General features: G+C 40.5%; 1 protein-coding gene across 1 annotated transcript; it reads right to left on the reverse strand.

Moving 5' to 3' along the window:
- Nucleotides 1–40,237: 40,237 nt before the first annotated feature.
- Nucleotides 40,238–41,556, reverse strand: LOC137875819 (uncharacterized). Its single transcript, XM_068715320.1, has 2 exons — nucleotides 40,625–41,556; nucleotides 40,238–40,271 (listed from the first exon to the last, which is right to left on the reverse strand). Exons 1-2 carry the CDS (start codon nucleotides 41,554–41,556, stop codon nucleotides 40,238–40,240), a joined length of 966 nt encoding a protein of 321 aa, XP_068571421.1.
- Nucleotides 41,557–72,089: the final 30,533 nt, after the last annotated feature.

A 72,089-nucleotide genomic window follows, 5' to 3' on the forward strand; every position in this document is an offset into this window, starting at 1 on the left:
AATATCTGAACTTGTAAACATAGATTTTAGAACATTACCCAGCTCGGTAATTTAATTTTAATCAAAAAATGATTTTACCTACAATGGCCCTAATATACATTGCTTATTGTCAGTCATTTTCAATCTTGATATGAGACCGCAACTGAATGTCTAACATGTTATTTGTCATAAACTAGAGGATAAAAATAGGACAATGTAGATATTTGGTTTAATTTTTAACAACGATTTGGAAAGGTTTTCATGAACGGACTTTTCTAGTTGACACTGAGAAATATATGAAGCTTTCAATGGCATGAAAACCTGATATTGTTTTGTAAAGAGCTTTTTATATACAAATGATAAGCAGAAAAAGCAGAACAATTTAATATTGATGCACTTTGTGAGACATTCTCCACAGACCCTAACAATTCTAAGCACACAATTGATTGTGATTTTCTTCCATGTTCAATACACCCCACTGACTCTAGTCCAACATGAGCAACAGCAGGGCAGGTCCAACCTGTCCCCCCGTGTGCATAAGGTGCTGTGGGCCTGTCTAATATAAGATGAGACGTAATTGATCCCGGCGGGGTAAACGTGTGCGACGGTGGTCCGACACACACAAACGCTCCCAGCTCGGCTGCAGTGCATTGCTGTCAGACCCAATGTTTCCTAATAAGTGCAACCGTTATTGCGCCTTGTAAAACCCTCCCGTACTCATTACTGTTTAAAGGTCAGCCGTATTATCTCCACCTCTGGTTCATTTAGGGATATCAAACTCAGCTTGTATCACAGGCCGCTTCGTTGATGTGCAGAAACACAAACACTGCTAATTACTCCCGTCTCTGTCGCTAACTACTAATCAAGGCTGAGGCTGATAACAGGGAGACACACATACATAGCGCTGCAGCCAAAGCTAGAGACATGAGATGCTTTTGTAGCAAAAAATTCTAAATGTTACATTTACAATTGAAAGAGAAAAGAAAGTTTAATCTTGAAAACGATGGGGTAGAGAGACAGATTACGCTGTTATTAGCAAAAGAAAATAGAGCAAGAGCAACGTCAAGCATTGATAGAGAAATGTAACACCGGCCAAATGAGACATAGATAAGTAATTATACTGAGATAGACAATCCCACTCATCCATCTGTAGGCGTGCGGCCTCAGGGACCTCTGGCTTCTCTCCCTGCCCAGGGGACACTGCAGCGAGCTGGGGCGGAGGATGAAAACATCCCTGGATGTGTGGGTGTCAGCTGAGAGGGGCAATAAAGCGCCAATCTGTGGTGGGGTGGGGGGGACATGAGAGGGAAAGACAGATAGAAACAGGTTAGGTATAGAAGTGAAGATAAGAGATGGAAAAGAATAATAAGGAACACCTAACAAAGTTTGTGATGTTGCCTTTAACTCAGAAGGTTTAAATACAGATTTTTTTTGTCGCCTATTTAAGTGCTTGATTTTCAGCAAAATGAAAATGTTTTCATGAGAAATAAAAGGATAAGGCTGAAGCTAGTTTTCAAATCTCAAGAAAGGACTAAGCTAACAATGTTTTCATTCATCTCTCAATTATTTCCGACTTCCCTGTCTGAGGCTCCAAGCATATTTATTCCTATTGAAGAATCTATTGTTATATCTTTAAGGGGGCTCAGTGATTTACTAAAACAGATGAACACTGTAGTTTTGGGCAAATTCTACTTAACCTGGAGGATATAGTGCATTTGTTAAGGACTATTTTCAGCTGCGGATAAATACACTTTTGGTGCTCTAGTGAGAATTTACAACATTTGGAGTTGGTCTTAAAAAGAATAGTTTGACACAATAGTTTCTTGCAGATGGTTAGATGAGAAGATTGAAACCACTTTCCTGTCTGTACGCTAAATATGACACCAGTCAGCTCATTCAATAGCCCACAGTAACACAGCAATGATTTCCTTTTACAAATTTTTTAAATCATGAAAACAAATGAGATAGTATATGTTAATTAGTGAGCTTTAGAAGTGCTGGTAGGTAGATGTTACCTTTGGACGCAGTTAGGCTACTTGTTCCCAACTATTTCCAGTCTTTAAATAGCTAACTTAGCTAACCCACTACTGGGTTGATCAATCAATTTTTTCATATAATTCCTTGCAGTAACTAACCCAAAATGTAATATCATTCATTATAAGTACTTCACTTCCCTGTATGTTCATGGTAATGAAGGGACATATCACCCAGCCCAACAATGCAGCTCTTTGATTTATTTTTAAAAGACAAAAATGGAGCTTTACCGCGGAGACTAACAGAAGAATAAGATAAATCAGGCTGTCGGAGGATTCATTTATTATTGGCTTTGGAGTTTTCATAGGATTTGTTGATAGTAACAGCCACAGGATGTAAATATGTTCGGACAGTAAATTACTGATACAACTTCAATGCTCTCGGACCATTTTAATGTCACATCTTGGCAACTTTTGTCAATTTCCATTTCAGTTCTATTTAAAACTTTGATAGTCTTTCATGCATGGTTGATGATATGAATATACAGCATATATTTTTATTTTCAGTGGCATAAGCGTAACCTCCCCTTTAGAAGCGTGTCGTCAAGTACGGGGGCTGTAGGACTACAGGCGATATAAGTCATCATCAGGCTCCACTTTGAACATGCAGCCAACCTAACATGCCTGCTTTGCTCTCTTAATGTATAGGTATGCATATTCAGACTGGAACAGGGTTTAAAGGAACACTTTGATCTGTAAGGGCTGCTGCCCAAGATGTTTGAAGCATGTTAAGGAGATTAAGGATTTATAACTTATGGACTACTGATCATTTAGCCTTACTAGTTCAAATCGTGCCTTTTCAGAACGGACCGATCGCCTGCAAACCGTTGCTTGCTTGTCAGAGGTTCTTTGTCAAGAACCTCTGATCTTAACAGCTTAACACCAGACACTGGGCTTCCTTTGGTGCTGAGCAGTACACCTGACATAGATGCATCCCCAAGCAATGCTAGAGTCTACGAGTCATTTGGGTGTAAAAGCTCACACGCACATCCACGCAGAGCGAACTGTACCCAGTATGCCCTCCAACTGTGTAAAAGCTAGTAAAAAAAAAAGCTAGTAAACTAAACAGGGTCTATATAGCACACTACAAACTAGAAGAGTGCACTCCCTCTCCCCTCTCAAAGAAAGAAAAGTTGAATCTCACTCTGTCCAACTGTCCCTCCCAGCTCCCTTACGGTCAAGATGGTGGCTAAGGTCAAAAACGGGTATTTGTTAAACTAAAATAATGCCTAACTTGAGTGGATCATAACATACATGGTCTGGAATTAAGCTGCAGATGCTCTGGTTCAAAAAGAGACCAAACCTTTCTACAGATATCAGGTTTTTGAGCCACTACAAAGGCCAAAATCTGGCCTGCAACAGACTAGTTAGGGCTTGTGTTTAGCCTTGCCAGTTGCTGGAAATGCCTTTTGCTACTGTAAGAGTTGTTGACAGGCTTTTTTCAAAAATTGTGAATCACCCCAACCTTGACAGATCCTTGAACGTCAAGTCATAAATGTGCACAACAAATATTAGGCTGATGGGTCCAGCAGTATGCAAGATTATCTGCGGACAGACAGACAGACAGACAGACAGACACACACACACACACACACACACACACACACACACACACACACACACACACACACACACACACACACACACACACACACACACAAACAAACAAACGCATGATCCCCTCCAAACATATGCCTGACAGATACAATAAATATGTTCCGTAGATCTCAAGAGCTCGCCCTTGACCTGCACTTCTTTGAGTCCTCAGCAACACACCTGAAGTCGATCGGATGAACATTTGTTGAGAAAATTGAAGGACATTACATTACATTACATTACAGTCATTTAGCAGACGCTTTTATCCAAAGCGACTTACAATAAGTGCATTCAACATTGGTAATCAAAAGAACTACTAGTCACCAGAAGTCATAAGTACATTTCCTTTTCCAAACAAGCATCTAAGAGCATGAAGCAGAGCATAACTCAGAGCCAAAGTACAGGGCAGAAACAAGAAAAACAGTTTGTGCTCTAAGTAATACAAATACAATAAGTGCAACAAGCTAGTATGAAAACAATAAGTGCTAAGTGGAAGGCTCAGGGTAGCACTTCCTGAAGAGGTGGGTTTTCAGCCTGCGCCGAAAGATGGGCAGCGACTCTGCTGTCCTGACGTCAGTGGGAAGTTCATTCCACCACTGTGGGGCCAGGACAGAAAACAGCCGTGACCGGGTCGATCGGCCGCCAGGACCTCTGAGCGACGGGGCAACCAATCGCCCCGAGGCAGCAGAGCGAAGTGGTCGGGCGGGGGTGTAAGGCTTGACCATGGCCTGGAGATAGGAAGGAGCTGTTCCAGAGGACAGAGGTCAGAAGGTCAACAGAGAGTCATTCCAGAGGACAGAAGGTCAACAGAGAGTCATGCAGACAGAGACTCCTTCCATTTTAGTTAGAAGATTAACCACAGAGGTATTTATTCATTGTAAGCTCATTTAGAATCTGACAGAGCATTTTTTTATCTCGTTCTCTGCATCTTTCTTTCACACAGCTGGTTTAGAATTTGTTTAAAAAATGCAAAAAGTTTAGGAAATCTGTTTCTTTCAGTCAAAAAGATAATGCCTCAATTAACCCGGCAGTTAAAGCGAGACAGGCCACGGCCCCGAGCAACAGAGGCCGTGACAGGTCATGCATTACGGTGATTTTGCTAAATGGTCCTGGGAGGCACAATGGCAACCTGACTGGGGCTTTTGTAACAGATTGTCGTGTTCAAGATGAAAAAACACTAAACTTCTGGAATAATTTTAATGGTTACTTGAGGCTAAAGTAATGTGTGGACTAAACTTCACTCCAACAATAAGAACAACATGAAACCTAAGACCGACCCCTCTGTCTCCGTCCACAGCGCGACATTGCTTTGCTTGTGTGCCGGTCGTCTTCTCCAAACTAGGGTTGTGCAGACCTCCATCTACACTAGGTAATACACTGACTCTGGATAAGTGCCTCATACAACCCCTTGAAAAAATGCTGATGAAGCCACTGTACATCTGCCGAGTGTCAAACTGATGACAGTTAGTGACTAGCTAGTAGTTGGAACCAGAGAGTTTGTAAAAAAGCAAAACACAAAAATCTAGGCCCAATATCAAAGATGTCATTGTGAAATTAAATTTTCATTGTTTTATGCATAGTAAAGTGGCCTCTTAATGTTTTCTAGACAACAACTCCGAATTCCTCTCACCCTCCCCCCATCCACCGAGTTGATCCGTCTGTGAGTCATTGTTCCTGAGCCGTGGGGAGTCTGGCAGCCTGTCTGCCACTTCATCACTGACCTTCCTCTCCTCCTCCTACACTGCCTTTTTCCCTTCTGTCTCTCTTTATTTCACTCGCTCTTTTGCTTGCCGTCTCCTGTTGACCCCTCCTGTCTCCAACGTCTTTGTCCCTAACTCTCCCACTATTTCTCGTTGACCTTTCCTCTCCTCGCCTGTCTTCTGTTTCTTTATGATTGACCTCTCTGTCTCCCTCCTTCCCTCCATTCTTTCCCTCCCTCTCTCCCTCGCTCTGCTTGCATGTTGATGAATGCGGCACGCTGGCCGCCGCAAGTATTTAGACTTGTTCATTTTCATATCAAGTGTCGTACTGCAGCCAAAGCGTATCGGAGAAGGGATGGAACATGTTCTCAGAATTTTATTGGTACTAGAGAGATTGCTGGACTTTACTGCAGAGAAGGAGAGGGAGGTAGTAGATGATGGGGCAAAACGAGAGGATATGACTGAAGATGTAGTGCAGATAGATAAAAAGATAGTGTAAAAGGCAAGTTTATTGTACATCGGCAATCATAAGACTTCAGCTATGGCTGGAAATATGCTACACTTGGGAGATTGACTGATATCACACTCAAAATATTTTTCTTTTTCATCCTTTTTTATGTTAAAAAATGTAACATTAATGTTTTAAATTTGCAAAACAGTGCTTCATCATATATGGCCATTCCTTATTTCAACTAAAGGCTCCTGCTAGCCACAAGCTAACGACCCCCCCCCTTCAGCTCATCTTAAAAAGCTCTGCTCCAGTGCATCTCTTCATCTCCCAGCCAATCACAATTGCGCAGGGGTAACTGGCGTTAGCTGCGGTATTTCACCCTGGCTCGATAGAACACAGGGCAAAGTGGACTGATCCAATGGGATTAAAAAAAAAAAAAAAAAGACACCAGATAGACACAGACTGTGAGCTTCCCCGCAGTAAGGTCTGCCGATCCCTCCAAGCATTCTTCAGTGTACCCTGAAGGAATCCTTCACAGCCTTGCATCAAGACTGCCCACGCAAAGAAACCGCACGCAGCCGATGAAGAATGCCACGGACATTGTCTGGGAGGTTGATGAATCTGCTGGGAAGGCTGATAAAGTGCCGCTCATCACCGACACAGCGGTGTGGTGCATACGTGAGCCGGCCCTGGCATCAAGGCAAGTACCTGGAAGTGAATCACTCAGGTCACTGAAGTGAAAGAAACAATTCAACATGCTAAATAGAAAAGTATGTTGAACATGTTTCAATTTGATAAAGCTAAGTGAAACACAATGAGGTGAAATAAATAAGGAAAAATAATGAATTGTTTCATTTTGCTGAAAGGTATTCTGAGGACACTGACTTTTAGAGCGAAACTTAATTCTTAGAGCAGCGGTAAAACATGAACACAAGGAAAAGGTAAGGCATTTACATCTTGGTTATTCAACACCAGTATTCAAATCGGATGGTGCCGAGTCTTGCACACTATGTGGGATGATAGCTTATGTCTGATTGGTGGGGGGGCCCTGGCAGGGCAGCGCTCTATTTTGGGTGTCCTTGGCATTGAAAAGCTTGACATTCTCAGCCATATTGTGGCTTTGATTGCAATTTCACTCACTGACGTGGGCCATGCTCTAGCATTGTGTTGAAAATGGGCTGATATGCAACCTTGTATTAAAGTATGATGGATTATAATTATCTTTTTCTTTTTTACAGCGGTTTACTTTTTCTGCATCTGCCAATAAACACAATTGGATGTAATTGTGTCTTGTGTGGAGTGAATATAAGCAAAACTCTCGTTTCAATATTAAAGAAGTGAGACAAAGCCGACATGAGCTTCTCATATTGAATTAGTTCCATAGCGCCCCCTGAAGGCTTGCTATATATATATATATATATATATATATATATATATATATAGTAAATATTGCTATAACACCTGATTTACTAAAATACTGCACGAAAGTGAACTTGTTGTACCAAACTCCACCTAGAAAAGTGTTAAAATAGAGTGCGCCGTTCTTCCGTTTTCAGTCATTGACCTGTATGACGACGTGTATGACAGAGGACCTTGGCTTGTGCAGGAGAAATCATTCCAAGTGTACTGTGAAATAGAGTAGAAGATAAGAGCAGCCTTATTGTACCCAGGAGGAAAATTGTCTTTTGCTCTGCGAGACCATTTCTCCCCCAGGGGACAGGACAACTTATCATGGGTCATCTCAGATCGAGAGGATTTTAAGTAACTTTAAGGTTTGAGTCTTTGAATTCACAGCTGTAGATCAATAGAACATAATGGTCACACTTTATAATAAACCACTGCTAATGAATGGCAAATTGAGTTAAACTATTAACTACAGTTTTCTAGTTAACAATACACTGTTAAAATAACAAATTAGAGCATTGCTAAAGTTTTTTAACACTAAAATAACTATTAACTACATTTTTCATAACTATCAGCTTACCATTTATCAATGATGGCTATCATGAAGTGTCACTAACATGGGTTTTTGACACAAAAATAGATTCATAGCTGCCCTCTACTGCTACAATTCACTACACTTAAACAGACTTGACTGGGATCACGCCATTGTAACATGACGTGTAAGTTTACGTTGAGACTTTTAAGACCTCATTGTCATATATTTTTATTCACAAATTTTACTCAAGTAGAGTTATTACATGAGCAACAATTGCAGCAACTCAACTAAAATACAACTAGAATGCTGTCTGTGGAAAGCAACAGTGGCCCAACTCAACACACAATTAGTCATAGAATCGTTGAACTGAAGTGTGTGTTGTGTTGCTATGGACTGAACAAAGTCACCAAGCCATTACCTCGGGCCTTGGGTTTTACCAAGCCTTCAGTCACAGCACTGTGCTCTGAATTCTTTTGGGGCTTTGTACTTTTCTGCAGCGTTTGGTAACCCAAAATACATTTGATATAGTTGTCATAACAGACTTGCCTTATTAAAAAGTGACTAATCCAAGCTCTGTCATTGATTTTGCTTTGTCAATCAAAGTGAAAAGACACCCACCCTGTCCACCCTCAGTCACCTACCTTGAACCCTGAAAGCCTGAACCAGCATTTGCAATAAGCTCTTTGATTTCACTAAATCTACTCAGTTAGATTTGAAAAAAAAAGAAGAAAAAAAAAACACTCAATAGCAGTGAGTTGGTCTTTTTTCAGCCAACAATACCCATGAGCCAGAGAGAGAGAGAGAGAGAGAGAGAGGCAGAGCGAGATAACTTAGTGTGTGATCAATAAGTCTACCAAACGCCAATTCAAACGTTGGGACACCGATGTGTCTGTGGGAGTGCAGATGCTGAGAGTGCAAAGCCTGAGGTGCATGTATGTGACAGTGTGTGTGTGACGTGAGCAGCTGTTTGCTAATCCCCCCTCCCATGGATTGCAGAGAAGTTATCTTTTCTGACAGAAGAAAAGGCCCAGCAGAGGGAGGAGGTGCTCTAAATTCTAATCTCTCAACGGTTTGTCGATAACGCTGCCGGCGGTTTTCACAGCCCATTCTGCTCACAGCTCCGTCGATTGGGTAAACCCAGCACGGGCCAAGATATTGCTCGTTTTTACTGTGTGTGTGTGTGTGTGTGTGTGTGTGTGTGTGTGTGTGTGTGTGTGTGTGTCTCTCTCTCTTTCTCTCTCTCTCTCTCTCTCTCTCTCTCTCTCCCTCTCTCTCTCTCTCTCTCTCTCTCTCTCAGACACACAAACTCAACACTTCTGTACTTTCTCCCTCTCATTTCTCATGATAAGGAAGGAAGGGCAAAAAGAGATTTTTTTTTTTTAATAGGTAAACAGGAACTGTGTTTGAGTGAGTGAGGCTATCTGCCGAGAGATACTTTACATGTGCGGCACAGGCGCTCCACCTCCAGGAGAAGTGTTGTCTCCATCCTCGGAGGGCACATGGATCGAACTGATAACCATGGCTTTTTATGTCACCTATTCATCTTTTTTTTTTTTTTTTTAACAGCATTTGAGAGTGCTGGACTGCACAAAAAAATTATGCCGACAAATTCCTATTTCTAAGGCAAGATTCTAGCCCTGCAGAACAATCTTTTATTGTTATAAAAGCCCCCAAAATATGTCCTCTACAACTTATTGTCTCTGTGATGAGAAAATTATTTTATTGACCCATTTATGCCTAGGATTAACATGTGATCTGCATCGAGATAAGGAACACCTGCAAGGTGTAAATGCATGCAGAATTCATTCAAAATAGAATGCTATTGAATGCTAATTACAGCTACAACCACTTTCAAATGGGGTCCAGCCGTAATGAACCTAAACGTTGCTCCTCACAAGACTCCAAAGTGTTTGGTCTGACAATGACAGTAAATCAGATTCATTCAAGTTGTCAGTGTAGTCCAGAAAAATGAAGTCATAAAAAGACCTATTCACAATTAGTCAGCCGCTGCAGGTACGACCGGCTAAGACTGCCAACTTGTCAAAGACTGCTGCTTGGTCTGTGGCCCTGACACCAATGCACCAAGGTACCCTTTAGCGCCTGTATGAGACATACCAGGCTTTCAACTTACTCCAATGTAAACTCATCCGTGTCAATCAGAGCAAGAGCGAGAAAGTCCACTTCGGGAGGTCGGGGTGGATGGATCGTCTTACACCCAGGAGGCCGCTCTTGTTTGTGTCCCGTTTGAAACCAAGTTAACGTCGACTTATTTGACCTCAGTTTTGTTACGTAACTAACGTACATATTTTAAACCAAACCACCAGTTTTTCTTCAGACTAATCAAGTAATTTTGTAACCTTAACCTAACCAACTAAACTTAAAATACTAAGTAAACTTGCATCGCAAGACACTGTATGAATCTAAAGAATGGAAACTGTACATTTCCGAGTTCCCCTGTGAGAAAGTCTTGTATATGTTTCACAAATCCATCCAACCCGGCCTCCTCCCTATGTCACTCTTCACACTACATCACCTGACTTCCTCCTTTTACGCCAACCATAATTACTAAAGCCACAAGATGCAGCACTGCATGTTCAAAACTGATGCTAGAGGGATACCTAGAGAGCCAACTCTCCACTTTTTGACCGCTAGAAGTGCTGTGGAAGTGAAGTGAAGTGCAGCGTAAAAGTTGTTGAGATCTATGTGAATCATGGATGCATTGGGGAACTAAATAGTGGGCCAAGACAGCACCCCATTATGTTAAATGCATGTTGCTCACTGGTCATTAAAGAAATCTACAGATAGAAATCCAGTCAAGTTAAAAGGTCATATTACTCGGCCTTCCTGCTGTCTCAATCTGGGATAAAGCCACAGATGCGGCAATCCCCTCACTCAAACGTTTCTAGCGTCCTGAGTCGTGCCATACTGGTCTTCCGGATGCAAATATATAGACCTGAAGTCATTATTCTGATAACGTATTCAGATACATCTTAATAGCAGGGCGAGCAAAGGGTTGTTCGGTTCATCAGTGACTAATAACCTTTTTCTCACAGTCTCTTAATGAGAAAGAAAGGGAGCTCAAGAACTGGCCAGTATAGCTATTAAGTCTGTGCAAAAATTATAAAGCTTGAAAAGGAAATGAATAAAGCTTTGAATGCTTTTGAGGTTGTTTGTGCCTGTAGGAGTGCAGTGATGAGCCACCCACCCTGGTAAACAAGTGCTCCAGAGCTTTTAGTCAGAAAGCATTATATGATGGAAATGAAGGGTTATGGTCCAGGTCAGAATGTGCTTGGAGCTGCATTTCGCAACTTCAGTTCTGCTTGAATGTGGGAGACAACTTCAATTTCAAAGGTTTAAAAGCCTTACTTACATTATGTAGAAATTATTAAATCAGAGAGTGTGCAAAGCACTCAGTCCGAAATATTGACTTCCAAATGGCAGGTGGGTGAGAGAGGTTGTGATGGACAGTTTCTGGGCATGGTGCTTACTTTTTAAAAAGTGTCAGTGTGCTTCAAACTAAGTACTTAGTTGGATTATCTATATTCTATAATAACATAAAAAGCCCTCTCCTCACATATTCCACATTTGAAATGGGGTGCTGCACATAGAATATTTTCCCAAAAAGTTCCTAAAACTGACAATTTGGCAACCATGCCAATCGGCCAGGTGTGTGGAGGTGAGAAATTTGACAGTGTTTGAACTTCACTCACGACTTTCATTAATTCTTTATTCAATAACTTCTGTGATATTTTGAATGTGACTGAGTGCAGCAACATGGCTACCTTTGAGGATGGACTGAAAAAGTGTTTTTATATTCATTTGTACAAGTCATTGCATCTCGGCCCTCTTTATGATGGATTTGTTTAAAGCATACTGAACCCTCTAGAAATCAGTTTGTCTATTTTTACGAGTGCTGCTGTCTATATTACAACAAGCTTAGATATTGGCAATATAGCTGAAGGTACCTTCTGGAAGTAGTGCAACAGAACAATGTTTTTGTTTTATTATTTGTATCATGTGAACATGGAGCCATGCCATTGTTCCGAAACTCCAATAGTCCCATTTGAGCGAAAGCCCGTTGCTCTGAAAAAACCCCAAAAACCCCCAAAAACGCAAGGCTATGACATAATTGGACTTTTGGGTTGCCATATTCCCCCCACCCCCCAAATGTTGGTAAGGCATATCCTTACCCTAACCTTACCCAAGCTTACTCCTCATGCCTAAACCTAACCAAGCCAACTAGTAGGGCAGGTCCTGACTTCAACTATACCAGGAAAATAAATCAGGAAGGTTGAATGCGTGTATTTTTGAAGCAATGGCTGTTTGTTTTCGGTATGAAGGGCTGTCAGACAAATGGTATTTGGGTCAGATGGAAACATTTTCAGAATAATGGGTCATCAGAACAATGCACAGTCCTTATGTGTACACAAAAACATATGATAATTGCAATATAACAAAACATTCTGACAATCTGTCACATATTGATGCTTTGTCAGAACAAAGTGCAGGTTAACGATGTGAATTCAAACAGAGACACATGCTTGGATTTAGGCAACAAAACCACTTATTTCGGTTTTGGAAACGTGGTTAGGCTTAAAATAACTAATAACTAAGTGAAATGTAAACAATGTGACAAAGAATATTAAAAGACAATACCCACCCCATTTTCACACTGTTGCCCTATGGCAAGAGATACAAAACTATCAGCTGCCGTACCACCTACAAAGCAACTTCTTTCCTCAGACTGAGACTCCTAAATTCATCTTTGTCCCTCCACATATAATATAGTTTTGTATTGTTATGTATTTTGTATTCTGTTATAAGTAGCAAAATGGGACTACAAACTGCATTTTGTTGCACAATGGTGTTGTACAATGGCAATAGGTAAAAATATATCAGTACACTAGCAAAGGAAGAAGCCAGCTGGCTAGCAAACAGCTTCGCAAAGATTTCATTTGTCAAACCTCAAGCTTTACACACAATGTATTTTAATGTACCTTTAATATAAGCCACCAAATTACATGTACATGTGCTAAATGGCACATTAACTTCAACTTTATTACTAACCCACAGTCAATAGTCAAGGACATAAAAGCAACATAAAATATACATGTAAACATAATGAACAAAAATAGAATATAAAAAAATGAAAGAAAAATTCCTATAAAAAAATACATTTAGCAAAAAGGTTTTGACTACAACTCAATTACTGGTACACGCTGTGCCCATCAGACCTCTTTGCATTAGACAAGGAAGTGCCACTACTTAGCATCAGACATATAGAACTTGGTTGCAAAGTACTTTGGGAGTCAACACATTAATTATTTTCCTAATAGTGCAAAAAATTAAGCAGTTATATTGAGAAATAAAGTCATCAGGGGATTTGAAAAGTCACTAAATCCAGCAACAAAGTGACCAAGTTGACAGCAGTGTCTGGAGACAATTTTCCCCAAGTGACCATACCCAACAGCAGAATTTAATTTGAGCAAATAGGGTGAATACAAAACACACACACACACACACACACACACACACACACACACACACACACACACACACACACACACACACACACACAAAGGCTGCTAGCAGTGAATGTTGGATAGCCTCTGCTGAATGGCGATGGCAGGTCATTCTCTCTTTGGGCTCCACGCAAAAACCTTTTCCCGGGACACAAACATCCATTATCACCTGTGTGTCCTTTGGTGGCGAATGGCAGGTAAGGAGAGAACGCAAGAGAATGCAGTCACACAATATCCTCAGACATATGTGTATGGTATCGGCATGCACACACAGTACAAGCTTGTATTTTTAATCATAAGCACATGCAAGCAAACCCACTCACCTAACACTCACCTAACACAAGCAGAGCATCTACTCTAAATGCATATCCATCTGTAAGCGTTAAATGCCTCGTGAGCTTTATCTTGAAAAAGCCAATATTCTAACTAATGCGCGTGGAGGGAGCATTTCAGGCCATGCTTCACTTTGATAAAACTTTTTTTTTAATCTTTTCAAATACTTCTTTTAGTATGACTCTATGGACAATAATCCTCAAACATTATTTGCCTCTAAGGTGTGTATTCAGCATCGCTACTCAGGCGTTCAGATATAATTGGGGAAGGAATTTCTTGTGGATTGTTTGGTTAAACCTCTATCAAAGACACACAAAAAAAGAGTTGACTTTATGGTTTGTTGTTTCATTGCTTGAATAAACACTTATTCCTTTATCTGCACACGAAATAGAACCTGTGACCTTGACAGTGGTTTTGCCTTGCTCCAACAAGTCTGCATAACCCAAAGGGCAGAATAGGTCTGTCAGGGTCTGTTTACATGATTTTAAGCCATGGTAGCGGTGTGGCGCCATGGTCAGGGGGGCCAGACTGGAAATCTCAACTACTAGATGGATGTGTATTCAATATTCACATCAATGGTCCCAAAAGGATTTATCCAATACTTAACCTTTTAAAACCTAGGCCTATTTTCAGGCCTCAGCTCGAAAAAAGATACGAAATACGAAAGTGAGTGTAGCGTTGCAACTGTAAGGGCTATTTAAAAAAAATAATTTATGGACAGCGGTAACTGAATACCATACCAGAGTAGAAGACGGTATGGACTGTCAACCCAGGTTTGCAAGACCACAGTTGATATACTGCCAAGATGTGATTAGTGGAACCCGGGTCTGGTGTGTCAGCCTGCAGGAGGTGATCAGCTGGATTGTAGCAATCAGGGGTGTGGCCATGGGAGGTGTCTGGAGGCAGGCAGAGGAATAACACAGAACACATGGCATACAATGACAATGACAGAGAGGAGCAGAGATCGGGGAAACAGAGGTTAACACAACAAAAAAATGAAGCAAATAAGTAGCAGGTAAACATCTCATTTAAATCTATAGTTTTCATAAAATTATGCTTAATTCTGCTCCAGTTTAATCAAAAACAGACCTGCGTCTGAGATGTGATGCAGAAAGGATGGATGAAAAATAATGAGAGAGCCTTGATATCTATACCACCGCTGAGTAGGGTAACAGATTCCACCACATAAACCTACATGTTATCCCTTTCACCTCTGTCTGTACATGCTGTACCCTGACATCTATGTGGTAATTAATTATAACCAGCCGCCCCTCTCGGCCACTGTATCTGCAAGCAGACCTGACACCCATTAGTGTGTAATTACTGAGCTCCCATTAACATCTGGTAATTTCACAGCGTACAATATCTGTTCAGACAGGACCAATCATCTTTGCTAACACATGCCAGTCATCATAAAGCTATCGCATGTGTGACCTTAAGACAAAAGTCAAGTCTCAGTGTCAGTGCATTAATGTAAATGTTTTTGTAAACATTCTTAAAATTGTCCTTTAGAAGAACACGCACCACCTGTGCTGCAATAACCAGTGACATTGACCTTACAAAGTAGATTTTCCAGCGGAGTAACTTTCCCACCTCAACAAAACACAGACACACACACACACATACTGACTGCTATTGTGGCCAGTTGGGTTATTAAAAAATGTGTTTTATTGTGATAACATAACCCACGCTGGAAAACAAAGAATGCCATTTTCTATGCTAAATATATCTTACACTCCACTTGCTCTCAATTTGGTTCACCGGTTTATAGTTTGTTACATATTCAGCCTGCATTGTGTAACAGAAACCGGTTAAAAAGGTGATTTGATTCTGATATAGCGTTGTTGTCGTCTATCCAGTCTAGTGATTCAGCAAATCTAACATTACAGTAATAACTTCCCATTTCTGTTTTTCAAAGTTACTCCAGATTTTGTCTTTTTGTGTAAATCATGTTGCAGGCCGTTGATTTGTTCGCAGCACTGTTTTGTGGCCCACGTTGCTCCTTGAGCTTGACCTTGTGAAATAAGGGAGAACAAATACAAAATGCAATCAAACTGTGTAATGGGAGGTGTAACAATGATGGGACAAACACGTAAATGGACTGGAAGTGAAGGAGGGTAAAACTGCAAGCTGGAAATGATTTTATGGCATCCCCAAAGAACAAAGTGTGTTATCAGTTTACTTTTTGAGGACTCCACTTCCCAGACATCCTTTATGATGAATGACATCATTAATAGTGATGGGCACATCACTATTAAAGAGCAGACCTGTACTAAGGACATTGAGCTGTTAGCCGTTAGCATGAGGCCAAGCTACCTACCAAGGGAATTCTCGCATGTTATCGCGATAGCGGTGTACGTCCCCCCCTCTGCTAACGCTGAGGCGGCCTGTGACGTCATCCACTCGGTGACAAGCAGGCTGCTGACACAACACCCCAATTCACTCCTCCTTCTCTCTGGTGACTTTAACCATGCCCCTCCGTCCTCCACTCTGCCCACATTCACCCAGTATGTCACATGCCCCACCAGAGACAATAAAACACTGGACCTTTTTTATGCCAACACCAAGGGGGCATACACTTAATTACCTCTACCTCCCTTGAGAAGATCTGATCACAACCTGGTGCACCTCCGGCCTGTGTACAAACCTCTTGTACAGAGGAGGAGCTGCAGACTGTACAGAGGGAGCTGAGGAGGAAGATCAGGGAAGGGAAAAAAGTCTACAGGACAAAGATGGAGAACCAGCTGCAGCAGAACAACATCAGCAGGATCTGGAAGGGCCTCAAGGCGATGTCTGCCTACAAGGGACCCAACAAACAGCCTACGGGGGACCAAAAGTGGGTGAATGACTTGAACTTATTCTTTAACTGATTCGATCAGTCATCCACCCCTCCCCCCATCCAGTCCTCTCTCCTGCTGCAACCTCCTTTGGCTGCACCCCCTGTAGATTGCCCCCCCTCCTTCAATGTGGAGCGCAGGGCCGCCTTTCAATCAGCGGTTTGATCCCCGGCTCCAGCTAGTCTCATGTCAATGCATGAGCAAGACACTTAACCCCAAAAATTGCTCCCGTACACCGTCTACGGTGTGTAGATAGATACTGAAATGTAAGTCTCTTTGGATAAAAGTGTCTGCTAGAGCTCATCTTTGGACCCACTACAGTTCGCTACCTGGCATCAGGGTGTCATCGCTGTCATCTACCTGCAACACAGATTACTTTCTCACCTGGAAGCACTGTGAGAATCATTTTTTGGATTTCTCCAGTGCCTTCAACACCATCCAGCCTCTGCTTCTGAGGAACTCCCAGTTCCCACCAGGAACCGTTCTAGCCCCCTTCCTCTTCACCATATACACCTCGGACTTTAAATACGACTCTGCCAACTGCCACCTGCAAAAGTTCTTCGACGACTCTGCAATCGTCGGCCTCATTTCGGCCGGTGATGACAGGGAATACAGAGAACTGAACCAGGACTTCATAGGATGTTGCCAGCTGAACCGTCTCCAGATCAACTCTGGAAAAACCAAAGAGCTGGTGGTGGACTTCCGCCGGGGTAAACGCTCTCCTCCGGTACCAGTGAACAGACATTGAGATTGTGAGATCTTATAACTACCTAGGTGTTCAGTTGAACAATAAACTGGACTGGACTAACCACATACAAGCACTCTATAACAAGGGTCACAGCAGACTCTATCTGCTGAGGAGACTGAGGTCTTTTGGAGTGCAGCTAGCACTACTGACGACCTTTTTCGACTCTGTGGTGGTATCAGCCATCTTCTATGGAGTGGTCTGGTGGGGCAGCAGCATCGCAGCAGCCGTCGGGAAGAGACTGAACAAACTCGTCAAGAAGGCCAATAGTGTGCTGGGGTGTCCACTGGATATGGTGGAGGTGGTGGGAAACAGGAGGATGATGGCTAAGCTATCATCCCTGATGAACAATACCTCCCACCCCATGTGGGACACCCTGGCAGCTCTGTGCAGCTCCTTCAGCCACCAGGTGATTCACCCCCGGTGTGTGAAGGAGAGGTACCGCAGGTCCTTCCTTCCTGCTGCTGTCAGGCTGCACAACCAGCAGTGCTCCCAGTAGACCACACAACACCAAAAACACTAAAAATCTGTGCAATAGAAACACACTGTGCAATGAAAATACCTTGTCTGCATATATAATATCTTTAGTATTTTAGTTATACTTACTGTGGATTTTGAACATTTTGTACTTTTTTACTTATTTATATTACTTGTTGCTCTTGTTTTTTTTACTCTGTATCTTGTGTGCACTGTCCACTTTGCTGCTGTGATCCTGTAAATTTCCCCACTGCGGGACTAATAAAGGATTATCTTATCTTATCTTATTTGTCAAAAACAAAATACCTGCTGTGACATCACTGAAAGGGGTGTGGCAAGAATTTCAACAGGTTTATATCTGTCAACGTGCAATGAGTCAGCAGTTTGTTATCCAGAGAGCTTTCGTTCTTTCCAAATGTTACTTAACATACATATACACCCTCCATTTGGTGTTTTCTGCATGCTGAAGCTTGAATCTCCTTTCACGTGTAAGTAACAGAGAAAAGTAAATCTTACTTCTGTTTGCGCTTCGGATTGATGGTCGTAAGTTGCTTAGTTAGAAAGCCTTGTTGGCTGTAGCGTATTTTGATTTGCGCTTCTTCAGTCTCTTGCCTTGTTAGAGTTGCATAGTGGAATGTGCTGCAGGTTGCAGCTGCGTTTTTTTTCAACTTAAAATTTCCATTTCAAAGTCTTCTTTCAATGACTTCCTTAAAGGTACTCTGACTATATATATATATATATGTTTTCTTGTATCAAACAAAAATTCTATTAACATTTTGGGTTTCTCACCCAAAGGTGTTTCCTTGAGGCTTAACACATGTTGAATGGATTTACTTCCTCAGAAAACATTTGCAAAGCTGATTATTTGAAATACTTTAAAACCTGCATTGTTTGCTAACAATAGTCCACATTTCACCTTCTTTCCCCCTCTCTGTCTCTCTCTCTCTCTCTGAAACACACACACACACACACACACACACACACACACACACAGCGAGCGCCGAGGCGCCCAGTCCTGACAATCACGCTGCTGTAATGCATACAGCTGTATGTGTGTTAAAAAAACCCACTTCAAACAACTTCAGACTCGTGGGATCCAATTATTTACAATGCCTCCAGAGCGTTGTCAAGTCAAAAGTTAAAATGCATTGAAAAAAGGCAGATGTAATCAATTCAAAATTCACAAGTTTTTATCCAACGAAATAGTCTGCTTCAATCCATATATGTTGACGTTTAGCAATTCAGAAACTACATTTTCACTTGCGACAACATGTTTTTTTTTGGCCTGTATTAATGTGGTGGGGGGGGTGAGGGGGGGGCGGGGGGGGGGGGGGGGGGTCAATCAGTAATACAACAGCACCATCAATTACAGTTGTGGTCAAAAGTTTACATACACTTGTAAAGAACATAATGTCATGGCTCTCTTGAGTTTCCCCGTTATTTCTACAACTCTGATTTTTCTCTGATAGAGTGATTGGAACAGATACTTCTTTGTCACAAAAAACATTCATGAAGTTTGGTTCTTTCATGACTTTATTATGGGTTAACAGAAAAAGTGATCAAATCTGCTGGGTCAAAAATATACATACAGCAGTGCTAATATTTGGTTACATGTCCCTTGGCCATTTTCACTTCAATTAGGTGCTTTTGGTAGCCATCCACAAGCTTCTGGCAAGCTTCTCGTTGAATCTTTGACCACTCCTCTTGACAGAATTGGTGCAGTTCAGTTAAATTTGATTGCTTTCTGACATGGACTTGTTTCTTCAGCATTGTCCACATGTTCTCAATGGGATTTTAAGTCAGGACTTTGGGAAGGCCATTCTAAAACCCTAATTCTAGCCTGATTTAGCCATTCCATTACCACTTTTGATGTGTGTTAGGGGTCATTGTCCTGTTGGAACACCCAACTGCGCCCAAGACCCAACCTTCGGGCTGATGATTTTAGGTTATCTTGAAGAATTTGAAGGTAATCCTCCTTCTTCATTATCCCATTTACTCTCTGTAAAGCACCAGTTCCATTGGCAGCAAAACAGCCCCACAGCATAATACTACCACCACCGTGCTTGACGGTAGGCATGGTGTTCTTGGGGTTAAAGGCCTCACCTTTTCTCCTCCAAACATATTGCTGGGCATTGTGGCCAAACAGCTCGATTTTTGTTTCGTCTGACCACAGAACTTTCCTCCAGAAGGCCTTATCTTTGTCCACGTGATCAGCAGCAAACTTCAGTCGAGCCTTAAGGCGCCGCTTTTGGAGCAAGGGCTTCCTTCTTGCACGGCAGCCTCTCAGTCCATGGAGATGCAAAACACGCTTGACTGTGGACACTGACACCTGTGTTCCAGCAGCTTCTAATTCTTGGCAGATCTGCTTTTTGGTGGTTCTCGGTTGACTCTTCACCCTCCTGACCAATTTTCTCTCAGCAGCAGGTGATAGCTTGCGTTTTCTTCCTGATCGTGGCAGTGACAAAACAGTGCCATGCACTTTATACTTACAAACAATTGTTTGCACTGTTGCTCTTGGGACCTGCAGCTGCTTTGAAATGGCTCCAAGTGACTTTCCTGACTTGTTCAAGTCAATGATTCGCTTTTTCACATCCATGCTGAGCTCCTTTGACTTTCCCATTGTAGCGTTTGTGGGCGTTTGTATCCAATGAGCCCTATTTAAATGGCCTCAGAGAAGTCACCAGTTGTAGTCACTCATAATCACTCACAAGAAGTTAAGAGGCCATGCTATGAAGCTCATTTCATTGACACAACTTTCTATGTCACCAAAATTGCTAATTCATGTTGCTGTATGTATATTTTTGACCCAGCAGATTTTGTCACTTTTTCTGTTAACCCATAATAAAGTCATGAAAGAACCAAACTTCATGAATGTTTTTTGTGACAAAGAAGTATCTGTTCCAATCACTCTATCAGAGAAAAATCAGAGTTGTAGAAATAACTGGAAACTCAAGAGAGCCATGACATTATGTTCTTTACAAGTGTATGTAAACTTTTGACCACAACTGTACATTCAAATAACCACAATAACATAGACTCAAAACATATAGACGTTTGGTACAGCCATATAACACAAACACAGAAACATCAACAAATATGACTAAATAGCTGACAGACTGATGATGATTATATGATTTTTTGAAATAGTTGTATAGTTATTTTTTGTCAAAATGCATATTGTGGTTTTATATGCTTGCTTTTGGGAGATAAATGTTTCCACTTCACTCAACATGCAGTCATCGAAATAAATTGTATACATGTTGACAGGAACAGATGTTCACGAGTTCAATAATTGAAATGTAAAAGGTGTCAAGTGGGTGGAAATAGAAGTGTCATCTCTACCTGTAGATATCTTGGCAAGCACATAGCGTGTGCGTATAATTGAGTATGTGTGTTTGTGTGTGTGCATGTGTGTTTGTGTGAGCTAAATGATTCATTAGCACCGTGACAATCTGGACAATTGGTATCACAGTCGGAGAGCAGAGGATTTGACACACAGTAGTAAGCCAGTGTTTCGCGCATGCAAATACGCATTTGAACTCGAGTGCGCCCAATGACACGCACTCACAGTGATGCATGCAAAGGCTGACCATTGGTTTGACAGTTTCACACACACACACACACACACACACACACACACACTCACATCCACTCAGAGGCATTTAATGGTGAGCAGGTGGAGGCAGAGGCCACATGCGCCTGGCTGGGTGACTGATGAGTTTTTGTGTGACTCAGACACAGTGACATGTCCTCTAAACCTCCGCCCATGGTATATGACTAACCTCTGTATATGTGTGTACAGTGCGTGTGTGTGTGTGTGTCAAATGTCGAAGACAGTGGCAGAACCATATGTGTGTGTGTGTGTGTGTGTGTGTGTGTGTGTGTGTGTGTGTGTGTGTGTGTGTGTGGCAGTGCCGGGTGATGGGAATGTACATGAATGAGACAGAAAGGGAGAGTGTACTCGCAGTGAATAGAAATCTGTGTGTTATGCTCAGGCCTTCGGGAGAGCCTCGGGGAAATACAACAGAAGAAGCCCACACTGGCTGCATGGGTGGATGATGTCACTCCCTTCATACACTGAGCCAAACCTCTATGGGTTTTTAGTTTTTTTCACCTGCCGTTTCTCTAGCTGTGTGCGGCTACGTTCAGCATGGCTGCGGATGGCCGTAAACATCATTCACACGGTGGCACTCAGCATGAGGAGCAAGCTGGAAGAGCAAGAACAACTTTTTATTTTTTTTTGTTGGTTAAAAACTAATTTTACTGAAATAAATGAAGGTTTCTCTTCGTTTGATGTGAAAAACAGATTGCTGTGTTCATCGCTGCTGTGTTTATTATTAGGAATGCCATAACAACTAAGCCTCTATTTATTTTATACAAAAAACAACCTATTCTTTATCGCACATACACACGATTATTCAACAATGCACAATCCTATAGGTTGTTTTACTTTACCTAAATCCAAAACCACATCAGTTCAACATATAGTAATTTAATATACATAATGATAATAAAAATAATATAATAATAATAATATAAATGATATATGGTTAACTTAAGAAGAAACAAACAATTAATACGTATTCTTGATGTGTGAGAGCCATTTCCATCTACACTGTGTGTAGTTGTTTGGTGAAATATTGAATTCCTATCTGTGTCATAACGAATAATTACATTATTACCATGAAGAATTCATCTATTATGCACCTGCTATGCAGTAAAAAAAACAATGGAGGAACTTCATCTAGAGCTACATAACAGCTGTTACGCAGGTCTGTGGGGGTGTGTAATATTTGTTAGAATTAGTATTGTGTTGCCCTCAAAACATGTGTTGACAGGCAGCTAAACGTCTTTCCCTCATCAGGACTCTGAAGACCATGTGGTGTGGTTGCCAACAGGTTTATTGACAGGAGGAAAGGGCGACACTATAGAGAAACAATAGAACATAATCAAAAGATGTGTAAACCTATGTGTTACAAATGGGCAAATAAAAACTTTAATTGCTTTAACCTTCATGACTTTTATCTACATATTTGTGTCTGTACCAAAACCATCAATATAAATGCTCTTTATGCAAACACAAACCTTCACAGATATACTCAAGCAAGAATGTGAAACCTAAAAATTGCTTGATTCACAAACTAAAAACATCAGTAAACATGGACTTATAAAATATATAACTTATATGGCTGTAACAAAATGTGACACACTGAAACAATGAACTATAAACGGTGAATGAACAGAAATTCTTTATCAGAACAACTCAAGTTTACATATTAACATATTAAAGTAGACCAATTCAACCTGACAGAAATCAAACAACTGATATTAAACTGTTGTGTTGTTATCCTCTGCTCTCGCGTGTTATTTTGTCAAACAGCCCACGATTGAAAATGACCCACTATTGAAATGAAAATGCAAACCTTGTAGGCAGAGAAAAGGAGGATAATGAAACCATAATCACACAATGTGTCATATGAGTCACTATCATTTAATCCTCAGGGCAAACATTTTCATCAATGTTCTTTAGTCTTATTATTTTTGCATGTGCTCTGCTGAAACTCAATTACGATTTTCTTTTTTTTTTCAAAGTCTGATGCTAAAGTGAGTAAAAAGCTACCCTTGTGTAACAGGAGAAATATTTTCTCTCATCAATCAGGCAGGCAGCGAAGAGTTCAAATGTTACAGGCCTATATTTACACTTCACTGTCCTTTCAGCTGCTGCTCCTGATTTCAATTTCTGTTATTATTTTACCTGTTGCCATCACCACCCTGACCAGGAGCAGTGACTTGATGGACTGGACTTAAAACACGTTGACTATTCACAGTGTGCTTTTTTATAGGGAGAGGTACTAATGAGGAAGTGTAGGCTCTCTTTTATGTGCACACAATGAGCTTTGTAAACATCGGCACATGCAGTGAATGCGGACATGTAAACAGTAGTAGCAAGTTTCATGGCGACACTCACACTTGGAGGACTGTACGCACATTACACATACAGAGGAAAGGCTTAAGCAAAGACAAACATGCTGAAGCTAATGCAGTCACTCAGTTATATTAAACTGACAGTTATTGGTCATCTAATAAGATTTTTCAACACTCAAAACAACAATGTCCTAGTTTTCACTAGCCTTGGGGTTCAATCAAATATAATTGATTCCCAATTCCTTCAACTTTAGCTTTCAATGTTTGCAAATTACTAAAGTTATATATATTTTTTAAAACTACTCAAAGATGTGGCATTACTTAATTGCAACACAACCTTTGGCTAGAAGAATAAACTACAATATACATTTATTTATTTATATGTACAAATAAAAACTGACCTTGCACCCAGTTACAATTGGCTCGATAGCGCCTCCTATCAGTTTTTAAAGTCCAGACTGTACTGTAAAAAAACCCTGATCAAATTCAGATTTGGTCAGTATGATCTTGGAACCTTTGCAATGAAAAGTTATTAAAATCATAACTTTTTATTGAATTTAAAAGTACATTGTCCAATCTACTCCAAATGTTTCATGCTTCATAAGAGTCCCGGCCTGAAGGCATCTACAGGCCGACATTGAATTATAGTCATAGTTCCACCTATTGGCAATAGGAAGTTACTGTTTTAATTGGCTTCTGAAAACCCATCTTTACAGGGAAGCCATTTTAAAAATCTCCATCCGTCTTAATGTTTTATATTGTAATATATTTCAACTTCTTTTTTACTTAATTAATTTATATTGTTTGTGTGTGTGAAGCACTTTGTAGCTGTGTGCTACTTAAACATTCAAAACAGCCATAGCCAGTTTGTTCGGCCACTCAGCAGTAAGGGGGAAGGTCTCACAAGAAAAAAGTGATGTAAATGCGTATCCTATAGCAATGGTTGCAAACTGGACTGAAATTTGTATTTAAATTTGGGTCCAGACTTGGGCAGGTGAACCAGCTTATCTCCTCTGTTTGTTGGGATACACTAGAGAAGAAAGAAGTGTATTATCACAATCTCAAAAATACAATTATTGCATTTAGATTAAATAGTGAGTGATGCGGTTACAATCAGATTTATTTCCACATAGGGATGTGTCCAAAATAGATCTGGAAATTACATATTTAATTTGATCCACCGCTCAGATCTTTGATAAGACATATCTAATCTGTGACACATGGAAAGAAGCGAGCAGTACAAATTCTTTTTTTTCCCATGAGGACAAAAAAAATCAGATAAGGTGATACACAAGCCCACATGCACAGTACACGGAATCCAGCAATCCCCCACAGACAGAGGTTGTAAAATGTCATGCATGTGGCACCACCAGTTGTTTACCGTCAGGCTTTGTCCACCAGTTTCATCAGAGTACAATTGCTGGAGTTTAATGGAAGGTTAGCCTTCCGTTTATCGCCACAACATCAGTAAACATTGCTTATTCAAAGATGGCTCCCTTGAGAAAGATGCGCCTCTCTGAGGAGCAATAGAGAGAACACATTAATGACAAACAATAGAGGAGAGAGTGGTGCGTCTTACCACGGGGGACTGCCAGCAGACACAGATATCCCTCAAGGAAAAACTATTCTTAAAGAGTGGAGACATGCTAGATCCTCAAACTTTGAAAGAATAATGAAACAGAATCATATAGTGTTAAGAATGGGCTTGTCTGCTTGTGTTACGAGTAGTTTCAGTGAGTGTATGTTGTTTAAAAAGGGGGTGATGCATTATGCTGTTTGATACCCTATAACGTCAATTTTGGACATGTCAGGGACGCTGTGTCATTTTTTGGGGGTCGTTACATGCATAGTGTCCTTTCAAAATAAACTTGCTACATGGGTTTACTTGGGTAGATTTAGGCAACCAAATTGCATGGTTAAGCTTAGGAAAATAATGGGGTTTGGGTGTAAATGAGTATTCTTGCTATCTAAATTAAGTATGCTTGTTAACAGCGTTAATGTTGGCATTTTTATAGTTTTGATGTTTCTAGTTATGGTTGACGACAACTCAAAACATTTCTCTCCAGTTTTAGTCGTCATTACGTTTAATAAACTTTAATCTTTTTTAGTATTTATTGAAATAGCGTTTTAAGATTAGAGTGAGCGTTTCAGTAAATCTAGTCAAGCCAAAATCAATAATTTAGTAATTTTACGTAAACTCATTTCACATAAGATTTTATGTTATTATTATCTGATGACAAGTTTAAGAATGCAGCTTTTCTACTCTTGAGTCCTCCTAATTAGTGAGGCGCAGGTTTAACCAGAGTCACACCCAGCCTTGCCTACGGTTAGAGCCAATCTGCACTGCCAAACATGCAAAAATATGCCTCAATCAACCACCCAAATCCTGACCCAACCTGCAAACTATAGGACAGAGACGTACTGAGCGCGGCCACTGCAGCACGCAGTGTGCGTTTGAGAGAGAGAGAAAGATGGAGAAAGGGGAAGAGGAAGGTGGAAGGTGACAAAATTAAAGAGAGATTTTGATATTAAACTACATTTAATTTGGGTCAATTTTTGTCAACCATATTGCATATTTGATCATAGTCATCGTCTCGTCTTAGTCACGGAAAAAAAGGTTGTTGACGAACATATTTCGTAATAGTAACTGACAGTATGTGGCATTACTTACATAATAAGTCAGATCTGACTTAGGTTCTTGGCTGAAAAGTCTGTCATTACGACCCAACCGGCAACCTCATTCCCCTCCCTAAGCGGATTCTGGCACTCTTTACACTACATCTGTTGCTTTAGAGTTAGATGAAAGGCTGGGTCACGCAGGTCATGCAGGAAGGGTACCTCGGTGCATCAGTATAAGATGTTGAGGGCTGCTGACCTAGCAGCGGTATTTGATGAGTTGGGAGTGAGAATGGGTTGGCCAGAACATAAAGATTTTCCCTGTAAATCACAGGTTTTTGTCTTTGTGAAAACTCCAAGGCAGGGGTCAGCAACCTTTACTATCCAAAGAGCCATTTTTCCCTATTTTCCACCAAATAAATTTTGTCTGGAGCCGCAAAAGCTATTTGATATTACAGCTTATAAAGTTTTAAATATAGTTATATTATATATACACAAATTATAGTTAGTTGTATTTATGAAAATAGACAAAAAAGACAATTCTTGACATTTTATTGCTATTTTACCTGTTATAACAATATCAAAGTTATGAAGAGGAGAGTTTGCTGCAGCAGTTGAGAAATCGCTCTTTTTCGCTCATCTCCAGCGTGATACTTTTCAGCAAATGCGGTGTGCTTGTTCTGGAAGTGTCTTTCTACATTACATTTTTTACACATTTCAAGCATACAGGTAAGCCAGCATCGTTTGCAGTGAAAGCAAATGAATACACGCAGAATTAATCTATTTTCCTCGATGACTTTTCTTTTTTGAGATTTATCCATTGATAGTTTACCATGGGTGGGGGTCTGCAAATCATGACTGGCCACCTGCAGGGAAAGGCGCTTGACAGCGACGTAATAATGTCACATTTTAGTTGACAAAATATAAAAACATTTTTTATTTTCAATGACACAGTAGAGACACCCACGTTCACTACTTGATTGGTTCTTAGCAGTCATGACGTGTCCTTCTCTGATTTGTCACGCCCCTATCATGTGACCCTTACCCGGAAATTCACAAACAACAGCCTTGGTTATCTATTGACTACCAGGTTAATTTAACATGGACAACTGATTACAGGCGGTGCTGACCTTGTTGTCTTCACTAGCAGCTGTTGTTCAGTTAAAGTCTGCATTTCTGAGGAGGAAACAGCTGTTATTGTAGCAATTAGCAAGCGGCGTGTTTAGCGGCGTTATCAGACCTATGGAGCGGCCGTCTGAAGTCAGGTTAGCGGCTTTGAGCAACCAATCTACTTCCTGCTTACACCGGCCCCACCCGCGTGCCCAGTGTACGTGAATAGTCACGTGATATTCATTTTCAGGTGTTGTAGTCTGGCCGGAGATCATTTCTAAAATGATGCTGAAATGCTGCGTGGACGGAGATCGTTTTTGTTTGTTAAAACTTTTTTTTTCTTTATTAGTGTGGATGTAGACTCAGGGAAGCGCAACAGAGGGGCTGAAGAGCCACATGTGGCTCCGGAGCCGCGGGTTGCCGACCCCTGCTCCAAGGTATAGCAAAAGAACAATTGGCTTTGAGCAACAACAACCTGTATTGTTGAATAAGGTACAAAACATCCATCAATCAAGAGGAAAATGCACTGCTGTTTGCAGTCTAGCTATTTAGTCAGTCAACTGTAGCACCCTGAACAGCTTAAGAACTCACCTGCAAATGTCAAGATTGGTGAGTTAAGATGATAACAAGCATTGCCCATTCTTCAACACCACTGCTAACAAAATGCTCATGGTCAGTGGCTTGTGAGCTGCACTTGCCAGTGCCAGTGTGTTTACTTTGTCTGTCCATGCCCTCGCTAGCTTGGCTGTCAATCAAACATAAACACCAGCCTGCCCAGTCAGAGGGTTTGAGAGAGTATTTATGAAATTTACTCAAATACCCTTTTTTCTTTTTCCTTCCAATGAAAAATAAAAATAAAAACGAACGAAAAAAGGACTGTGACGTTTTTGACAGAAAAAGGTATAAATAACTATGAATACAGTAACAGATTGAGAAAATTGATCTGAAAATCCAAACCAGTTTAAAGGTGTCCCTCAAGAGTTTTCTTATAAATAATCAAAATTGCATTAATTTTGTTCTCACTAAAACCACTCGTGTGTATTCAATGATTTTTCTTTCCACATTAAATATTGGCAAAGCTGTTTCTTTTTATTATATTTTAAATTGTGCTTTGATTAAATCCATGTTTGCCTTCATCTCCACTGCCTGTCTCATTATGTTACCACCATCCACTATCGATCAGTGGAATAGCGTATAACCGACAGCAGGCTGTGAACAAATTCAACCATATACCTTAAGGTGTGTTGATCGTTAGCTGGGGGTAATATATAGTATAATTTTAGCAGTTTTCTTGCATATTAGACATTATATTATTATACTCAGAAGAAACTGAACTCTATGTAAAGCAGTAGACCCTTTTGTCATGAATTCCCCTTCATATTAGTTTGTTTTCATCCTGTTTGCTTGTTTAATTAACTCTCCTGTCATTTCAGATCCTACCATTCACACCCAATCACCTCTCATTCCCCTCACCTGGTCCTCCACACCCCATCTCACCTGCAGCCCATTCCCTCATTAGCCCTCAATGTTTAGGTCCCCTCACTTGCACTTGTTCCCTGCCAGATTGTCTTGTGTGCTATTGCCAAGCGCTCCAGCGTACCTTAGATATCGTTCCTGATCAGTCTGTTCCGACCCTGTCTGCCTGTTATTCGACCTTGGATTTTGCCTGCCCCTTATTGAATTTGTTTGCCTGTTTGACGGACCTCTCGGTTTTGACCCTGCCTGAACTAAGTAAAGAACTTTACTTGTATTTTGTCTCCGAGTTGTGCTTTTGGGGTCTAGTACCTGTAATCCTTACAGTACAATCTGGCCAACATGAACCCAGCCAACTCGGAACCTCTGACTCGGACCAACATGTTGCTAAGCCACGAGCAACAGCTTACCTTCTTAGCAAAAGCAATGCAGGCTATGAGTGTCCGTCACGAGCGCAGCATGGAGTCTCTCCGCGATCATCTTATGAGTCTCTCTGCCGCAAGTTGGGGTCCAGATGCCGCCAGTGCTCCCAGCCCTCCTCTTCGCACTTCTCCCATGTCGGATGCACGCTTGCCTCCTCCAGAGCATTATTCTGGTGCTCCTGGTTCCTGCCGGCCATTCCTGATTCAGTGCTCCCTCGCCTTTGAGCTTCAGCCTTCCGCCTTCCCCTCCGAGAGGTCCCGAGTAGCGTATATCGTATCTCTTCTCACGAGCAGAGCCAAGGACTGGGGAACCACAGAGTGAGAGTGAATCTGCTCTTCAGTCCAGCTGTTTTCTGAGGAACTGCGGAAAGTCTTCGATCATGCCACACCTGGAAAAGAGGTCGCTCAAGATTTGTTTGATCTGAAGCAGGGAGGGAGATCCGTAGCCGACTACTCGATCGAGTTCCGCAGCCGGGAGCAACTGGAACGCTCCCTCGCTCCTCGACGCCTTCTACCACGGTCTCTCGCTCCGCCTCAAGGACGAGTTGGTGGCTCAAGATCTTCATGCTGGCTTGGACGAGTTGGTCGCTCTCTCCATCAGTTTTGACGGTCGTCTGCGGGAACGGAGAAGAGAGAGGGACTTTTCGGTTGCTCCACAAAGGCCACTTCGGCGGTCAGACGATCTTCAGGGGTTTCCGTCGGAATGGGCCTCTGACGGTCCGGCCAACTCTCCTGAGCCCATGCAGCTGGGGCGGACCCGGCTCTCCGCAGCAGAACGACAGCGCCGCCTGCAGGATAATCGATGATAGTACTACGGCCATTTTGTAACCTCTTGTCCAGTAAAAGAGGTGGCTCACCAGTCATCCGGAGGGTGCTGGTGAGTCGAAATGTGAACTTGAAAATGCCCTCTCGCCCTTTGATTCATGCTCAACTGTCTTGTTCAGGGATCAATCCCACTGTCTCAGTCCTCATTGACTCTGGTGCAGATGCTAACCTTATGGACAGAACGCTGGCCTCCCAGCTGGGGATTGGGCAGATGGTCCTGGAAAGACCCATTCACGCAACAGCTTTAGACAGTCGTCTCCTCTGCAGGGTTAACCATCAATCCACTACTCTGCCAATGTCAGGTAATCACAATGAACTCCTCACCTTCAATCTCATCCTTGCACCACAGCAACCGGTCATTTTGGGCTATCCGTGGCTTAGGAGACACAATCCACACATCTGCCAACAGACGCCGTGTCCCTGCACCCCGTTATGCACCGGGACAACGTGTCTGGCTGTCAACACGGGACCTTCCCCTCAAAGTGGAATCCGAGAAATTGGCTCCTTGCTTCGTGGGTCCCTTTCCGGTTTCTCAAATAATCAATCCTGCTGCGGTCTGTCTTCGTCTGCCATCATCCATGAGAGTTCATCCCACCTTCCATGTCTCCAGGATTAAACCTGTCAAGGAGTGCCCCCTTCAGCCCTCCCCCAGACCCCCTCCAACCCCAAACTCATCGATGGGGCACCTGCCTACACGGTCCGTTGCCTTCTCAAGTCTCGGCGATGGGGTAGGGGAGTGCAATACCTAGTAGACTGGGAGGGTTATGGTCCCGAAGAGCGTGAATGGGTTCCCGCTCGCAGAATATTTGATCCCTCCCTGATCACAGACTTTCACCAGGCTCATCCAGACCAACCCAGTGGGACGTCAAGAGCTGTCCCTAGAGGGGGAGGTTCTGTCACAAATTCCTTCATATTAATTTGTTTTCATTCTGTTTGCTTGTTTAATTAACTGTCATTTCAGATCCTACCATTCACACCCAATCACCTCTCATTCCCCTCACCTGGTCCTCCACACCCCATCTCACCTGCAGCCCATTCCGTCATTAGCCCTCACTATTTAGGTCCCCTCACTTGCACTTGTTCCCTGCCAAATTGTCTTGTGTGCTATTGCCAAGCTCTCCAGCGTACCTTAGATATCGTTCCTGATCAGTCTGTTCCGACCCTGTCTGCCTGTTATTTGACCTTGGATTTTGCCTGCCCCTTATTGGATTCGTTTGACAGACCTCCCGGTTTTGACCCTGCCTGAACTAAGTAAAGAACTTTACTTGTATTTTGTCTCTGAGTTGTGCTTTTTGGGTTCTAGTACCTGTAATCTTTACACGATTAGAATAACAAGTAATGTCCATGGCAGAAAAAGACTTCTGTTTCATTACACCTTTTATCCCTGATGCAACCCCGTGCCCTTGGAGGCTTGACATACTGACACTGAGCCCTTTAACCATGTGACTGTTCAAATGACTAAAGTCCACAAGGGCCCATTCCACAAGTCCAGAGGGCTAACATTTGAATTCAAACAGAACTGAATTATCCACTGTGGGAGCCTGGAACAAATACCAGCTGCTACAGAACAGAGTTAAAGGAACATAAAGAAAAAAAAACTACACAAAACTTTTCCAATTTTTTTTTTTTTTTTTTTTTTTTTTTTGGTTTTGTTCATGGGGAAGATTGAGGAGGGTAATATGTTAAGCACTCTAAAATGAAGCTTCTGATAATCACTCTGTTGGCCAATGAGCAGCTCCACTGGAGCAGTTGGGTGCTGAGGAAGGACCTCGACGGCAGCTGTTGGGGGAAATCTTACCCATTCACTTTCCCCACACACATCTTACTATCCACTTGGGGGATTTAAACCAGTCATGTTTAACCAGCGACCAGCAGGCTGATCTAACCTCAATAGTCTACTGGCAGTAAAATTAATTCTGGATTATGTGTGCAAATCCTGCAGAGACGAATAGCATTGCAACCACTAGTGGAAAACGTAGCATTAACCTTTTGATGGAGCTTTCTCACGGCGCTGTTGTCTCTCAGACTGTCAAGGGAACTCTGAATTGCAGGCAGTATACTGTACCTTTGTAAAGAGTTATTGCTGCACTGTTTAACAATGTACAGCTACAGTGTAGCACATACTGATTGTTGTTTGGCCTTGAATCATATTGATTTTCAGGTTTATTTCAGAACAGGCTGCCGAGCAAAGGCTTTGTCAGAGAAGATGAAACAATCCTAACTTTCTTTCCACAAAACTGAATGTCAAAAACATTCTAGTAGCCCCTAGAGGATGCACAGTTCTTTAGAGTTGGATTGAACAAACAGAAGATGGACAATTTTGCTATTCTCTGGCCCTTTTCAGTTGTTGGGCTGAAAGTGCAAAATGTGCTTAGGGCAAGATGAAAGGCCATGGGTCATTGAAATCAAAAGTGCTCAGTAAATCAATTTCAATATGATTCTGAAATCATGAAATAACTTGTGTGCCAAATTGATTGTCTCTTCTGGGGAGAGCAGAAGGGAACAAAAAGAAAATATTCATCCTGTGGGGAGGCTGGATGTACTCAGATTTGGATAAAAAAAAAAACTGCAATATTTCTGGACCTGTCACTGAATTACAGCCAATGAATGTGTGTGACATGGGTTGAGGGGAAAACTTGGGGAGGGGTCGTCTACAACATTAGGAACAAAGTTGTTGTTAGAGGAAACTGGCTATAAATACTAAATATGTATAGAAACAGGCTATTTTGTGAACATGTGTGCCAACATCAACAAGCATGACTACGAGGAAAGTTCAGCAGAGGGCTTGAACAATAATCCAGTTTTGTGCATTATTTAACGTCATTGCCCATGTCACTTTTCGAATTTCGTGACAAAATGTAGTTTGGAGAGCAGATCATATGCAATCAATTTGACCTCATGATTAATCACCAAGTTATGACAATTCATCATCTGGGCACCAAATTGAATGGAAATCCATCCAACAGTTGATTTAATTCACTAAAAGCCCAAAATGCCAATCTCCTTATGCCATTAAAGGAAAAGTAAGGTGATCACCAAAGTCAATAGAATACATTGTCTGGGCAACATAAGATATCTATACAAAAATGTGTGCCAATCCACAACACAGATATTATGAGTAAGGGGCGCTACAGCAAGTCAGAGGAAGTAAAGATTCATCCTCTTGGCACCATGGATAACTGTACCAAATTGTTGTTGCCATACCACATCATGATAGTAGTTCTGTGTAAGTCTGAAGAAAATAGACTTGAAGCCTAAAAACACACCTCTGATCTCAATAATGCATGACAACTGCAAGACGCTAGTAGACTACTAAAGAATGTGGTGGAAATGTCAGGTATACACAATTAAGCCGCATTGCTGGCAAAGCAAATGGTCATCCTTTAAGAAAAACACTGTTGAAATACAGTGTGTATTAAGTGTTTTGTATCAGGATCTATACATTTTTAGGGGAATGTACATTTCAGTATGTCTGTGAAAAACTGGCCAAATGTAGACAATGTCAGGCCAGTTATTTGGAATTAAAAAAAGATCATAAAGCATTTGCATTACCTCTTTATAAAACTGGCATCTGAATGGGTGACAGAAATGCAGAATACCTCTTACTGAAGGAGATAGACAATCTAACAGAGGTAAAGTGAGTACAAAACAGTCAATTACAACCCACAATGCATCACATTAAGTCTTGTAATGTACTGAGCATTGCTGATGCAGCAATCCAAACAGTATGTGAGGGTAGAAGGTACCATTAAAAACACATTATTCTTTCAGGTATTGCCAGGAAGATGTAAACCTAATGCTCTTTCTCTCCTTATCTCTCACTTCCTGTATCCCTCTGCCATCTTTCTCATATGTGCGTTAAAGCCCACTGTTGATTAGAGCGGTTAGAGAGTGAGTCTCTTTTTCTTCCTCTGACTTTTCCTTTGATACTGAAATCCTTTCATCATAGTATAATTTCTTCTGAGTGTCTAATTAGGGTATTCATTGTGCATCGTCATGTGCCCTTTATCTATGAGAAAGGCAAAAAGAGAAGGTAAGTAAATTATCAAAGACAGTGAAAAGCTGTTTTCTTTAATCATTAAGCCCACTTCTGTTAGAACATCGGTAATGGACGGTGAACCAAACTGATGTTGTATGTTTTGTTTTCAACCACCTTTTTACAAATACATAGATCTTGAGTTAAAATGATTTGGTATTTCACAGACTACTGAAAGGATGCAAGTTAGGGAAAAAAAGACAGAACTGATATCTATTGGAAACATATATGAGTTTCAATCGTATTACGGGCTGTTTGGCCAATACGTAACAATGACTAAAAGTTACACTAAAAATCTGATTTATTGAGCAGTATATCCCCAATTGCAAGCAGTGGGGCCAGTTTAAACACATCCCACCAATGACTGTAAAATATACAATATCTACTTATGCTAACAATTGCATGAGTGTATGTGGTATATTTTTGTATGCCAATTATTTGTAAATGTCAGCTTTTAGCATTATTGTTTCAATAAGCAAATACAGATTGACAGCTTCTAGCAGCGTCCACTAGTTTTTTACATTAAGTAAAGTATTATGTAATAGGACACTGTTCCTCCAGGGATCTACAGTTTCTACGGACAATTGGTCAAAGTACAGAATTGTATTGAGTATTAAATTATTTCTTTAACATTTGACAAAACAATATCACCTCAAAATAATTGTCTCATGTGACCTTTCTCAAGTTTTGTGTATCATCTCTGAGTTTTGAGTAAAGCTAATCTAACATGCATCACTAACCATTACAGTTTACCTCCAACTACATACTCATTGTTTCTCTCTCTCTTCTCTTTATGCTACTCTTCCTCCTCTATCTGCTGGTCAAAACTGCTTCTGGAATAATTGGACAAATATTTATTTGCAGATGTAAACACGGTATATGTGTGATATTTGAAAGGATCATCACTATGCTCCATAACACGCACACAACTGCAAGATGGCTGAATATGCTCTGAAATACATTCCGCATAAAACATGAGTAGCCATGTATTTCAATCTTATAATACACCTTAGCAACTAGTACAATCTAGTAAGCACCAAGGGCACCTTAGCAATGACCAAGCACACCCTAGAAAACAGAAGCAACCATCTAGGAGCACGCTAGTAACCAACTAAAAACACCTTTGCAACCATAATGTACACCCTCGCAACAATTTTTCCCTTTCTGCCCATGCTCTGGTGGGAATGTTGCTGTCCCTGGAGGGCTCTAATGGGTCCGAATTAAGATGTTGCTCTCATGTTGACAGACTCCTCAGTAAACTCCCTGTGCAGTATAGAGATGGATTTGTTGAACACTGTATTAATCGTGGCATTCTGACTGGGCAGGCCAACCAAACATACTCCCTCCTTGACCTTTCAACCTGGCTACAGTCAAAGTCAAGAGCCAAACGTATATCTGAGAGAGCTGTTGAGTTCCACAAACAGGAACGACCACAAACTTGGAAGGAACGGCAGCCCCTCAGACAAGTACCCTCTGTCTACCTATCAACTACATCCGAGAGAGACAGCAAACCGAGAGCCTACACCGACGGAAAGGTAAATTTCAATAAGCCACAGCCTTACTGTCCCTACTGCAATGTCAGAGACCATTTCGTCGGTGCATGCACAGAACTTAAGAAACTATCCCGGAATGGCATTACGGACTGGCTCAAAGAGAAGGGGAGATGCAGAAAATGTGGGCAAATATACAAAATCGACAAATGCACCTTAAAGAGGCCATGTAACATCTGTAAGGAGATTCACCTGACCATTCTCCATGACGACAATGCAAACAAATCAGCTACTGTGATGTTCGCCTTTTCTCCCTCAGAGCTCCTCTTCATGGACAAACCCATAAAGTAATGTTGAAAGTTATCAATGCACGTCTCCACAATGGGGAGAGGACCATTGAAACCCATGCAGTCCTTGATGATGGTGCCGATAGAGCTATTCTGCTTCCCCAGGCTGTTCAGCGTTTGGGCCTAACAACTCGGCCTGAAACGATCTCATTACGCACAGTGAGACAGGATGTTGTGCAATTAAATGGGGCATCTGTGTCCTTTGAAATTTCCCCTATCAACCAGCCAACTGAAAGGCATGTTATCAACGGAGCATTCACTGCAGAAAATCTTGGCCTGTCGGAGCACACATACCCTGTAAAGCAGTTCCAAGACCAGTATCAACATCTCAGAGGTATTCCACTGCAGTCTATTGATCATGCATGCCCTCTTGTCCTTATTGGCTCTGACTACGCTCATCTCATCACAGCCACAGAGCCAATACTCATGGGCCCCCCCGGTGGCCCATTGGCAGTACACACTAGGCTAGGATGGGCCCTCCAAGGGCCAGCCAGCCTATTCGAAACCCAGCAAACTATCTCCTTAAATCTTACTTGCTTTAAGAGCGAATTGCTCCGTAACGTTGAAAGACTCTGGCAGATTGACACGTTGCCCTATGTTAATGAAAAGACAGCCACAAGGTCAAAACAAGGCAAGCTAGCTCTCGCTTTACTCCACTCTAGGATGGTTAGAGTAAATATAGATGGTGTAATGCACTATGCTACTCCACTCCTAAGAACTCCCAACACTCCTGCCCTTCAGGCTCCAAAGGAAGCTGCCCTGCCCCGACTCTTTGCTACAGAAAGATGCGATGGATCCCAAACTGGCTGATAAATATCAAGACGAACTGAGTAAGCTTGTGCAGTCTGGATATGTGAAGAGGATTCCCGATGACCAGGTAGACCAACCGCAGTAAACCTGGTACTTTCCACATCACATTGTTGAACATAACAACAAACATAGAGTTGTCTTTGACTGCTCCTTCGAATACATGGGACAGAACCTAAACAAATGTTTTTTGCCTGGACCAACACTGGGTCCTTCCCTCCTTCGAGTTCTACTCAGATTCCGCCAACACGCCATTGGCATATGTGGAGGTATCAAAGGAATGTTCCATCAGGTACGCCTTTTGAATGATGACAAACCCCTATTGCGTTTTATATGGAGAGGTATGCAGCTAAACCAATAGCCCAGTGTTTACGAATGGCAAGTTTTGCCCTTTGGGACAACCTGTAGCCCATGCTGTGCTACCTACGCAGTCCATAAACATGTACAAGATCACTGTAATGGAAATGAGGAGGTCCTTCAATCTGTCAAACATTGTTTTTATGTTGATAACTGCCTCCAAAGTTTCCCTTCTACTCATGAAGCCAAGTCCCTCATTGACAAAATGAGACCTCTCCTTGCCGATGGTGGGTTTAACATCAGACAATGGGCTAGTAATGATCCAGCTGTAATAAACCATCTCCCATCAGATGCAAAGTCCGAAACCAGCGAATTGTGGCTCTCAGGAAATGGAGACCCCAAAGAGCTGACACTAGGCCTACAATGGAACTGCTTGACAGACATGTTGGGTTACAAGAACAGACCCCTCATCTACCATCAGCCTACAATGAGAAACGTGTACAAGGTACTGGCAAGCCAATATGATCCTCTGGGCTACCTGACCCCTTTCACAACCCATGCAAAAATTCCTGCACAGGATCTATGGAAGCAGGAAAAAGGATGGGATAACATAATCAAACCAGATAGGTTGTTGGCAAAATGGAGAGCATGGGAGTCAGAGCTGCAGAATCTCCCTGAGATTCACTTTCCTCGCTGTTATCGGCCCCCCTCAACTGACGCAGCCACCTATGAATCCCATCTGCAGGTATTCTGCGATGCCTCTGAGCGCGTGTATGGTGCTGTTGCCTACCTCCTGACAAAAGAAAAACATGACCATAACCATGTCAGTTTCATCATGGCCAGATCTCATGTTGCCCCTAAACGCCAGCTATCTATTCCCCGACTTGAACTGTGTGCAGCCCTATCTGGTGCCCAGCTGGCTAACCTACTAAAGTTTGAACTCACTATTCCTCTACAGTCAGTGACCCTCTGGACAGATTCTACAACTGTCCTGTCATGGCTGACATCTGACTCCTGTCGCTACAAGGTGTTTGTTGGCACAAGAATAGCTGAGATTCAGACTCTGGCTAACAGAAAGAGCTGGAGATATGTTGACTCCAAGAATAATCCAGCTGATGACCTGACCCGGGGCAAAACCCTCCGAGAGCTTTCTCAGCAAAACAGATGGAGCCAAGGCCCTCCATTCCTCTTGCTGAACAACAGCTATTGGCCGGCCAGTCCATGTTTGCCAGCTAAATCAGAGCCTGTTGAGGAGCTAAAGAAATCCATGTTCTGTGGTGCAGTGATGTCAGATGACGCAAATCTCCCTGATCTGAACAAGTTCAGCAGCTGGGATGATCTGGTAAAGGACACAAAGAATACGCTTCATGGGGCGGCAGATCATATCCCAAACATAGCCCAATGCTATATAAACTCAGAAAGGCATCTTATGCAACGAGCCCAATCAGAGTGTTTCCCTGAGGAATGCGATGCCCTTAAGACCGATAAACCCATACCAAAAAGTAGCAAACTTCTCTCCCTGTCTCCCGAATATGACCCTGATCTTGGTCTCATCAGAGTGGGAGGTCGACTTCGAAGAGCGGAGACCCTTAACCATGATAACATCCATCCGATTATATTGGATCCAAAACATCCCATAACCAAACTCATTATCAAGGAATATGATGAGAAACTGCTCCACCCAGGCCCTGAGCGTGTCTTAGGGGAAATCAGACGCAGGTACTGGATTCTGCGTGGTCGCCAAGCCATTCGCCAGCATCAACACCAATGTCGAGACTGTCAGAGATGGAGAGCCAACCCAGTCATTCCCAAAATGGCAGACCTTCCTCCAGCCCATCTTAGACTGTTTAAGCCCCCCTTTTGGTCCACAAGCATGGACTGTTTTGGGCCCTTCACTGCAAAAGTTGGCCGCTGCACAGAGAAAAGGTGGGGCATACTCTTCAAATGCCTAACAACACACTGCATTCATCTTGAGCTGCTTGACAGTATGGATACAGATACATTCCTGATGGCCTTCAGAAGATTTGTCTCACGCAGAGGGAAACCGTTCAAACTACTCTCCGACTGTGGGACTAACTTTAGAGGAGAAGCAGAGCTGAAAGGTGCCTTCGAGGCCATGGCACCCGACTTAAAGCAACAGTTAGCCCACACACAAGTGAACTTCCAGTTCAATCCTCCATCTGCCCCACACTTCGGTGGAAGCTGGGAACGAGAGATAAAATCGATCAAGATGGCCCTCAACGTTGCATTAGGAAACCAAACGACAACCGAAACTGTTCTGTACACAGTCCTGATTGAAGTTGAAGGCATTCTGAACTCAAAACCTCTCGGATACATCTCCTCAGACCTTGCCGACCCGGACCCAGTCACACCAAATATGCTACTGATGGGGCGGCCTGACTCCTCTCTTCCTCAGGCAATCTACTGTACAAGTGAACTCCTTGGCAGAAGAAGATGGCGTCACAGTCAGATCCTTGCCGATCGCTTCTGGACAGCCTTCATCCGCCATTACCTTCCTAACCTACAAACCAGGCAAAGGTGGGAAACGGACAAGGAGAACTTGGTTTCAGGTCAGGTCGTGATGATTGTTGATCCCCAACATCCTCGAGCATCATGGCTGATTGGAAGGGTAATCGAAACCTATCCCGGAAAGGATGGAAAGGTTTGCAGTGCCAAGGTCACTACTCAAGGTCGTGAATACACACGCCCTGTTTCCAGATTAATAACACTCTCTGCAATAACCGACGAAGAAGCCAAATAAAACGTATTTGCTGCACAAATCCGGGGGCGGCTGTTAGAAACTGCATGTAGTTTGCCCTCCTTCCTACAGGAGGCACCACACTATAAATAGAAATAGATAGATGCATATTGTGATGCAGTTTAGTTTATATATGATTTGTTTGTTAAGATTGAAAGACTGACTTCTTTATTATTATTATTATTATTATTATTATTATTATTATACATCAAATGTTGTAATCTCTTTTCTTTCTTTTTATATATAGAACCGTGGAAATGATATGATCACTTCAATAAAAGGCGAAGTGAATGAAATTACTGTTTCCTGTTGGTTTGTGGCTCCAGTCGAACATTTAATCCACAACACATATACAGGGCTAATCAAAAATGATTGCCCTACTGCTAGGGGGCAAGTCAAATGCCACATCGGGCTAGTAAATCTAACAAAACATATGCTCCATCGGGCAAGGGGTAAAACAGAATTAAATTAAATGCTGATGATGGAAGTAGCTAAAGAGGAAGCCATCTCATTTCCCTCTCATCTCTGTGTAGAGTAGTACCAACCAGGCACTCTAGAGAAAATTACGTCAGTTAAAGTCAAATTTTATGAGCTAAAGCGCAAGTGAGCATTTCAATTATCCTGGAAACAGGAGTTATTTGGGTGGCAAGGCAAGTTTATTTGTATAGCACATTTCAACAACAAGGCAATTCAAAGTGCTTCACATAAAACCATTAAAAGCATCAAAACATAATGCAAAAGAAAATGAGATTTAAAAACAATTAAGAACATTCATTGAAACATTAAAAACAGTCATTAAAACACTAAAAAGCTAAAAACAGAATAATAGTTGCAGTGCAGTTTAAGAAATAAAATACAGTAGTAGTAAAATGCAGAAATTGATTAATATCCTTGAATGTGGTTCAATCAAAGGCAGCAGCAAACAGAAAAGTCTTCAGTCTGGATTTAAAGGAGCTGAGGGTCTCAGCAGACCTGCAGCTTTCTGGGACTTTGTTCCAGATATGTGGAGCAGAAAAACTGAACGCCGCTTCTCCATGTTTAGTTCTGACTCTGGGAACAGAAAGAAGACCAGTCCCAGACGACCTAAGGGGTCGGGATGGTACATAGGGTAGCAGCAGATCAGAGATGTATTTTGGCCCTAAACCATTCAGTGCTTTATAAACCAACAGCAGGATTTTAAAGTCAATTCTTTGTTGGACAGGAAGCCAGTGCAAAGACCTCAGAACTGGAGTGATGTGATCTACTTTCTTGGTCTTAGTGAGGACTCGAGCTGCAGCGTTCTGAATCAGCTGCAGCTTTCTGGTTGACTTTTTACAGAGACCTGTAAACACACCGTTACAGTAGTCGAGTCTACTGAAGATAAATGCATGGACAAGTTTTTCCAAATCCTGTTGAGACATAAGTCCTCTAATCCTTGATATGTTCTTCAGGTGATAGTAGGCTGATTTTGTGATTGTCTTGATGTGGCTGTTCAGGTTGAGGTCTGAATCCATAAATACACCTAGATTTCTGGCTTTGTTTGTGGTTTTTAACATCAGTGATTGAAGCTGAGCGCTGACTTTCAATCGTTCATCCTTGGTACCAAAAACAATTACTTCCGTTTTATCTTTGTTTAATTGAAGAAAATTCTGGCACATCCAGTTGTTGATTTGTTCAATGCATTTAGCCAGCCCTTGTATGGGATTATAGTCCCCTGGTGATATAGTTATGTAGATTTGTGTGTCGTCTGCATAATTAAGATAACACACTTTGTTGTTTTCCATAATCTGAGCTAGTGGAAGCATGTAAATGGCGTTAAAGGATGTGGCATAACAAGAGCTGGAGCACCTTGCTTCCATGGCAGCTAAGAAGGCTGCCGAGTACAAGAAGATACTACTGACCTGATACTGATAGAAACCTTTAATAAGCAACTACTTCCTCTGACAGCCTGGCTATAACGTTGCGTAATTCTCTATTCTCTATTAGTAATACTACAACTGCCGCAACTATTTATGTTAATACTGAAACTAATTGTGCTGGAAAACCTTGTCTTTGTTGAAACTTCTGAAACTACCACCTATATTTCTACTGCAATTTATAATTCTGGTATCACTGACACTGTTGCTCAACATACTTCTGCTCCTACAGGCTGTTCTACTAATACTTTTAGTATTTTGAACTGTTGCTACTGTCTGGAACTGTTGTAATAAGATCCTCATTTTGGGCTCGTCATGGAATACCGCACGCTAACGTTATGTTCCTCTTTTAGATGGACATTATGTTACCGTCTCATTTTATATAGGGTCATCACAAGCCAAAAGAAATAAGTGGATGGAAGAAGACATTCAGGCAGTGGAGAAAACCCTCTTGGACTACATCAGCTCTGGGATGGTTCCTGAGAAAGCCCAGTGTCTCAAGAGTATTTAGACATCACCAAGAGCACTTAAAAGGATGAGTTGAGATGGAGTGAACTTTTATGTCAACAGCCACATAGTTAGACCCTATATAACATTGGTGAGCTTTTACATTTGTCCGCTAATTGGAAGATTAAAGAGGTTTATATTCCCCTTATGTTCTAAATCTTGCCTGTTGCCCAATTGAGTTGTGTTACATTACTTTGGAATATATGCACTGTAATGAATATTGATTTATTTTTCTTTATTGATGCTATAAAAACATCCTCTGTTGCTCACCTTATACATGCTTGAAATTGTAACCATATAAATAAATAGTTTTACAAATGTTCAACAGTGTGACCTGGTGGTGGTTTGTGATACTAACAGAATAGGAGTAACCCCACTAGAACATTAAAACCTGACAAATAGTAAGATTTCTCACCTTGAAAAATGTCGATACTGAAGTAAATATTTAGGATCTCAGGATCCCCCACACAGTTAAAACCATCTCTCTATTGAATTTATGAAGTAGTGTCCCTATGTGTAACCTCCTAGTCAAGAGTCCTTGCGATGTCGCATAAACAAATCGCGCGCGCGTCTGTGGGACTGTCTGTTAAGAGTTTTAGCATGTCTGACTTGCCCAGGGTTCCTCTCAGGACAAATAGCTGTTTTCACACAATTACCGCTCTACCCAAGACACAATGCAGTACACCAACACACACGCATACAAATTGAGGTGCAGTCATATTTGTATAATAATCGACAATTTCTGCAATGCATATTTGCACACTTGACATGCTTCAGTTCTTGCAAACATTTTAACTAGTTCAAAGAAACAAAAAATACACATACACACAACCTCTACAATTTTCCTGGAAGTTAACTGCTGCTTGGTCCACAGTCTGTTACTAAAACCAAACAAGGTGCTTCATTACCACAGAATAAGGTGAAGGTCAATACAATGGAATGGTTTTACCACAATGGGAGTAAAAAAAAAAGAAAAGATGATCCGTGAACGCAACAGCAAAAGCCTGTTGAAAATAATACAATAGCTTCCACTTAAAGAAAGTGGGGTGTTTTATTGAAGTGCTCTTCAAAAATGTCTCGTGAAATGAGCCAATGTAAATTTGATGACTAAAATTTAGATGGGTCCATGCTTCACTGGTCTAGTGTTACATTTAAGCCTGAAGTATCTTCCAGTCCGATACTCTTTGGCGTACACACCCGGCTATCAGAGATATAATGTGTCACTAAGTTATGATTTTGCCAAGAAAAACTAATCACAAACAGTGATGCACAGCTGTTATCATACTAGTGAATGTAATTATACAGTATATCATGTAAGGGTTTTCATTATTTCAAAACCCAATTTGATACTTGCATTTTTACGATAGCCATACCTAAATGAGATTTAGTTGCTTACACATACATAAGGGATTTACAGGAAATGATACATGCTCACACTAAACTTCAGTTTTGGTATTAGTAGTTGCATGTCCTCGAGATAAGTTTTTCTATGCACTACAGCAGTATCAGAAATGCCCTTTAGTTACTGCTAATGGAAAGAAAGTCCTGAAACTATTATTTTCATTATTGATTAATCTGCAGATATGTTCTTGACTAGTCGTTTAACTGTTTGTCCAGAAAACCTTAGAAAAGACAAAAAAATATCCATCATGGTTTCCTCATGCCCAAGGTGATGCCATTCAGTGTCTTGTTTTTTCAAAACAATGGTCCAAAATGATGTAATATTTATATTACTCAAGACTGGAATCATAGAATAATTGGAATCTTTGCTTGGAAATTGACGACAAAAGATTATCATTTAAAATAACACTGTAATGGTTAGCTGACCAGAAAAACAAGAAAACAGGATAACGAAATGCTTTATCCAACAGTTTTGTATCCTTTTCCTTTGTAATGAAAGAGGCCAGTTGAGGTAATTCGGGCATCTGATTGACAGGCTTCCCCGTGGAGATGTCTGTCAGTGAGGACAATCTAACTCCTCAATGTTTTTGGGACTCCCAAGAGGAGCTGAGGGACACGACTGGGGACAATGATGTTTACTCTGCTTATTCTGCTCCCAATGCTACATGCACCTAATACAATGTCTGGATGGATGGAATGACATCAAGCCAACTACTTTGTTTTCAAAATGAGTTGGTAGTAAATGCATAGTCTTGAGAAAGCTGCAGATGGGCCCTGTTGTATTCAGTTTATGTATGCCCTAAAGGTGTAAAATTCACACTGAAGGATGTATAGTGCATTTACAGAAATTTGTGAAAAGCTTAATGTAGTTCATTATTAGCTGGTAAATGTGTATATATATACACAACAGTGTGTGCAAATTTCTGGATTATTATCATTTTTTTCAAAATGAAAATTAGATGTCCATTCTCACAATGTCCAAATGTATACTACATGCTTTTGCTTTTTAATGGATGATTCATGCACCATATGTCTGAACACCTTTGTAGAGGTGAGGGCATTATATAACGCAAATATTTATGTGCCCACACAGATAGAAAATATAGAGTACGTCATACATACATGCTATATGCCATTTATTTGCCATACACCCTCCTATTCAAATTGAGGGTCCACATGAGCCTGAAGCCTATTTCAGATTGAGCTAGGCAAAGAGCATAGAAATAATAATGCAGAATTGTCATTGAATTATAGATAGATGAATACATACACTTGAATGCTAGCACTATTCAAAATGTGGAGTGGAAGACGCTTGTAAGTCACTGAGCATGACTGCCTGATTGCCTGGCAACACTGACGATTAAAAGGTTGTACACATGAATGGGTGTATTTGTAGGTAATATTGTTAGTGTGGTTTTCACATGCTGCTTGAGCGTGTGTCATTTTTATTACTTTTAATAGTTTGTATTATTATCTCTGTGAATATTGTAACAAAGTCTGAATAAAGCAATGCACTGATCATTCACAGACAGTCATACACACAATATATTAAAATTAAGGCATTGGTGTATTTTTTTTCTTCTTTTAAATTCACTCAGCCAAGGACGTAATTTTAGTGTCACAAGTTGAGGTCAGGGGTTTGGACTATACGTGTGGTTTATATGTGTTTACATGTGATAAATACATACAATAATTCCAATGCTTTTCATAGGAATGAAAACTTAGAAATGTTGTGTGTGTTGCTTATTAAGAATGTATTATTGATTCATCCTTAATTGATGCAGACCTGATATTGAATGGATGTATTTGCATCTGTATCTAAAATAATACAAAGATATTAAAATGTAAATAAAGTTAGGGTCAAAGTGCTGTTGACCCTAAATATTAACAGGAGGGAAATGAATGACTGCAGTATATATTATATATGGTGTGTATTTTGTATCTCTGTGGGCACTTAAATATTCATTCAACCTTTATATTAACACCGTATTTACAAAATAGGTGAATAGATACTGTATATACAGTAAATAATAAATATGTGCCATACAGAATATCCTCACCTTGAGCACTAAAGCGGGTCTGTTGAGATAGCTCTGGCTATGGGGGACTAACTAGCTCTTTCTGACAGAACTTGAGGGACCACTTAGAAAGACTATGTCTTTTTGATCTTCACTGTTACGTGTCTTCTCTAGTTCCGAATTGACGCAAAAACTCAACACATCATCTATCACAGACTGAAGTCATCTGTTCAGACTAGCACCTGAGCCATTCCTACAGCACTGAATTGTAAGTTGCTTTGGATAGAAGTGTCAGCTAAATAAATGTAATGCAATGCAATAAAGTAATCCTAAAAAAGTTTTCTAGCCCAAGGTTGACTTGTCTACTGAGACATCCTGCAAAGACAGATAAACTTACTTCAGCAGAAGTATAACTACATTGACAGGGAAATTAAACCAATACTAGGTACAAGATAGGTTTTTTTTTTCTTAGTTGCTTGTGTTATTGTTCATCCTGATTATCTTGATGGGAATAAACAGCAACCGTCAAATGCTTTTTATATTTTCCCATAATGGAGGAAAATGGAATTGGATCTCTTTATGATAAATGCAGACATTACCCTTGATATACACTCACAAGTTAGAAAAAATAGCAAAAGACAATCAGCATTGTGTGTGGTGAATAATGCCTGCTGATTAGCATGCAGCACGAGCACTCACACGGGCCTCTAGCGTTGTTCCCAATCAGGCAGCAGACAATACAGATGAGTTTCAATTCCTAGTATAACAAGATAATGACAGATAACAGAATGAATCAGACTGTACCGACACCAATGATGATGAGCTACCCGTACCGTTGTCCCTCACTTCTGTGGTTTGTATCATATCTTTCACTCTTCCTCTAGTGCCCTGTCAACACACAGACACTCTTTTAAAACAAGGCATTGATAAGAGGCAAACTAATGTCATGCACCAGACACCAGAACAGATTCATTAATGTCTCCTCAGTGTTGATCCCCCATCACCAAAAGATTAATTTTGCACCGGGATAATAAGGAGCAGTTTGTGTTTCATTGTCTCATCGCAGACGGTTGAACCAAAGGCCAAATGTAGGACACTTATTATAGGTGACTATCTGAAACTAAACATTTGTCACCAAGAGGCTCGTACGAGAGACTAACCTGCCGTCAATGATATACAGATCCAGTGGCTGATGTGTGTAGTTTTATTTGAAGGAAGAAGAAAACAAGCACTTGTGGTGGATAGCATGCATCCATAACGTTCAAACTAATTCAAAAGTGATCAACAGCATTAAACAGTGGTCAGCAACAAATAAGACTCCCTCTCTAAACCCCATCTTCTTCCATACACAAAACTAATCTACTAAACAGCTGATATTAATTGTATCCCCAGGTCCCCAGTTTGATTCCATCTGCGGACCTTTGGTGTTATCATTCCCCTTCCAATAATAAAAAGTAGCGTTATGCACAAAAACAGTTTCCTTTACTAGATTAATTTTTAAAAGATGCTTCTAAACAAAATACCGACTGATAAGGCTGTCTAAATTGCTTCACCTATTCTCTATGTGCACTCACACACTAGCGGCATCGAGACACATGTGATGCTGGGTTGACACAATCTCGGAACCCATTGACTATCGGTCTGACAAGGATTTAGCTTCTTGGGGCAACAGTCAATATTTCAGGGGTTCTGGTGTAGCCAGTGGATATCTGGATAAGCCAGCTCAAACGTGATTGGTCAATATTACTTTGCCTACAAACAGAACACAAACTGAAATCTTTATCAGTTGCCTAAAGATTATGCATATGCAGACATCTGTTAGTAGAGATTATGTTCAATATAGGGATGGTTAATGGACTTCGACTGACCGTAAAAAGGCGCTTTATACTGGATTCACACACACATTCATACACTGATGGCAGGGAACAATTTGGGGTTCTGTGTCTTCCATGGCAACACAGTCTCACTCTCAACTTGTCAAATACCGACGCTTGGTCAGCTCTCTTAAGCTTGAAACTATGACGCTCTAGGTACTTCTCTAATGTTTTTCTTGGACTTATCAGAAGCGGCGTGTCAGTTTCCACTCGCTACATGCATGTGTCTTTTCGAAATACACATCTATCTTCACAGGAAGTTAGGTTTAGGCAACAAAACCAATAAATTAGGCTTCGGAAAAAAAGGGTGGTTGGTGGAAACTTTACTGACTCACCACTAACCTGACTACCACGGCACTGACGAGTCCAGGCCTGGCAACTAACATGACATACTGTCAATGTGTGCTTTTAGTTTTGCCCATGGGACTTGAACAGCAGTCTACTGCATTAGAGTCCCTGTGCTTGTTTGACAAATCCACCGACATAACTAGCTTACTCTTTATACTAAGCATTTCCTCTTAACGTCTAATAATGACGCATGTGAGTTTAAATTGGAATAAGTTAAAAGCAAGGTGTATCAGTAGCAATCCCCGAGGGATGCTGACCAGGCATCAGTATTTTAGCAACTTGAGAGTTAGACCGGGTTGCCCATGGACACTTTGACAAGCAAACCCGAGGAGCCGGGATCGGGCCACCAATCTCACAATTAGTAAACGACCTGCTTTAACTTCTGGGCCATCACCCTCACCTCTTTCGCTAGAACACTTGCACTCGTTCAGTCCTTGCATTAATAATCCTGGCTACTGTATCATGACTAATCCTGGCTGTACAGAACATCTGGTTTGTGTACAGTGATCAATTGACACAATACTATCAATAAGCTGGTGAAAGCTCTATGGACCACACAAAAACTGCCCAAGTAAAGTCTGGCACAGCTTGCAGTGACACAGGATCTATCCACAGGGTAATGTGAGAACAAACCATTAAAAAACTCACTATAATTATACCGCTTAAATACACAACTTTCACTGCTGACTCCTCTGCTGGTCATTCGAACCATTTCCACAGTCACAAATAGTCTGTTGCTCCCATCATTATTTATAATGGATTGAGTCCAGTTGCAATTTCAACTCTTTGTATCCAATTATTTCTTCCTGAATCACTTCATGAGAAAGCAAATAAATATTTCCAGTGCAGTTGAGTACTGGTCACAATAAACTTGAGTTCTGAGTTCCCTTTGCAGGCCTGTGTAGCATTGATGACGGCAAACGAATGATTTGCATGTAATGAACACATAACAGACGAGAGTAAAAATCCATCAATATGTCTCCAGGTGTGAACACAATGTACGATGACACTGATTAAAACGAGATTATGTGAGAGGGTTCTGTCACAATACGCAGCTGTGGAAGAGCAGGTGTAACAAACAATGAGTCAGTTAATTATATGGCTCAATCAGTTCAAAAGCCTGGGTGTGAAACCAGAGCTTAAGCAGTGCAACAAAAAAGTTATCAACATAAGAAACAAGCAGAGTAGCACATTGGCAAACCATTGTTTTTAAACGTACCTCTCCAGTGTGTTCCATTGTGTTTACGCATACCTGCGTGAAATGCTATGATACGTTTATCTGAAAGTACGCATGTGTTAATGTGTGTGCAGGTTATGTGGGAGATATAAAAATAGATAGGCACAGATTGTTGCACAGTTTGTGAAGAGAATGACATGCGTAATCCTCCCACATCTCTGTCCCTCTGAGAGCGTCTGTATGTCTGTATGGCAGCGCGTGTCTTAGACAATGGGGGACCAGATGTGGCCCAGAAAATAAAGCAGGCATCGAGTTTGTTCTGTTTGTCACATAAAGAGCCACAAGTTGTTCTTCCCGAAGGCACACGCCACATTCCCAGAGGTTGAAACAGCTGGGGCATTTTTAAATTCAAGTTAAAGGGGGGAAATTCACTTTGTACTACACTGTGGATGCAGTTGGCTACACTGCTGTTCCTTCAGTGGCATGAAGAGTTTGTGATATTTCGTTGATTAGAATATGATCGAGACTAATTCGGTGATTGGTATGGTGTTGACTTTATTTATACTTAATAAATTATAATTGTCATACCAGCGGGGAACTAATGGAGGATGTTTATGCAGTGAAAATTTCAATGAATAATACATTTAACTTGTAGATGGGCTTCTTTGTAATTAATTTAAATATATATATTTATAAATGGACTAACTCCTCATTCTGATATTAGTATTGTTATCATTTGTTATCACCTCGTTATTGCTATACTGCCTGTCCAAAATGCTGCTCTCATATTTGTTATTCCAAATGCAGACATCGAAAAAGATGTAAATAAGAAACGCAAGGAATTGAGGGAAGTGGGAGCAGCCGGTAGTATTTTCCTTAATGTAAATAGCCCATTCAAGGTTTTATGATATTCCCACTCCTTAACACATAAACACATGGAGGCTTTATGCAATGGCTATATATAAATATTACAGTACCCATGATCCTCAGCCACTGTTTTGTTATGGAGAGGAAGCTCGTCAGAGACAGAATCAAAGTTCAAGAGGCTTCGTTCATTAAAAACTCAACCAGAATGCGAAAGTGAATTGACCTAAATTGTTGAATATTTTATTATGTTGCAAGGGTTCCATTAGTGGCACATGCAAAAACATTTTAAGCTCTGTGATTGGCTGTTTCTTGCTGGTATTTACCTTGGTAGATGCAGTTAACATCCCGTAACATTATTTTATGTGCACAGGCTTTTTTTTCTTTGACTTTTTTTAAATTAAACAACTATTTTGTAGCACATTTGCGCATTTATTTTTTTCTCCCAAGCCATGGAAGTGAAAGCCTCTAAACATTGTCTATTCAGAAAAAAAATAGACTAGAGTTACTGCATGGTCACGTCCTCTTTGTTTTTGAATTAACAGAGAAGGATACACTTCACTATGGAAAAGCTCTGGGGATTCCAATCAAACCAGATTACATTTTTATGAACCTGTGAAGTTTAGTTTTGAACGCCATGCTTTTCTCCAAACTTCATGAATGTTGCACTATGTAGAGAAAAGTATCACAATCAAAAACGGATACTAGCAGGAGGGAGTCATTCTATATCAAATATGGTATACAAAAGATGAGTATGTGGCAGCCATCATGGACTGCCTACACCTAACACACACTGTGTGCCTAACCAGCTGGCTGGATGACTCACTGGCAAGGTGATTCAATATTTATGCGGAAGCTACTTTTTCTCCTGCACTAACTCACATTGCATTCAATTCATATGCAGCTTGGAAAAAGCCTCTTTCCAGCAGTTCCCTCTGCTACCAAAACAAATGTCAGATATATCAGGTTTCCCTCCCCACAGGTGTCACATAGGTGCATGTGTAACTTATTGTGACAGAAGAATGCTTGCAAGTACATGCGGGAGTGTGTGTGAAACAGGGCACTAACTTAGTTAGTGTGTAAAAGAATGTGGGCCCATGTTGATCTGAGTAATGCAAGTATCACATTATGCCACTGCTGGTGAGTGGTCCGTGACTTAGTGTAGGTGCGTTAATGTGTGTATGTGTCATAGGTTGGCAGTGCTTCTCAAGTTATGGTGGGTGACTAGTGGCACCGTGTTCATTTCCTGTGCTTTTGTTTTGTTGTTCCCTAAATCATTCACCTACTACATAATAAAGGCCACAATCCACACAGCTGGCTTGTTTTGCCATTAATACATAGGCCCTAATTGTTACTCAGTGGCAGAGGTGGAACAAGTCATACGTTTTGTCAATGGAGTCATAAATTGCCATGTCATGATCATGAAATCAAGAGTGACAAATTCCAAGTCAGGACCAACAAGTTCCAGGTCAAGGTCCCAGACAAGAACAATAAGTCCCAAGTCAAGTCTCAGTCAAGACCCACAAATACCAAATCAAGCCCAAAGTAAACACCAACAAGTCACAAGTCAGGGTCCCAGTCAAGACTTGTATGTACCAAAACAAGTACAAAGTAAAGACCAACAAGTCTCAAGTCAAGACCAACAACTCATTCCAAGTCTAGTCCTCAGTTCCAAGTTAAGTAAAAAAAAGTCCTCAGTCAAAGTTCCAAGTTAAGACCAATAAGTTCCAAGTCAAGTCCAAAGGATCTTCCCTAGTGATGCACCTATTCCACATTTCTTTGTAATTTCTTGCTTCTTAATTCTTTCTCAGAGCTATAATTGACAGCAAGGCTCCAGACTTAACTTTTTTTCCCCACTGTTTTGAAGTCAGTGTAGACCGTCAAAATGTCAAAATGTTATATTTTTACGCTGTTATTGTCATCTACAGTGGCTATTTGCATAAACACACACACACACTTCAAGTGATATTGAAATAATTTCTTGGATGTTTGAACATTGGATGTTCAAATACTTGCCTTGATTGAAAAAAACTAATCTCGGCATTAACAGTTTTAAGTATGTGCCATGACTGGTTAGAGCTAACATCACTGTTAGGAAGGTAAACTGGTCAAAATTACAAACAAAAAAACATTTGAACACATCATGGTTGCAGTATAATGTATCTTCACCCAATACTCATCTGTGCTGAAAAGACCTTGAACACTTGAACAGTGTCTGATTAGGTTAGTTGTTATAGATTGTGGAGGTGGCCGTGGTTGCCATTTAGCTAGGTGTGGAGGAGGCTAACAAAAGCAGTGCCAGGTGAGTTGATTGGCACGGCTGGTGCTTGTTGTCAAATCATTCTCTCCCTTTAAATGCAGTGGCGTGGAAGACTGATGGAAGGGAACAGTGAGCTTCTAAACCTTGTGCGCCAGAGGCCACCACAGGCCACATGGTCAACAGAGTTAAAATATTTGTGTTAAAAAGGGTGTGTGATCAGTCAAGAGTGAATGTGTGTTTGTGCTGAAGGAACTCACGATGGCAGCAGTGTTACCACACAAATATTTTAGGATCGTTCTGTGATACAAATTGCAATCTTTATGTCTTGTTAACTCACACTGAATAACTTCTACATGTGTGGCTGTGATGTTAATGTCTGTAGCGCAATGGACAACAAAAAGCATTGTATTTAAATGTGATTGGTGACCGGCCATGACCGACAAGCTGAAAACTGGTTAGTTATGATCGACGGCCGATCACTCCGTGCATCACTAATAAGGACAACAAGTCCCAAGTTGAGTTCCCAGTCCAGACTAACAAGCTGTAAATCAAATGCCTTGTCAGGCCATCAAGTCCTTTGTCAAGACCAAGAAGTCCCCAGTCGAGACCCACATAAGTCATTATTTTCCCTTTATGGTAATTTATGTAATTTTAAAGGTTTAAAATGGGTTAGTTAGTGTAATAAATTCTTTGAAGGGAAATTATAAAGTGTACCACAATACGTTTTTAACGTGAATAGGGTTGGGGATAAACAGCGTTTTATCAAATCTAAATCCTATATTGTATCCATTTCTCTTCAGTTTCTGCATTTTTACCAAAAGTTAAAATCAAATCAAAGATTTAATAAAGACCGAGAGCAGCTCACTGTTCAAACATCTTGCTCATTCATGTTTTAGCTATACGTGTGTGTGTGTGTGTGTGTGTGTGTGTGTGTGTGTGTGTGTGTGTGTGTGTGCGCGCGTATATATATATATATATATATATATATATATATATATATATATTTATAGCTCCTAGTCTTTAAAATGACTCCCAACCAATAAATCTGTGCCGTCAGATGAGGGCTTTCTATTTGTACAGTATATTGAGTATATCAGTATGACGATGAAGGTGCATCAGCACACGCTTTATATATAGCGGATGATAAGTGGGATATTTTTTTTTTACTGGAGTTATAAAATGCACCACATTTTCAAGCCTCAGAGCAAGTAAAGCTGTCTCAAAGGTTTCCATAGTGACATCTCAAGGTAACAATATTAGAATGCCTTCAGGTCATATGCGTTTGAATGAGCACAACACAAAGACGAGTCCAGTTGCAAGGACAAGCCTCCTCAAATGCATTTGCATGATTTTCAATCTATTCTTGCTGTCAGATGGTCAAGTCAACAAAGTGGTTCCAGCAAACAAAATACAATATCAGAATATGTGGTTATTATTAAATGGAGGCAGCAACACATACTACAGATTTCCTCTCAATAGGATGCAAAAACGGCCTCAACTAAACTATTGTTTTAAGATATGCACAGCTTTCAAATCAAACTCAATAAGCACCAAGTAGGTATCTCTTGAGACCTTTATTGAATACCTACCATCTTACTAGATGCATATTCAAACTAATTCCAGTTCAGGGTTGTCTTACCTTCACTTTCCCTATATATATATATATATATATATATATATATATATATATATATATATATATATATATATATATATATATATATATATATATATATATATCATCAAAGAAACTTCACATTATCAGCCTATTTTAGCTGTGTGAACTGTTAGGTTACTGGTGATCAGATTATTGTAAAATGTTGCTTTTCTATGTTCTGCTTAGTCACCACTGTGACACAGGGCTTCTCACAACTCACACTTGGGGAGCCCCTGATGTTGACAGGCACTCAGAGCGTGCAGACCTCTGCCAAGGTCCACAGAAGTGAAAAATAATACTTGTATCCGCTCACTGATTCCGATCAGCTCCAAAATGTATTGTTTTTTTTCCCTTGGTCCATGAGGCAAACGTAAATTTAATGGTAGTCCATGTATGTAGTGTATCCTATTGAACAGATACAGATTTCATAGTAAGCAAACCTTTACTGGGAATTAGCTATCTATTTCAATAAAGCCTTGATCTATGTTTATGATTATTCACAGACTATTTGGCCTCATGTAAACCTCTAAACTGTGCCGCTTTCCCATACCAAAGCAGTATGCAGCTTAAATGTGTGACAATTGGAGCACAAGACCTGGACTGAACAGGTAAGAGTAATGGTGTGCCAGCAACCCATGAGAAGAGCGTATCAGTCGTGCAGTGTTGTGTTGGTCCTCCATCTGAGAGATCTATCACATCATTGCCCTAAAGTGCTCTGATCCCACGGGGAGCAGCAGCAGGGCAGCGGCCAGTTGGTGGATCACTGCACTCCACTGAATATCATTATTTTCCTCCACAGATACACTGTCACCAACAGATCCTGCTGCTCTCTGCCATAACACTTCCTCTTTGATACGCCTCAGCTCCATGTGAAGGTCAACCTTTGTTTCAGTAGTAGAATTATTGAGGTAACAAGATGGATCGCTGCATATACCATTAGCTATTGTATTTTTCCTCTTTTCTTTTTTGTTCCTCTTTTGATGTCCTCTTGGGTTTGAATGGTGTAACAATTGGTATGTTTACTTTCTGTTTACTTCCATTTTGCTTGTTTAAATTATTGAATAGAAGTTTATTATAATAATCAGACAATAAATCAAACTTTAAAACTTGTATTTCCATTCATTTGTGATATATTAACAATGCTTACACTAACTTAAAGTTGGAAAGTAGTATAATGCTGCCTTAATTAAATGCACTTGGAGTTTCAAAAGTAGTCAGAATTCTTATAGCTCAAGAAAATCCCATGGTGCAGGGAATACTGGGATTCCCTTTAAAAGCAGAGGATTTCAGGAAATGAGAGCCATGATTTATTTACATAAAAAAAAGTTGCAGATCTGCATCGAGAATAATGCGAAAATCACCCCATTCGCGTGACGCTGTGTCGCAAAAGCCTTTCAGCGTTGAGATGCTTCTCTTATCAGCACTGATGTCCTGTCGTTGTTGAATCAGGAAAAAAATATTGTTGCCGTAGGTCGGCACCCAGAGCTTTACGATACCTCATATTAGTAGACACCGGACGGAACCATGTATAAACCATATGGTACAATTGATAAAAAAGACGCTGCCATATTTACGTCTAGATGACATTATGTTGTGTGTTGATGGAGCGGCTACAAAGTTAGCATAGCCCAGCACCAATCGATCCGAACTCCATTGAGACAACAAGTATTTTTAAAGTTATTTGTTTGTCGTCTTGCTAAGAGAACTAACAAAACCTGAATTCAGACTTTTTACAAATCTGCATCATTATGTAATTATTTCGGCAACAATTTTTGTCTGTTTAGTGCAATTTAATCACAGAAAAATGTAGTTTATTTTGGGTTCATACAGCTGTAGTAAACAGCCGGCGTGTGGCTTACTAGTAAATACAGCTTGATGAAATCCATGGAGGTTGTCCGGATGATGTTATGAATCTAGACAAGACGGCGTTTAGTTTCCCGGGATATCTTGGACTTCCACAAGTAAGTACTAAGCAGAAATAGTGGTTATAGTGGAATAGCCTCTATTATTTTCGCCATGGTTAATGGCGGACTTCCATCAAAATAAGCCACTCCTCTCCGGCACGTTTAGTGTGAATGACGCGAATAACCACAAATGGTCATGTGAGTAACGTAACGTGAAATTTTGCTTTGCGTCTGCTGTGAATGCACCTTTAGGATAGCCTAACTGAGTCAGTAGCATGGCTCTAGACATAGAAGACAATTTTGGTGATTTTAATAGACACAGAATTGAGCCTTTTTTTAAGTATTTTGAGATTATAGTACAATGTGGAAAAAATATATCTTAATGGTGTCAAAGTATAAAGTAGCAGAGAGTAGAGATTCTCAAAGTAAAGTACAAGTACCTCAGATTTGTACGTAAGGAGGCTGCAGTACTTCAGTAACTAGTAACTGAAAAATGCCACAAAGTTAGCTAATGCTAGCTACTTTTACAAACTAAAATATGTATGTATATCCTCATATATAATTGAAATTACATATCAAGAAGGTTGCGTTAAAATTATAACATTGCAGACTGTGTTGTGTTTGTGTTGTTCAGTAAGCCAGCGGCTACTGTGCTCTTATCTGCACACACTCGCGGCAACACTTGCATGCTATTGACAATCATTTTTAAGTAATTCACTTCATCCAGAGCACACAAAGTGCCCCACTATAGCTTCCAAACATGAGAATTGTAACGGGGCATGTTATTGTTCCCTAGGAAAATAAAAGGTAGACACATTCGCCAACGTTTAGGGTGTTGTGAATTCAAATGGACATCACAAAGCAGATGAGATCCAAGTTTCCACTGGCCCATTCAAATGCCACATAAATGGAATATTACATTGATTCGTTGGTTAAACAATCCAAGATTCCAGCCTGGATCAGCGAGTAGGACAAGCTCATAATCAAAGCAAATAATGTGCACTCGCAACCATCCTCTACTCACCCACTCAGCACCACGATAAATGACCTAGTCTGACACTAAAAGTGAAATAGACAGTTTTTCCCTTATGAGTTGGTGAGATCAAACCAGAGATCAGAAAGTAAAGTGAGTGATAGCTTTACATTCCTCAGGTGGACACAAACAACTCCAACTAAAGGCTAATGTACAACCCAGTCTCACTCCCAACTTGTCAAATACTATGAATTCCATTCACTCCATGTCTGCTATGTGTGCAGATGTCAGTGTTGTATTATTAGCTCATTCAGTTGACCCAAAAAGATCAATGAATGCAGGTTTAGTTCAATCAATAAGGATACTAAACGGCAATCTAAATTAATTAATTTTCCTTTAGTTTTCTTTCCGCTGTCTTTACAAATTACTACAAACAGCAGGCTAATGATACAGGAAATGCTTTATTTCCTCCGAAAGCAACAGGTCAGTGTGAAGAACAGCAGCACAGGTCATGCTCAGCAATGCTTCATGTGCAGGGTAGCAAAAACTTTGCATAAACGAGAAAACTTAAACATTTAATATAATATGTTTGTTGTCTTTCAGTGCTTGCTTCAGTGAACAGCGGCGGCAGAGGCACAGGTTTCACTGTTTTCTCAACTTCAAATGCATGCACCATTATTAATACATTATACCAACATTTTACCTGTGACACAGATTTCTTTTTCATTACTGGGTGTGTGTTAGTGTGTGTGTTTTTCAAAGCTTCTCTGCATGAGCCTATCAAATGAGAGTGGAGAGGGACAGGAAATACTCTGGAAAGTCAATTAGATCTGACAAGCCATCCAGCTAACGGCCCAACACCACAGGCTGCCACACTCAAATGTGTTTCCAGTTCACTTCAGGTTACTTCTCACATGCATTAATTCAATTTGTCTAATGGCTCCCTTAGATTTTTGAATGATATTGTAAAATATTTTGCAGTGCGTGAGTCATTGGGAGATATAAAATGTTGTGTGACAGAAGTTAGAATAACGTAAAATGCAGCCTTGTGTTAGAATTATTGTTTTAATTTAACTTTTGAATTATACACATAAAAGAATGATACCTTCAACAGACTTTCAAAATGTAATCCCATGAACACAAAAGTACATCTATACTTAAGGGGTGTGGGGGTGTTATAGATGGGTGACATGACAGGAGCAAATGCCTCCATGCAACATACTGTCCTAAAACAACAAAACAAGGACATGATACCCCTCAAGTCACATTATAGCGAGTCAAAGAGGGCGAGCATGTGTCTGGTTTAATACATTTCTAAATCTAAAACATCTTGCAGACAAAAAGCAACACAGCAGAGATCATCATGTTACAGCAGTGGCCCTCCTCGCTTTTCCTCTGGGCTTTTTTCAGACTTAATTCAGCAAAGCACAACATAGTAAAGTACTGAATCCCTTTAAACGTGCTGCTGTCTTTGGGCTCTCTTGCTTTGGACTCCAGCTGAGAAAGTGAATGGTGTCTGAGGAGGGCAATCTTGATTTAAAGTCCTGAGGCAAACCGTATCCTTGCCTGAGACCAGCCTGTCCCCAGCAGACTCTCCTCGGCCACTTCATACTGTTTCATACACGTACCCAGCATGCATCTCAAAAAGGGGTGACGTGCAGGTCAATGTCAAACAAAGTGAACGTTTTCACAACATAATCATTTTGTAAACGTCTTAGAGATGTGAAGATGTTTAGCTGCCGAGGTGACAGTCGATGCTCTGGATGTATCACTTAACCGTCAGTTTTATACAGATATATTTTATTTGAAATGTTTACGCAGTCGCTAGGAAAATAGAATGTGATGCACCTTATTATTGGCAGTATTAACACTTCCATATTTTTTAATCTAATAAAACACATCATGGATATTTCAGATGGGGCTGAGGTCAGGGCTCTGTGCAGGCCAGTCAAGTTCCACACTAAACAGAGAAAACTTTGTTCATGGACTTGCAGTGTTTCCTCTATAATTGTACAAAATTACAAAAGGATTGACCTGTTGTCCGTGGTCCTTGGACTAGGGATTCCATCATGCTTTAAACAGGAATCATTTTCATTGAGTCGAACATAACCATAATGCCCCGATAAATACACTTAATAGACAGATGTCCCCATACTTTTGCTGCAGTTCTTCACGGTTCAGCCTAGGCCCCTGAATAATATGAGTAATATTGACATTTTAGACCATACAAATGAATCTGAGGTAGAATGGACATAACAGCTTGGTCAGAGCGGCGTACATTTTTATGCGTAGCATTTCCATTGGGACTGTTGTAACAGGCTAACTCTCTGTAAACTAAACTGACTTACAGCAAGTCGCAGAAAAGTTTGCAGGAAAGCGCATTGCTTTTGCCAGATTAGTGACAGCTTTGTTTGGCTTTATCTTTTTTCATGTAACGAGTGAAGCATTAAAGCATGATGGAATCCCTAGTCAAAGGACCACGGAGAACAGGTCAATCCTTTTATAATTTAGTAGCAACATTTACTTAACATGACAATTGTGGAGTTTTGAATGGATTGGATCGTGATTTGGATTGTGACAGATTGTAGGTTGAATTTGAGTTGTTTATGAACAGGCTACTGGGAGAACTCCCCATATATCAGAGTAATTTGGACCAAATTTCAACATGATAATAATTATCATCATTATTATTATTTGTATTATGTAATTGCCTTTTTTATTAATATTGTTTTCATTATTATTGATGTAGAAGGGAATGGAGAAGAACTCCTGGTCCTTGTGTCATATTGTCACACGCATCCTGCACTCGTGTCCTCCAGCCTTATTTCACGCTGGCTGGAGTGCAGCTTGCATCCCTTTTACTCACAACTCTAAAACTCATAGGTCCAGCCTGCACCGTGTGTACTTTGAGTGCGCGTCTTGATGAAATATTGGTTTACGCAGTTAACGCACCCAGCAATCCGTCTTATTTGTCAGTATCCTGATTAGCGGGCATGTTCTCAACAACTCTGTGTGATGTTGTGGAGCCTCCTCGGCGCTCTCAGACCCCCCCCCCCGGCCTCTGGACGTACACAGAAGAGTGAGTCGCGGCTGCAGAGCATCATTATTCATGACAAACATGTATCTTCAATCATTTGTCATGTGTGTCCGCTCAAACGTTCTCATGAAAGTGTGTTTGCGGGTGCTGGCGTGAGAAGATTGAGTGAGCAGACTTGTTGTGTTTGAGCGTGACGTGTCAATTTACTGTGACTAACAAACTGTGACTGTGTGAACAAAAATAGGCCGTTCCGGAAGTAGAGCACTGTAACAGAACTGGGATGTCAGTGACACAACAGAGGTGTTTGGTGTGGGATAAATTAAATCTGATGTTTACTTTATAATCATATGCCAATAACACTCCAACCCTAATCCAAATCTGAGCTGTAAACAGTAGCACTTTCTCCGCTGCTCTGAATGCATTGATGCTGCTGCTTCTTTCCCAATTCAATCAATGAAACCTGTGCAAGTAAAACAAGACAAAACCAGAGCTCAGAATCAGCGTAAGATGGAGGGAAACATCAAAACGAGAAGGAGTGTGTGCTTAGACTGATCAACTATTAGGTCATGCTATCAATTACAGTTATTACGCTACAAAGTTTTGCTCTGCAGGATGCCAAGTTCCACAATTGAGGAACACATATACAGTACACACTCTGTGCCAGAGTGTAGAGAATGCTCTCTGTGACTTTCTGAATCTAATTGTCTCTAATAGCTATTATCGTCACTGTTCCGATCTGATAGTCATCTCAGTTAGAGCTTGAGATACCTAATTACAGTTGGCATTTACTTTTTAGAGGTGACTTGCATGTCAAAGCCAAAATATTGTTTCGGTATGTGACAGGGGTGGGAAATTTGGATGTGAATCCCATTTGGAATCTTCAACTGAGAGCAGTCAGTAGTTTGACAGCAAAGAGTAAAATATGTGAACACAAAACAAAACAAAACTTAGGTGTCAAATGTGAAGTACAAGTATAAAGTATCACAAAATGAGTATACACACACAAAATACAAAAATAGGACTACCTTGAAATACATAAGTACAGTACTTGATTGAATGGAGGCTATTATAGGTTGTTACTTTACACCAATGATATGTTGACATGAAGCCTTGATAAGTTGTGGGTGGGTCTCTGGATCAAATCAGATTCATCTTTGACTCCAGACACGCCACTATTCCTGTTTTATTTTTTTGACTAATACACAAATGTCCAAAGCAAAATTTACTGAGCAGGTGAGTCTAAAAATGAATAGCAAATGCAACAGGCAAACCAGATCAGGCAAAACAACACAAAATAGGATCAGGTAATTCTGAAATGTGCACAAGCGATACCAACAGGAACATAGAAGGGAACATCGCAGGAAGCATAGAAGATGAACCAACAAAGAGACAGGGGAACGCAGGGTTTAAATACATTGGGGAGGTGTACATGATTAGACACAGGAGGATTCAATCAGAGGCAGGGCAGACAATTACAAAGGTGGGAAAACATACAAAGGCAGGAAGTGAAGTGAACACTGGACACAAGAGGCAGAGAGATTCAAAATAAAACAGGAAACAAGCTAAATCAAAACCAAGACCTTGACAGTGTGTTGGTATCAGTAAAAATTGTCGGTCCAGCAAACACATCTCTGGTCCCTCTTCACCATCTTCCTCAGTAGTATTTTCTGCAACTTAACAACGAACTGCAGAGAGTGTAGAATCTGCTTCCTGTTTACACCAGCACTCGCATGCCCAGTGTATGTAAATGGTCATGTGAAGTAGTATGTTTTGATGCGTTGTAGTATGGATGGACGTTAATTTGAAAACGGTGTGGACAGAAATAATAAAGTAAAAGTAAAATAGTGTGGATGTAGCCTTAGTTTTTTTGGAAGGTGCATTTGTAAAACGGCTAATGTAGCTACCAATACACACACTGCTGAGTACATCTCCACCACTCAGTTGCTGTTACGCGGGCAGACAGCTTGGTGAGTTTGATTTTGTTTTTGACAAGATTGTTTGAAATGTCTTATTCAATGATTTAGAGCGATTGTCTGCATATTACCATTCTAGACTGGAGGTTTGCCAATTCTCAGTTGTATTCATCCAAACGTTGCAGACACACCTGGAGTAGATAAGCTCCAATCCATTTACCATGCTGCATAGATATCTGTAGCAGATAAGGAAGTCGCACACTTTCACATTTATCTTTGCAGTGTGTTTTTGAACAAAATACCCCCAGGCCCGCCTAGAACCAAAGAGTGAATGATAAAACATCATATTGTTTTGTCAATATGCTGTCAACAAGTCTACCCTAGGGACCAGAAGAGGTCCTCAACTTAAATGTACAAGGCTACAACAGCTACTGGATGGATTGCCATTTTGTACAGACATGAGGATGGACGCTACAGACTTAAGTGTACCAACAGCAGGTTGATGTTGTCTTTTTTCATTTGGATATCAACCCCAGCGTCACTATAATGACTATTTTTTTTTGCCAAACTATGCAAAAAAGAGAGCTGACCGTGTATTTGGACTAACATCTTAACAAATGGGTAATGTCACAATTTGCACCACTTTTTAGTTTGTTTTGATCTGCCTGTTTCACTAACTCTCCTGTCATTTCAGGTCCTATCACTCAGACCATGCAATCACTCATTCAACCCACCTGGTCTTCCACACCCATCTCACCTGCAGCCCATTCTATTATTGATCTCTCAGTATTTACATCAGTCCACTTGCACTTGTTCCCTGCCAGATTATTTTGTGTGTTTCTGCCAAGCTCTCCAGTTAATTCCTTGTAACTGTATCTGATCTGCCCGTTCCGACCCTGCTTGCTCATTTGGAGGGGTTATGAAAGATTCCATGGTGTGGCTTGAAATAGGTATGCAAGTATTGCTAATGTATAAGTATAAGCTACGAACATAGAGTCATGTGACTCAGTGGTGTAGGGACACGGGACACTAATGCTGTTCCCCTGAGTAAAAGTCCTGTCCTCCTGCCCTAAGAGGACCTCTTACTTACTACGTCCGGCGTATAAAAATGAGACGGATGGGTTTACATTGGAGTTGGCTGAAAGTCTCTAAATGGTTGCCTTGTGCATCGGTATGCACTGGGCAACTGCCCAAACACTGGTATTTGATGCCGTGGGAGACCAGGCTGTAAATACCTGTGCTATCTATATGCTGTGAAATTTGATACGGAAAATCATGATCTCCAGAAGATACATTATAATCCCTTTGATTTTGGTGCCATTTTCATATGCTGTGGCTCATGACCAAACACCTGCAAAACTAATGACTTTTCCCATCAGCCTCAACTGTATTTCCAACACGATATGCTCAAGTGTCTTGTATCTCATGCTGAGACCTGCATGATAATCCAAAGAAGCCCGGAAGCTATATCTTTTGTGCCCAGGGGTGGGATTGCCTTGCTGAGGATCTATTATAAATAAACATAAGATAAGGTACTGTCTGTTTTCTTTTGTAAAATATTGCCAAAGTGAGAGCTTACTGGAGGAGCCTTTCACATTGATGGTTGGTGGTTGGATCCAATACATGCTGAGTGAGTGGGATTTGTTTTTAGTTTATAGAAATTTCAATATCAGTTTTTACAAACCACCAAACGAGCAAAGAAACGAATACAAACTATTTTAAAAACAATTATAGTATTTGCACAGGTCTTGGCAAAGAAAAAAAAAAACAATTATATCTATGTGCACCATGTTCATCATATTAGTGGCAAAAAACACTGACTGACCTGAATGTGCTTCCACTCCACTTACTACAATACTGCATACTTTCCTTGTTAATATATTCCTACAAAATGAGCAGTGATGAAACTGAAAACTAATGTTTACTCTGGCAGTGACTAGTACAATTAATTATGAAATTGAAATGTATTTCATAATTGTATTATAGTCGTCATATACATTAGGTACATATATATATATATGAAATGTAGCTTCTGCATCTAACCCATCCCTAGCCACAGCCGGCCCCATTATTATTATTGGATGGCTGTTATGATTGCTCACTTAAAAAAAAATATATATATATATCTATATATATTGGATCTGAACTAAAAAGCGTGTGGCACAGTGTTGAGTTAATTTACTCAGCATCACTTCTTTATTAGCACTGGTACATTTCACACCTCACTTCCTGACGCCGCTCGTTCATGTCGATGTGTCCTTGGGCAAGACACTCAACCCCCAAATTATGAATGTGTATGAATGTTAGTGAGTCCTGATGGGCAGGTGGCACCTTGCATGGTAGCCCCTGCAATCAGTGCATGAATGGGTGTAAATAGGAAAATTATGACATGTGGTGTTTAAAGCGCTTTGAGTGGTCGGAAGACTAGAAAAGCGTTATACAAGTACAAGTCCATTTACCCATATTTCTTTCATTGTCTTGAAAAATGTTAATTCACCTGCTGCTACTAGCTGTTTATTTACTGCTATTGCAGCTTCCAGGTCGACTGAAAGTAATCTGCGGGAAGGATACGACACATTGGCAAGGGCAAAACAAGGCAAGGAAGTTGTACTTATACGGCACATTCCAAGCACAGCAGCAGTTCAAAGTGCTTTGCATGGGAGAGAATGCCATTCAAAAACAATAAGCAATAGAAAAACTGAATGAAATAAAGTATTTTAGTAAAATTTGTTGATTTGAAATAAAACACAAGAACATAGAGTAGACCAGAAATGCAGTTACAGTGCAGTAATAAGTTCTAAGTTGCCCCAAATACAACAAAGGAAATGAGAGTGCAGTGGAGAAACCAATCAATCAAAGGCTCAGGAGGACAAGGTTTTTGATTTAGATTTGAAAGTGCCTTGTGTTGAGGTGCATTTGAGATCATCAGGAAGTTGGTCCCATCTGTGTGCAGCAGCTAAAAGCAGCTTCACCCTGTTTTGTTCTGACTCAAGGTACTACTAGTCGACTAAAGGCATAAGGGCCCTGTACTGGGTTTTTATTCTTCAAAGAGATCAGAAATGTATTTTGGCCCGATATTATGGAGTGTATGAATAGTTCAATGTTTTGTAGTAGCAGCAGCACTTTTGTTTATCCTCTGTTAGTCAGTGTAGACATAAAAAAACACAAGTAATGTGCTCAGTTTTCTTGGTACTCGTTAGAATTCTGGCAGCAGTGTTCTGAATGAGCTGAAGTTGCCTAACTTAGCAGAAAAACAAAGTAAGGCCTCATACTACACATAAATTGGTTTCATTTAACACATCAAGCTAAATTAATGGAAATGAAATGGTGAATTTGTCTGGTTTTCTGGCTTCATAATATCAACTACGTCTCTCCTATCGCCTTTTCCAACAGACTCCCGTGTGATTTTTACATTATCTGGCCACTAAACTGTGCTTCTTTGGCTTTCACCAATGAGTTTCAGCTCATTTAATGAGATTATTTCTGCCTCCACAATAACTCTGCCTCCCAGAAATGTTTGTACAACTCAAACTCCAATCGGCATTTACACCAATGAGCTCCACAACACGGCCAGACTACGAGACGAGCTTCAATGGGGTGTGAGCTGCAGCCACCCAACTGGAAGAAGAGCTGTGTTCCGTCCACTAAACTGTCTAAACAAAACAGACATGAACAAACATTGTAATGCTTCTGCTAAGAAGAAAATATGGGTCCTGATCGGCAGTTTACAGTGAAATTGTGTGAGCAGAATTGCTGTGTGGTGGATGTGAGCAGTGATCTGGTAGCTTAAAGAGCCGAGAGGCCGGGTTTATAGGCTTCACAGCAGCTTTTTCATGGCCAAGGCAGTACTGCACGGAGAAGCCAGAGAGGTGAAAGCCCCCTTTTGGCAGCTGCTGCAGTAATGTGACATAAGGAGCTGGAAGGAATCAGTGAAGCAAAAACATCAAAGGAGGTTTTCTTGAGTTCTGTCAGGACACCAGGGAGAAATATAGCGCTACCCAAAAACCAAGGCACATGAGAAAACATTGCTTTCTTTCTCTAACATTTGATATTGTTATTCATGCTATGATTGTGTGTAAATGAATTGAAAGGGTGAGATGAGGATGGGTCTGTTATGTCAAAGAAGCGTTCCGAAAAAGGGTCCCATTGGAGACAGTCCCTCATGACCTCGAAATGACACACATCTTGCAGGAGTTGTATTCATGTTGGAAAAAACAAAACATCACTCTCTTTGATGGCCTGCTTCTATATCTAATTATGTGTCAACAACAGTCTCAAAGGAAGGATACTTTGTATAAAGCCTTTTAGTCTGATAACTGTCCTCAAGTGATGTCACTTGAGTCAGTGTCTGTTGGGGCTGAGGACTACTAAGTTTTCAAATTTGAGTGAGAAAGGGACATTAAAAAAAATGAAATGCGAAAAAAGTCTAGATTTAGAATGTAGTGAGTTTACCAGACCTCTGTAGCCCTCAGCTAATTCTAGCTCCTCAAATTAGTTTGGAACTAGTTTTAGGAGGGTAAATCTCTGAACTTATCAGCTGTTGGTCTGACGAAGGATAATTCTCTGGGGTCAATGGTCAATATTTCTAAGGGCTCCAGTGTAGCCAGCGAATATCAGGATAATGGGTAACGATTAGCCAGGCCAAGACTTCCATCATCGTTACCAGATCAATCGGAACAATCAGACACGAGATGGAGTTGGAATTGAGAGATGACGTTGTAGTCACCAGTTTACAACCTAATTTAAACCAACAAAAAGCTAAATTGCTGTAAGACGATCGCAAGTGGGTTCAGAGATTGCATTTAAACCAATGCGTTCCGCCTCTTTTGCTATTCACACGGGCTGTTTACCTACATTCAACCAAAGCCTGTTCGAACATCATTGATCGGTACTACTCAGACATCATTGATCAGTACTACTCAAACATCATTGATCAGTACTACTCGAACATCATTGATCAGTACTACTCAAACATCATTGATCAGTACTACTCAGACTAGGAACGGACACCAGAATGCTTCTGATATCAAAATCTTGTCTCGTTGCCTACAGATTCTGGGAGGGTAAACAGCACAAATGCCTCATCAAATTGATAATAGAATGGCCAAAGCTGTAGGCTAAAACTCATCGATCAACACTCATTCTGATTCCTTTTAGTGTCAAATTTGAAATATTATTTGAATATTTAAAAATAACAGTTATTAAGGCAAGGATGGATTGTTAGCGAGGAGAAGGTCCTGAAAGATACATAGAACATGATAGAAAACATGTATTTATGTTTTATTTCATAAACATAATGCTGCATTATCTTTTATTATTGAAGTGAAGAAGCCGTTGACAAGACGTTACTCCGAGCACACTGCGTTACCACAATTACTCACTGACACTTTAAAGAGGCTGTGCTCAACTGTCACTGTGTCACTGTGAAGGTAAAGCAACACCGGAAAGTCACATAACTGCTTGTGTTGAAAATGTCAAAAAAAAACGTTCTCCTAAGTGTATGACTTTATAATGTCACACGTGTTTTTCGAGGAAATTTGCCACTTAAATGCAGAGAATATCCAAGTATTTATCAGAATATTACAGCTCTAAAATTATTATTCATTTTATCTACAATTACCCTAATACGCCCGTGCAAATATCAAACTGTGTTCCTACGCTTAAAGTGGTGTCTCTACATGTTTAACACCTTTTACCAATGAGGCCTATTTGCAGGCCTCAGCTAGAATAAAGATAAGAAATACCTAAGTGTATAATTAAATAAAAACATATTTTTTTTTAATATATTTTTGAGATGAGAAAAATTATGGAACTATCAGAATACATGTTACAGGTTCACATAAGATAAGGATGGAACACAGCACAACTTGGAAAACTCAAAAGCTCGCCCTGGAAAAACAGCACTTTTAGGATATTGTTTTTTGGAAAGTATTGAAATCCAAGACTTTAAATATGCTGAGCTCTTAGAACAACTGATATAGGCTCTATATACACAGTTATACATAGATACAGTGAAACATTTATAAAATATAGAGCATATAAAATTAAAAAACTGATCAAATATTTCAATATTTGAATAAAAAAATATTTTTTAAATTCAAAAACACTCTATATCACTTCTATGTATCACTCCTGATGTTCAATGAATCAAAAGACAGAAGATTGGACCTTTTTTGAGTGTTTTAAGCTCTTTCTAAGCCCTTTTTAGTTGTTTAGTTTAAGGTCAAATACTGCTTCAGATTCAGCCCTTCTCTCTGTTCAGGGCTGTATCTCAGCCCCCCCTTCTCCGATTTTCACCATTGAGACATCCTTCGAACCGTAGGAGCCAATAGAATTGCCTGGAATTGAAAGCTAGATGATTGACAGCACTATTAGCCAATAAAGCTCAAAAACGTCCCATCTCTGAAATCTGATTTGCTGAGCTTCCAACCCTCCCAAGAATCCGAGGAGTGTCGGAGGGACACGAATCGAACGGATTCACACGGAGCACATGCAGCTGGACATACATGCAGTGGAAGTACGGAGATATTCCATTTTTTCGCTGAGATTCGACCAAAAGTAAGTACAATATTCGATGAAAGCTGTGTGACTTTTTGTGTTCCAAGCTGAATATCTCTGCGATGGTTTACCGGGGAGAGAAATGGAAACTATGTCCGTAATCTCCGTCAGGCGGACATGCTTTTTCATGCTGCATGTTCGTAGGTAGCACGTTGCTAACGGAGTGTAGCAGCTGTTTTCTCCGGTCTGTCCCAGTCATATCGAGTATGATTTATGATATTTTGTTATTTGTTTGCTTGGCTGATGGGAGATGTGTTTGTCTCATGTAGAAGTGACCTAGTTCATGTTGTTCCCAGGACGCTGAGGTTTCTGCAGAACTATAACATCATTATATTCGTTCTTCGTGGGTTCTCTGCCAGTTACTTTTAACACAAAACTCTCTAAGTTTTGATGTACTCTGCGTCCAAATGGGGGACCCTCGGGTGTATACGGTTTTAAATACCAGGATAAATTAAGCAATTTGTATTGCATTCATTAGGTATAAAAGTGCTGCAACAAGTCAGTTGCTATGGCACTGCAGAAGTCTGTCTGAATGTCTGTGGAATGAACTGTCAGGTGAAAGAGTTTGTCTGAGTCTGTGGCTACAATTGAAGGCCAGGAAACATTTCTGCTTGAGTACCTGACCAAATACTGTTGGGGTACTTTTCTTTTAGCAATCTGTAGGTAGAACAAAAAAAAAAATATATAGACAAAAATGAAATGTACAAATGAAAAAAAACTGGGGTTATGCCAGCAGTTTAGTCTGCCAAAACAATTTCATGATACACTGATTTGTTTTAAATCATGAGTAACCATATCAAGTTTGAATCTCAGATTATTATTGTATTAAAGGATTGGAATGTTCCACATCAATCGATATTTCAGCAGAGAATCTTCACACAGTGTTTCATCAGAAGACCAGAATAACTTTGTTTCCTTAAAGCCTGAGCAAAGAGCTCTCGGGAGCTTCACTAATAGATAACTGTAGACTGGACTGCAGTGCACTGCTTTTATAAACATGTACTGCAGCACTATTGGCAGACTGCAACAAGAGATTGAAAGACAAATCAGGGTAGTTAATTATTCTGGGATTGTGATGATGTACTTAACTCCTATGTGAAGAGTCATACCATTTTATAACGGGAAAGTAAATGATGTTTGTTATTTAAATTTGATAATATTTAACATACTTATTAATCCTTTCCAGAATGTGGAAATGCTTAAATTACCCATCTTATTCCATGGCATGGTAATACATAGTCAACACTGACACACTTGGGTAAACAATAAAAAAAAAACTGCTGCAGTTAAATGTGCTCGGACCGAAAAAAAAATCAACACAAAATCAAAGTATGCTGTAGTAGCTATTTTAGGTATTTTTAGGTATTTATTTTAGGCAAATTGAAATGCAGGAGGAAAAGAAACAAATTGAAAAGAGACAAAACAGTGAGGGGTAGGTTTTAAATGCCCATCTCTCAGTTCATCCCAGTCTTGAATCAATTGATTTAATTTCTACCTCGCATACTCTACTTGCACTGAGATCCACTCTACCCTCATCCTGTGGCTTCACTCCAGATAGAAGTAATATTTTTATTACACAGATGGTGGGAAGGTTGACGTAGACTCCAGAGGCTATTTTGTCAAACGTTTATTCCTTAACATTTAACCACACCCTTGAATTACACCACTGCGAATAAAAGCATTGTTGTTGTTGCCGAAGGATGAAGCACTTACAATACATAAGGGAAATTATAGCCTCACTATAGGTAAATGCTAAATGAGCAGCCAGAACCCTCACATGTGAACTAAAATCTCTACACCACCTCAGGGCACCACACACTGACCTTAGTGTCCATACATTAACTGCTAACTATAATACATGACTTGAGCTAACAAGAAGCCGAATCCGTACCATCAATACAACACATAACACACCCGTTCTATAAGTAACTGAGTCAATACATGCCTCACATGACAATACTTCCCCACTAGTCTTTTCTTTTTCAATTGCTTGGACTGCAAACAAATCAACACTAAACCAAAGTAGTAGCTTTAAGTTGTTTAGGTATTTGATCACAAAGTATTGGGCAAATTGAAATGCTGACTTGAATGTGGTGCAATAGGAAAGGTCATTACAACTCATCCTGAGGGGAGCACGAATGTGTGTACAGAAACTTTATCCATCTCTAATCATAATGTGAAATTACATTCAGTCCAGTAGAGAAATGTACAGCTCTCTTATGGTTAGGGAGGATCTAATAACCAAGCTAGCACTACCAAACTTTATGTCAGGTTTCACAAAATACTATTGTCATTGAGAATCTCTGAAAAAAAGCAGGACAGATGTACCAGTCGCACGGCGGAGTAATGAATGAAGTGAAAGTGTGTCTGGGTAAGAAAATAACGTTCTGCATAAAATTTACACGCAGTGCTCGTAAGAAACTTGCCTCTAAATTTATACTTCCGATTTTTGACTAAGTGATGTTGTCTATCAAGACGTATTGAAATCAGACCCTGTTCCACTAAACACGGTATGTAATAGACTATGCAAATTTGTCCTTGGATGTCCCTTTCTCACTCATCACTGCATCTCTAAATGTAAGAAGACACATTCACTGGCTTCAACTTTCATTTAAATGTATTTATTTCCATTATCTTCCCTATTTACAACAGTCTTGTTTTCCTTTCACTCCAAATGATCACATTAGGAACTCTGCCCAGCTCTATTTCTCTGTCCCTCGTACTAAGAAGACGCTTGGCAAAAGAGCTTTTTTTTTCAGCAGATTGGAAAAATGTATTCATTGCTTGATATGTTTAAGCATGCCATTCCTTCTCATTTCGAGATGGACTACTCTTGTTATTAATGAAGCTGTCACTGTTTATATCTGTTGTTTGTAACTGATTGAATATGGTGATCCTCTTACACTGTAATGTTTATTGATTAAGCCCCCTTGTGGACATAGTGTTTTCAGTTGATATATGTGGTTTGTTTTTGTTTGTCTTTACGTTGCTTTATTGATAATTGCATTTCTAATTCTGTATTAATTCTGTCACTCATCTGTTGTTATATATTGATTATGATAAATGTTGTGTTTTTTCAATCCTAATTAATACATTTCAATGCCTAATGTCTAAGGTCGACGATGCATGCTGACAAAGGGTACATTGTGCAGTAAGTGGGCTCTTGAGATCTGCACTGAGAGGATGAAGACAAATAGAATAAATATGGTAATATATTAAGTAGGTTCAATGGTGCAGGTCACTGAAGTGGAACAGACTAGGTTTTCTAACCAATTGTAATTAGTGGAAGTGTAGTCAGTGCGGATGCAAATTTACATGCAGCTTTGAAAATTAACCCCAATCAAATATAGCAGTTTAGGAACTGACACGATAGAGAAAATGGGACCAGACAGCAGCGGCAGGAACACAACCTGAGCACTCTTGGGATCATAAAACCGTCTCAAAAAGACTTGACTGTCAACATTCTCTGATATAGTGACTTTGTGAAGCCATTCTTTGTATTGCACAATCAACAAACATCTAATGAATGGCTCTTCAGCGGAGTCGGAGAGATGGGGAAGACGGATGAAAGATGGCAAGGCAGGCAGAGATTGAGGACGTCGAGCTGGGCCTGATCACACTGAGAGAGTGCGTTCTGAAGGCTGAACAACGCAAAAAGGCTCTGCATCGCTTTTGATGCTGAAGCCTACAAAGCAGAGCGCCTCGCTTTGGTTTTGAGCTGTTGTTGCTAGGTGAATCGTGACAAGCCGAATCGTGACTATCAGCGCTCAGTCACTAAACTCTTTACTCTGCAAAGTAGAGAAAAGCCAACATGGGTTTTAAAGGAAAGTATGCAGTTATTACCAAACAAACAGACAGATTGAAAGACAGAAATTTGGCCAGAGGTGGGCGCCATGGAGAGGTTTTATTCCATTATACTATAGACTATATGATTTCCTGCCAAATTTTGCCTCTAATGTTAAATTAAATTAAATTGCTCAAAATA

This window comes from Cebidichthys violaceus, unplaced genomic scaffold (genome assembly GCF_023349555.1).
Source record: "Cebidichthys violaceus isolate CVI_PGR_0920_01 unplaced genomic scaffold, fCebVio1.0.p SCAF_2, whole genome shotgun sequence".
Taxonomy (NCBI): Eukaryota; Metazoa; Chordata; class Actinopteri; order Perciformes; family Stichaeidae; genus Cebidichthys; species Cebidichthys violaceus.

Bases quoted from the DNA above. Each gene is read 5' to 3' on its own strand.
- LOC137875819 (XM_068715320.1), bottom strand. From the start codon at position 41,556: ATGGAAGCAAGGTGCTCCAGCTCTTGTTATGCCACATCCTTTAACGCC. The intron at 40,272-40,624 runs TTGAACCACATT...AATTTTCTCTAG, and splicing joins CTGTTTGCTGCTGCCTTTGA to AGTGCCTGGTTGGTACTACT.